Here is a 72,089-nt window from a genome sequence, read left to right on the forward strand (position 1 = left end):
CTTCCGACACCGGGGGGAGAGCACTGGATCCTCCGGGTAAGGAAGGAGAAAAGGCCCTCGGACCCGTCTCCAACCCCTCCGAAAGATCCTTTTGCGATCCCCAGGAATGCATTCTCCGTGCTGCCTCGGCAGCAGCGGTACCTGCACCCTGAGGATCGCGAACCTGACCACTCTCGTCAAAGAGTGACAGGCGAGAACGGAGCATGCGAAGCGGAAGCATCTCGCAATGCTGGCACTCAGCCCCCTCGAAGGCTGAGACCGCATGCTCCATTCCCAAACAAATAACACAAAGCTCGTGTGTGTCCCCACCCGTTAAATAACGCGGGCAGGGAGAAGCACACTGTTTGTACATTTGTTTCGCCATAACTCTTCCAATATAAATGCAACAGACAACAATAAATAGACAGCGACAGAGTAACACAGATCGCTTGCTGAGACACAGAAGCTAATGCCGCGTTTCACCGGATGTGCTCTTATGCCTTCCTGGTCATGACGTCACCCGCCCGTGACGCTCATTCTTTCCATTGGACTAGTTGACATTGATGCTCAGACGCATTCACGCTGGGGGCGTTCCCAAAGCGTCGGTGACGCATCACGAGTTCCCTCAAAAGGGAACTCACTGTTAACCTGAAATTACTGCTATAAATAATTCATCATTATATTGTCATCTGTGTCCACAGGGTTGACGTTTGTACAGAACTATGCAGGTATAGTGTGACTGACACCATTTTCTTCAATACACTAGCAACAATTTGGTAATCTGTATTATATGCTGTACATCTGAAAATATTTATGAAAATATGTTTTATATTTGTAAATAAGTTGATTTTGTCTGATCTCTCTCAGTGGATGTGACTCTGGATCCTGATACAGCGAATCCACATCTCATCCTGTCTGATGATGGAAAACAAGTCAGTTGTGGAGACATTGAGCAGGACGTCCCAAAAACCCCAAAGAGATTTGATGTGGTTTGTTGTGTTCTGGCAAAGGAGGGATTCAGTTCAGGGAGATTTTACTATGAGGTGCAGGTGAAGGGAAAGACTGATTGGACTTTAGGAGTGATCAGAGAATCCATTAACAGGAAGGAGCAGATCACACTGAGTCCTGCGGATGGAGTTTGGACTGTGATCCTGTGTAATGAGAATCAATATATAGCTTGTGATTATCCATCTGTCTCTTTATCTCTGAGAGTGAAACCTGAGAAGGTTGGTTTGTTTGTGGATTATGAGGAGGGTCTGGTCTCTTTTTATGACGTGGAGTCCAGATGTCATCTCTACTCTTTCACTGCTCAGACTTTCACTGAGAAACTCTATCCAGTGTTTAACCCATGCCCCAATGGTAAAGGTAAAAACTCAAACCCACTGATCATCACTCCTGTCAGTTTAAATTAAAAACAAATCTGAGAAGATTGCTGTTTTTAAAAAAAGAAAGAAAAGACTTATTTTTTTCCCTAGGATGGTAGGGGAAGACTCATAAATGGTATTAACCCCAGTGACGGGTAGGTTTAGGGACGGGGTTGGGGTAGGTCATATATTTATATATACAGTAATGTAACGTTAAGTCAACGGCGTTGATAAACACGCTGAAAAGCGATTATGCGTGTTGATAGCACGCCAAAAATGGAAATACGAATTGGCGTGTCATACATACGCCATTTCATGAGATCAGTCTGCCTGGGTTATATGGCATCCGCAGCCGCAGTAATGGTCCTTGGATTGCTTCATATGAGGCCGCTTCTGCACTGGCTTCACGGGCCAAGTCCTGAGATGGGTGTGAAAATCACCCCGGCCTGTCACCAAACCTTAAGCCTGTTGTCGGATCTTGCGTTTCTACGGGCAGGAGTTCCACTAGAACAAGTGTCCAGGCATGCTTTTGTTTTCACGGATGCCCCCATCACCGCCATGTACAGCTTCGGGTATTTGGACGGGACCCCAAATGCACTGGCACATCAACTGCGACAGCGACTCAAATAGTGCCTTATTTAAGGGTATCGGGGGCGATTTTTGACAACAAAACAGCAAACAAACAGCAGCCGCCTTTTACAGTTTTACAGACACTAAATGAAAAACTGTCAAACTGGTATGTGAATATCAAATACAGTTGATATTTTTGCCATTAAATAAGAAAATAAGGTTTTCAAGGAATATTTGTAAATCGCACTGTTTCAAAAATGTAATACAACTAACCCTGTAAAGTTATATGCATGTAAACTCGTGTTAAAGCTATAAAATGTTGTCATTTTATATCAATACACAATAAATAAACAAAAATAAATTATCCACGATATGCATAAATTAAATAGTTTTCAATTACTTGCCCAAATAATAAATATAATGTTATGACTGCAATGACTAATAAAAATTTAAAATGAATATACTTAACAGAACAATGAGTGTTATTATGCTGCTAGGTCTGTATGCTGTGAAGGAAGTGCATTTGTCGGTAATGCCACTTTACAATAACAAAAAACATACTGTAAAGAAAAACGTGTTGATTTTGGATATAATGTTTACCATAGTAAGTAAAGCAAGTGACTTTAAAAGCAACTCTTGAGTGATTTGTAACTATCTTGTAACGTACTGACAAAGCAGACAAATGTCATAAAAAGATAAAACAACATTAAAAAACTTTAATAATCTGATAACTATAAGAATAACTGCCATGCATGTAAATTAGGGGTGGAACGGTACACAGAAGTCACGGTTCGGTTCATACCTCGGTTCAGACGTCACGGTTCGGTATGATTTCGGTACAATGGAGTGAAAAGCAAAACAAAAATGCAGAAGGCATTTTTATAAATGTCTTAAGCCTTGTATTTTTTAAATAAGTTTTATTAATAAAGGCATAGAACCAGTTTATTTGTAGTGCACTGACAATAGTTTTATATAATTAGTTTATTAATTAAATTATTAAAAAGATGAAAAGACCTTGAGATATGTTTGGTAATTGTAGGCCTACCTGAATGAATTTAAAATTAATTTGCTATTTCAGATCAATATATTTGTTTTCCTTCATTTTAGTTAACCCTAACTTTATTCTCATCTGAATTATAAAAAGTTGATTTCCGTATAAAATAATACTACCATTCAAAACTTTTGTTAACAGTTGTAGGTTACAGTTCGACAAGAGTTTAGAGTGTGACAAAAGCACAATGTAGTGTTTTATTGCGAGTGTACACAAATATAAGTAACAATTTGCAGTTTTAATGATGTCCTGTTTAAAAAAATGACGGAGTATGTTTTTATGTTTCCACTGTTCGATCGCGCAGGAGAGATCATTCTAGGAGAGATCGCGCACGCACACACACACACACACACACACACACACACACTGTTCGATCGCGCGATTCGCGCCCGCGCCTCTCTCTCTCTCGCACACGCGCGCACACACACACACACACATACTGTCCATTGTCTCTCGATCGCGCGATTCGCGCCCACGCCTCTCTCTCTCTCGCACACGCGCGCGCACACACACACACACACACACATAGGCCTACTGTTAATCACGTCTCTCTCTCTCTCTCTCTCTCTCTCTCTCTCTCTCTCTCTCTCTCTCTCTCTCTCTCTCTCTCTCTCTCTCTCTCTCTCTCTCTCTCTCGCACACACACACACACTCCAGCATTGCAATCTTGATCGCAGCCTGTTCATTGCTGCGTTCACAGTCACACCAAAAGCGAATAAAGCGAAATTTTTCGCTATTTAATAGTTTTTTTTTTTGTACCGTGTATTCTCCGTGCAAATTCGTGCACCGAACCGTGACACCTGTACCGTTTCGGTTCGATACGAATACATGTACCGTTCCACCCCTAATGTAAATGTATTAAATATTAGACTTTGTGCACACGACTTTTACATGACTCAATTTTTTGCTAGTTTTCAAATGGCTTTATAAATTTGTATTGTTTTACCTTTGTACAAGAACCAGGAAGTCATAGATGATTTCACTGTGGGTCGTTTACACTCACCTAAAGATTATTAGGAACACCTGTTCAATTTCTCATTAATGCAATTATCTAATCAACCAATCACATGGCAGTTGCTTCAATGCATTTAGGGGTGTGGTCCTGGTCAAAACAATCTCCTGAACTCCAAACTGAATGTCAGAATGGGAAAGAAAGGTGATTTAAGCAATTTTGAGCGTGGCATGGTTGTTGGTGCCAGACGGGCCGGTCTGAGTATTTCACAATCTGCTCAGTTACTGGGATTTTCACGCACAACCATTTCTAGGGTTTACAAAGAATGGTGTGAAAAGGGAAAAACATCCAGTATGCGGCAGTCCTGTGGGCGAAAATGCCTTGTTGATGCTAGAGGTCAGAGGAGAATGGGCCGACTGATTCAAGCTGATAGAAGAGCAACTTTGACTGAAATAACCACTCGTTACAACCGAGGTATGCAGCAAAGCATTTGTGAAGCCACAACACGCACAACCTTGATGGGCTACAACAGCAGAAGACCCCACCGGGTACCACTCATCTCCACGACAAATAGGAAAAAGAGGCTACAATTTGCAAGAGCTCACCAAAATTGGACAGTTGAAGACTGGAAAAATGTTGCCTGGTCTGATGAGTCTCGATTTCTGTTGAGACATTCAGATGGTAGAGTCAGAATTTTGTGTAAACAGAATGAGAACATGGATACATCATGCCTTGTTACCATTGTGCAGGCTGGTGGTGGTGGTGTAATGGTGTGGGGGATGTTTTCTTGGCACACTTTAGGCCCCTTAGTGCCAATTGGGCATCGTTTAAATGCCACGGCCTACCTGAGCATTGTTTCTGACCATGTCCATCCCTTTATGGCCACCATGTACCCAGTGCTTTAAGTGGCCCAAAAGAGGTGGCGGTACTCTATTATTTATTTATTTATTTATTGCTGACTCCCCTCCTCCCCTGAGGTAACAACAACTATATTGAAGGGGTTTTATATAAACAGCAGTCAACAGACGACCTTATAAAAAATAATAAATCCTTTTATTAGTTTGTGGATTTGCTTTAGCTAGAAAGAGCTACTGAACATAAATAAAATGTGCAAAATGGTATTGAAAAAATACCCTTAGAAAGAGCTACAGTAGAAAGAGCTACTGAACATAAATAAAATGTACAAAATGTGGATATCAATCCAACTGGAAAAACTTGTGAAAAGATATATTTTGATTAGTCAAATAGCAAATAGCATATAGTGAAGCTCTATAGCCATCTAGTGGTTAAAGTGATTTTTATTTTATTTTAAAACTGCATTTTCCAAAAAATAGCCAAAAATCTTACATTAAACCATGTAAAATTATCCATGTTATCTCCATGAATGAAAGTTAGAAATCTGGGTCTTTTATAAAGTGAATTTGACATAAAATGCTGTTTTTTTTTTTTGTAAAAAGCTGTTTTAAATAAATATTTATTTATTTATTTATAGAAATTTAAAAGATATCATAAATCCTCAAAAAACTGCACAAATGTTGAGTAAAAACATTAATAAACAGAGTAAAATTACATTTAAAAAAAAAAAAAAAACTTTTACTCTGTTACAAAATTAAAGGCTATTGTCTGAGCATCACAGTCCCGCCCACAGCCCGAGAGAGCTTCCGTGCCGGAAGTAAATTTCCCATTCATTTCTCCCATTGACGTTTTGGAAAAACCGTATCTAAAGAGTTTTAGAGCATGTCTGAGGATAACCAGCTACGGCTGAACTCATAAGCATACAACATATCATTTTGAGTGAAAAAACGAAGAGAAAATCCAAATAAAATCAAAGGTACAAGACTGTGTACATATTTTCATTTCCGAGCGAAGGAACTACTCCTCCCATAAACCACCGCGCCTCACTGAAGTCGACTGAAGCCACAACCGCGAAAGAGCCTTTTGAGCGACTTCCAAATCTGACGACGGCCACGCGAACTTTTTCCTCCAGTGAATTTTATATAGTGAATGTGGAGGGAAACTCCTTTTCTGATTCTGATTTAATGAAGCTTATATGTAAAACACATTGAGCATCTGGCTCGCTCATAGGCTGTACTGCGGCAACTGCACATCCAATGGCGCGGGCGCCTCTGACGTGCGACCAATGAGCTTGCCCTATGTCATTACACGATCTTCAGTCTTCACGGACCTTCGCGGGGTTTATGGGTTTAAGTCTATGGGTTTAACGGTTTAACCATAGACAGTTACACGGCACGCACTGTGATGCTCTATTTGTATTTTAACCGAGCAGACTGACAGCGGCAAAAGCGACGCATGCGCTTTTCACTTGTAAAACTCAAGGGTGTATGGGTAATGTAGTCTCTGCTCTCGGTGGGACGAATTAGGAGGCGTGCATTGTGAAGGGAGCTCTGAAAAGCGGCAGCGCAGCCAAAGGATTAAAACAGATGTGCAAATGAGCGTACCGGTACGCTAAAAGCACGTTCTGGGCGCACGGAGAGGTGGCGGTACGCTCAAGAGCTATATTTGGAAGTGGCGGTACTGAGTACCGGTGCGTACCGGCCCACTTAAAGCACTGCATGTACCCATCCTCTGATGGCTACTCCCAGCAGGATAATGCACCATGTCACAAAGCTCGAATCATTTCAAATTGGTTTCTTGAACATGACAATGAGTTCACTGTACTAAAATGGCCCCCACAGTCACCAGATCTCAACCCAATAGAGCATCTTTGGGATGTGGTGGAACAGGAGCTTCGTGCCCTGGATGTGCATCCCACAAATCTCCATCAACTGCAAGATGCTATCCTATCAATATGGGCCAACATTTCTAAAGAATGCTTTCAGCACCTTGTTGAATCAATGCCACGTAGAATTAAGGCAGTTCTGTAGCGAAAGGGGGTCAAACACAGTATTAGTATGGTGTTCCTAATAATTCTTTAGGTGAGTGTGTATTGATTGTTTTACCTTTTTACAAGACCTTAGAAATTATCAGAAGATTTCACTGTGAAAGATGTTTAGTGTGTCGTTTCTATCAAGCTGCAGTTGTGTAAACTGTGATAACTTGATATTCTATAAGTGTCTTACACTGTTTACACACTCAGCAGGGATAAAGTACCAACTGTTCCATATTTATGATTATGGGCGGAGCTATATGACAACACTGCAGATGAGTAAGTAAAACTAAACCGATGAACAGGAAGCATCATCAAACAACTGCATTTCAGAAGAGGACTGTGACTGATTGAGGCAGCAGCAAAACTTTCATGTCACAAAAAAGGCCACATCCCACCACTGGTGAAGAGAAAGGAAAAAAGAAGAAACCAGAGGAAGAGATAAAACAGCAAGATAAAGGTATGTTGAAAAAATGAATGAACTAAATTAGGTTATGTTGCAAGCTAACTTTAGTTGGCTATTTAATTAACATAGTCTAGGTAGAATACCTAGGTTATAGCCTAGGTACAACTCGATGTACATTCACATCACATGTAAGTACAGCTGTAGAGTTACACTCACGGGACACTGCACTTATTTGCAATTACAAAAGTTCATTATTAGCATGTGTTTTAAAGCCTTGCCAGTTAAACATTTAATTTGCGCGCTTTTTCTGAGCATGTACACTCAAAGCCGTTAAAGTGGTTAACTTTTCAGTGTGCCATTTGCCATTTCAGTACATTTGCAGTACTGTGGCTCCCAGAGACACATTTAGTTTCTGTATTTAGATTCTTCTGGAGCCTAATAGATCTTACTACCGCCGTTTGAAGCACATGGTCTCAGACAGGAAGTTAGAGGTGGAGCTTATAGGCTCAGTGAGGTTAGAGTTGGTGATGGAGGGACTTTCTGTCAGAAACTGCTGTCTCATATGCCTGCTTATGGCTTGAATGACTGCTTGACAGTGGTTCATAGTTTAAGTTGTTATAATAGTTTTTAGTTATAAAACTTTTTAACTATGCAATATCCATTTTAGAACACAAACTAAATTACCCAGTGAACACAACGGTCTGGGGGCGCATTACAGAAAGATCCTAAAATTCGATTCCAGTCTTATGTTTTAATGTCAGAGCCAGCCAGGAGTCTGGTCTTGGCAAAAGAGGCTGAAGGAGAGAAATTCTGACTGAAATGGCTTTTTAGCAGGACTTAAATGCAGTCGCCCCCGCCCGTTTCGATCGGCTGAAGTCAAGTCACCTTCATTTATAAATCTGCAGATACAAACTACATGTCTGGTCTTAAAAACTTATGATACAGAGTTTTTTTCCGCATCTGTGTAGCCACGCGAACCGGAATTATCCCGACAACATTTTATCTGTACAGAGGTAAAGGGAGGAAGGCCTTCACAGGGGATAGACTAGTTCAGGACACTTCAGGACTGCGTTGTTGTCGTGTCCAGGCGCAGGTCCTTCATCAGATCCAAAGCAGCTTTACAGTTATAATATAAATTACTGTAACAGATTGTTTAGGCTTTACAACAGTGTTAGGATAAAGTTATTTTCCAGCTAAAGTTAATTTTGATTGATTCACTTCCGTTGCGAAGATCATTAGTTATCAACTTAGGGGCCACTAACACGACAACGTTCTAACAGAAAAATTCTTAACGCGCTCCGGCCGCCCATCCGCACAAAACAGTGCCTGGTGTCTCGAGAACGCACTCCCTGAAATAGGTTTGAAGGTTCAGGCGTGTAGTCCTTCACGAATCAACCCTCAACAAACTACATGTCTGGTCTTAAAAACTTATGATACAGAATTTTTTTTCGCATCTGCGTAGCCACGCGAACTGGAATTATCCCGACAACGTTTTATCTGTACAGAGGTGGGGGGAGGCCTTCACAGGGGAGAGACTAGTTCAGGACACTTCAGGACTGCGTTGTTGTCGTGTCCAGACGCAGGTCCTTCATCAGATCTGGATACGGCCTGGATCCAGCGGACTGCGGTATACCTCGGGATAAACAGAGACTACTATTAGCGAAGACACCATCCTTCTTATGATGTACCAAGTACATCAGGATTTATGGGAAGTGTTCCCGGTTCCGGCTGATCTAAACTATGCAGCCTAACATTGAAGTCTAAAATGTGTTATGAATACTAGGTCAAAGAGATGGGGTTTTTTTTAGTCAAGATTTGAACTGACAGACTGTCTGCTTCCCTGAAAAGCCATTTGTCTGTGCAAAGCACAGCCATGAACCAATCAGGCTTCAGTATTCTGAGAAAACAAAGTTTCCCCATACGCATTAGAAACTAACACAATGTGAGTGAACTGTATTGAAAGGGAACTGTTAATATAAAAGTTGCTCTATTCAACAATGTAGATGTTATATTGTCATTTGTTTTGTCAGCAATGGCGTCCTCCCGTGATCCTCCAGTGTTCTGTGACATCTGTGATGAAAGAAAGCAGAAAGCTGTGAAGACCTGCCTGACGTGTCAAAGCTCTTACTGTGACTCTCATCTGGAGCCTCATCACAGAGTCCCGCGTCTAAAGAAACACACACTGATCAACGCTGTGGAAAATCTGGAGAATTATATATGCCAGAAACACGAGAGACCTCTGGAGCTGTTCTGTAGAGATGATCAGACGTGTGTTTGTCTGTCCTGCACTGAAGGAGATCACAGGGGACACAACACTGTTCCTATAGAGGAGAGTCGAGAGAAGAAGGTAAAGAGTTACAAACAAAACACTTTAACCCTTATAAGGAAGACAAATTGGCTCTTCCTGGTTATTTTTGAACAACAAGAGTGTAACTTTTTTTTAATAGTGTTATAAACCTGAATTTACTGAAGCACACAGTAAAAAATAAGTCATAGCAAGTTATGTTTTTACATAATGTTAACTTAGCAAAATTTTAAACAATTTCAACTTTTAAGTTATACAAGTTTCAACTCGATTTTTTAAAAGTCAGTTTAATATAATTTAAGTTGAAGTGACTTGTGCAGCGATTTGAATGTACTAAAAATTTTAAGTCAGCAATTGAAATTTACAGTAAAGTTTACAGTGTAGTTACAACAAAATTATGTACTTTTGGGAGATTGTAGGTAATTTAGTTTATAGATCTTAGGTAAATTTCTCTATTTCAGTATAATTTTTATAAGCAAATACTACATTTTGGAACCTAACTACAGTATAATCTACACTTCTATAATTTCAAGCATTGCTGCCATCTGGTGCAAAAAGAACAAGCCTCCATGTCAGGTCAAAACCATGTTATGACAATAATGGCCAGTAGATGGCTGAAGTGTTTTATTCAGCTATACCTGCTGTGAAAGAATTCTAGATTTCAGGGGTGGAGTGGGACCAAAAAATCTACCGGGAAATTTCGTAGACCACCGGCCCTCGTGGGGGGTTTGATTTGTTTAGATCCAGTGAAGTCGTCGTCATCATAGGCGTAATTTGCCTCTTCAATCTATCGCCGTTGCGGAGACTCTATTCGTTCCGGTGAGATCACAAAATAAAATGCACACAAACGTGTCCCTGCTTGATATAGACTGTAACTAATATTCAGTTTCGACGTGAGAAAAAAAAACTATATGAGTGCGGATTAGAACCCGTAACCTCTGACACGCTTGGTCTACCACTAGACCATTGAAGAACTCGAATAAAATCTGCAAATATCTTCTGTGAAAGTCTTAGGACAGAAAAATGGATACCAGAAAATTAAGTTCATAATGGAAAAGCCCAGAAGTCAGGAGTAGTGCCCTATGATGGAGATTAAGAACACTTTAGCTGTTTGGATACATAAATCCAGGAGGGAGGTGGAGCAGAGGCGGACTCATGGTAGGGCAGGAGGTCCAGGTTCGTGGAATGGAAGCAGGACTGGGGACTGAGACTGATCTGGGAGCCAGTGCAGAGCAGGTGGCCAGGGCGGAGTAGGCAGGGAAGGTGTACAGGGCTGGTGGGACTAAAGACTATCTCAGTGGATCTGGAGACCACCACAACGGAGCAAACGGATCTGAAGATCCCCACGGTGGAGCAGGCGGAGCTGGCGACCACAATGGTGGAGCAGAAGACCACCAGGGCAGATCAGACTGGTCTGATGATCGCCATAGGGGATCAGCCAGAACTGGGGCAAAGGACCTAGAGAGGTTAGGGTTGGCCTCTGGGGCCATGTCAAAACGGACAGAAAGTTCAGTAATTGGCTCTGTGGATATAACAGGCAGGACATTCAGGATTATTGTCCGTGACAAACTTGGTCGTGATAGGACCGACAGAGAGCTCAGGGACAACCACTGTGATCATATCTAGGCAAGCAGGGAGTTCAGAGATGATCTCCATGGTTGTAAGGGCCACCCATTGGCCCAATGATGGAATCCAATGGTGTGGGCGAAGGTATAATGCGTGTATGTCTTTTCAGCGCTCCAGTGAAGTTAACCTAAGTTTCAATATTACTTTAGCTCTACGCTTAATCTGACTACATTTTCAAATGATTATCAAATTTAGATTGTGTTTCTTATTAGAAAATAATCAATAATATTGATTATGACTTAATTTAGATCTTTGATTATTCTGAGTATCCCATACTTTCAATTATTACTTCATTATGGACCCAATGCCGCATAGAGATCACGTTGGCCGGATCGTGTTTCTCACGGACACAAACTTGTCAGTTCTGAGTCAGTGGATGCAGGGTTGTCTAATACCTCTTAAGTCGGTTGCCTACTGCTCGCTCGTACAAAAAACGTGTAGTTTATTTTAGCCACTTTAGATGACGTGCCTACTGCTCCGTTCATACATGCGCCTTTAGTTAGATCTACCCTGACTAAGATCTTTGAAAATAATGATTTCAGAATAATTTTGAATAAATAAAATATAACATTTTATTTGTCGGGTAAAATTGTATCATGACAATTACACAAGTAAATGATTAAAAGCCAATTCAGAAATAATAAATTCATGACATCACTTGCTCAAATATGACTCCAATAGTAAGAAAGGCATTCCTGACAGAGACACACAGTGTTGTGTGAGTGTGTTCCGACGGGAAGACACTGACACAGCACTGCATGGGGGTTTTCCTGGTTACAGGTTCCCAAAGACTGCTCTGTCACTTACCCTTTTATACCCAGACCAGAACCAAAGGCTTGTACAAATATTTTTTAGAGTTGTTTTGGGTCAATTCATGTACCCCAGGGGGTAACACCTGGTTTCGGAGGAGAGGGGAGAATTATCAGATATCCTGAAGAGACACAACCCAAAGAGGAGAACAGGATTCTCCTAAGTTTTCAATCTTTCTCATTATACCAATGGCTGCAATGAAACTAAGACCATTTTACCAATCGCACTGAGACATTTAAAATGATACCAAACATGAAAAGTAAAAACAATAGATTCACAAGATACATCATATCTGATATATAGACATTTCTCAGTGAACTTTTAGTGACTTGAATCAGGGGTAAAGGAAGGAAGAAAGGAGAGGGAGGAAGGAGAAAAGTTTGGACAAGACAATGTCCTGTGCTCTTTCTTTGAGATATTCTGTCCAGGATGTGTTTTATTCCTTTATTGCAGGTTTATCTCAGCTTTTATCTTAGCAGGAAAATCCAAGTCTTACACAGACCTGGAGTTCACAAGCGACCACTGTGCTCATTAAAGGACAGGCAGACAGTTCACAGACAGACGGTGAAGCAGAGAGTTCATCAGAGATCTCCTTGACCATAGCAGGACATACCAAGAACAGTAGTCGCTGCCTCAGATAAAACTTTGTCAGGTGCCACTGCCTCTCGAGAAAAGGAAGAAGCGTACATGGCCCAGCAGACTGATCTCATGAAATGGCGTATGTATGACACGCCAATTCGTATTTCCATTTTTGGCGTGCTATCAACACGCATAATCGCTTTTCAGCGTGTTTATCAACACCGTTACCTTAACGTTACATTACTGTATATATAAATATATGACCTACCCCAACCCCGTCCCTAAACCTACCCGTCACTGGGGTTAATACCATTTATGAGTCTTCCCCTACCATCCTAGGAAAAAAAATATCGCTCCCCAGATGTAGACCTACATTTTGCTTCGTTTCGCTCGGACATTTAACGGCGTACACATACACGCGGAATCACTCGGACATTTAACGGCGTGTAGATACACGCGGAATCACTCGGACATTTAACGGCGTAGACATACACACAAAAGATGACGGTTCGTTTCGGCGTGGACATACACGCGGATAGCTCAAAATGCGTATAGATAACACGCCACTTGACTTGAAAGTGGCGTGTATGTTTACGCAGTCATGATGTCATGTTGGGCCCAGACACAGAATGACCATCGCCGTAACTGGGAGTGGAATCAATGGTTGGAGAATCTCTGTGCCCCCCAGACTCGATACAACCGGATTCGGATGCACTGGACTTAAAGACGATGTCAGGACCACTTAGATGCCAACTACTTGCACCGACATAAGCCCGCCAAACTGGAAGCCAGTTTCAAGCGCCTAAGGACCGCCTTTATAGCTTTAGGTGCAGCGTCCATGACTGCTGAATACTCTGGCATGGTGGTCATGAGGGCCGAAGATTCTGGATTTGGGACCACCGGACTCCGACTTGCTGAATCAAGTGACTTGCTGAATCAAGAGACTTGCTGAATCAAGAGACTTGCTGAATCAAGTGGCCACCGGAGCTTGATTCACCCAAGTTTTTAGGGGAAGGTTCCTCCTCTACCTTCTCCACATTAAAAGGAAAACCACTCAACTGTGATGACAAATCAATATAATTGTGGCAAAGTCTAGTCCAGGTCATGTAGCGGCACGATTAAACTGAGTGACTCAGACAGCTTGCCCCCAAAAAAGATCATTAGGGGAATCTTGTCCATGTTGGTTATGTGAGCCAACTCAATAATTCCAGTACATGGTCCTTGATGCTTTCCTTGTCGGAGATACATAATTCTCACTGCTGGATCCATTTAGTGGTATAGTCTTCTGTCACAAACTGCACAGAGCATTGGGTTGAAGATGTAAATGAAGCTTTCTTGGGGCAATCCAGAATCGTAATCCATATAACAGGCATGGGGTCAAAACCATAGAGCAAACAATCCAAATGTACGATAGAGTCCAAAAACAAAGGCAAACAAGGATATACAGGACAATGGGCAGAAGAACAAGACCAAGACAAGGGAAACCAGGTTAAAGGTGCTGAAAATAGCAGTGTAACACAAAACAAGACTACACAAAGTTAAAATGAAAACACAGTGCTTAAATAGGCAAACTTTAACAAGGGTAATTATACACAGCTAAACGAAATCACACAATCATGAAATGAGTCAATGATTGCCAGAAAATTAAGTTCATAATGAAAAAAGCCCAGGAGTCAGGAGGAGTGCCCTCTGCTGGAGATTAAGGGCACTCCAGCTGGCAGAAATAACAGTCGTAACCGTAATTAAGAGATGTGACTAAATATAACTACGTTTTCATTGAATAAAACTAGACTAAATTGCCCAAGCTTTTAGTCGACTAAAACTTGACTGAATGAAAACAGGGCAAGGTTGACTAAATATGATAAAAACTAAAAAGTACATTTGACATTGACATTTTTAATTTATTTGGTATTTTAAAAAGATTTTTTCAAAGGATGAAGTTATCTGTTTTTATCTGTATGTAGACTGACGTTCATCAGATGATCCAGGACAGAATAAAGAAGATTCAAGAGATCCAGCACTCAGTAGAGCTGAAAAAGGTGAGTGGAGGTTAAAACATTGATAATATTTCAATCGGCTTAATAAAGGTTCTCAATTAAATGGCTAAAACTTAACAGATGAACCTTCTAATTGTTCTAATTTATCAAAAAAAAACATAAAGAAAGAGGAATCCTCCAGTTTTGAGCTCTTCACTGATCTGATCCGCTCCTTTGAGAGATCCCGGTCTGAGCAGCTGAAGATGATGGAACAGCAGAAAGCAGCAGAGGAACAGGCTGAAGATCTCATTAAAGAGCTGCATCAGGAAATCACTGAGCTGGAGCAGCTCTCACACACTGACGATCATCTCCATGTCATACAGGTCTGTCAACATCTCTCATCAGTCATCATGTACAATAACACAGGACAAATTAATCTGTTCACAAACCTGATGAGCTGCTTGATCATTTTATCTGTACCAGTCTTTTAAAAATTGTATAAAAGAAACTGAAACAGTTATTGTAGTAGACTGAGTACAATTCTAGCCGTTCCAGTTATTACCGCTAGGGAGTGAATATGCTTGTGTTGTGTGGGAATTACCTGTTGCAGTAGAATGTTCTGTCCTGTTGGATAGTCAGGTCATGCTGGTGTAATCCTGTTAAATAAGCACAGTTATTAGCAAACCGACCATCCTGCATTCCTCTCTCTTGTGTGGTTTTTATACCAAGTTTCCACAGTAATAAAGTCCAATCTGAAAAATGAGTTAACTGTGTTAGTGTCACAAACTGGCGGTGTAGATAAACACAAAGAGGGCTAATTAGTTCAGACAGTCTCTTTACTTGATAATTTGCTAGATACACAACGAAGAAGGCAGGAGAAAGTACACCACATCTATTCACAGACGAGACCGAACAATGAAACACAAACAGAACTTAAATACACGTGTTAATAAGGGAGATGAGTTCACAGCTGAACATAATGAGTAACCAAGGCAACAAACAACTAACTCAGGCAGAAGGTGGTGAGACAAAAAGTCCAAACTAACAGAACCGCGACAGAATGCCCCCTCCCGGAAGGTGCATCCTCATGCCGTAGAAAGTATTAGGCGTGGATCTGATGACAGTGATGGCAGCCATGAAGGAGCCTAGAGCAGGAAGCGGCAGATGATGACCCAGTCCACAGCCAGGATGGTGGACCACTGCGGCGGTGATGGAGGGAGGAGCCGTGGTGGTTGAGTCCACGGCGCAGACGGAGCGCTTATGGAGAGGAGTGACGCAGAAGGCCCTTTGGCCGCGACAGAGCCGCAGCGACGAAAAATCTCCATGCCCTGGGGGAGGTGGCTCATAGTAGGCCAACTATGTAACCACGTCCCTGAGAGGAGACGACGGAGGCACAGCGGTACTGGTGGGAGTCAACTCGGGCAGGGCAGCAGACGTTGCTACGATCTGGGAAGAAGCTGAGAGGACGAACTGGCAAGAACATCTAGAAGAGGTGGTGGGAGAGGGGGTCTGGGTAGGACCAGTAAGTACAGTACAGAATAATCAGATAGATGAAGGGTTAAATCTAAATTATAGTCCAGAAACTCACTCTCAATGATGGGTGGTGGGTGGGGCTCCTTACCAACCCATCCACACATACTCCCTCGGTGCAGGATGGGACATCCAGCTCGCAAACCTCATCAGATGGTTTCCACTCAGGCTCTGGTGTGATGTCAGGCTCGGTCCTCCTAGTGCAGGCTCCAACATCGTGGCTGAGTCATTCTCTCCGTCTGCAGTGGGTCCGTGCTGTCTCTCCTCGCCGTCTGTGGGTTTCTAGCTGGGCACTGGGTTGCTAGTAGGGCTGGCGGTGTCGTCGACAGTGAAAGCTGATCCGCAGGAAAACAGCTCCCACTCCACATATGCAGCAAAGCTTCCTCGAGGAAGTTCCCCGGACAACTGCGCTCAAGTGCCGTTGCTAAGTTCAACGCGTGGAAATGTGCAGAGGCAGTCATCCGGGAAAGTGGTCTAAGGTACCAGATCCAGGAACATCTACAGGTGTTTCTCGAGGGAGCGTTTTCCCTACTCAAGGCAAAGCAAATGAACTGTGGGAATATTCATGGTGATGGATAAAAAATTAACACGAAACAAAGAATTCGCTGCAGTATCAATCACTTTCTTTTTGGTTCGGTCTTCTGTCACGAACTGGCGGTATAGAAAAACACGAAGAAGGCTAATTAGTTCAGACAGTCTCATTACTTGATGATTCACTAGCTACTCAACGAAGAAGGCAGGAGAAAGTACACCACATCTATTGGTGGTGAGACATAATAAGTCCAAACTAACAGAACCGTGACAGTTAGAAAGGTACTGTGTAAAATATACTAACTTTAAGTATAAATTAATAACATATTTAACAGACTTCTCTCCTGCTGTAGATGTGCTCATCCCTGGACAGTCGTCCACACACCAAGAACTGGACTGAGATCAGGACTGACTCTGATGTGAATGTGAACTCTCTGTATAGAGCTCTGACTCAACAGAAGAAAACTCTAGAGACAGTAATGGAAAAACTCAGTCCAACTGGTATGTGAATATAAAATACAGATTTTTGTCAGTAACTAAGAACATATTTTTTTCAAGGAATATTATGGGTTAAGTGGCAACTGGTCAATAAAGGTTGCTAGGGCGCCGCCCTCCCTGAGCCAAACACACAAAACAATAATTCTAATAATAAATTATGTAAATTGATATATGATAGAAAACCATCTGTGCAAAATATACACTTCTCCTATTTGTCCCCTCTGCCTTTACGCATGTCTCAAGTTCAGGAGGCGGGTTTATGTAGCAGTTTAGCCAATTACTGTGAACATTTAAAGATTATGTAAAAAATACATGTTTCACATTCGGTTATCAAATCCTTAATCCTCAATGTTTGTCCCATAGACCTCCATTACAGTACATTTACTGTAAACACATTCTGCATTTTTTTTTTTTTTTTACAAACTGAGCGATGAGCAACATTTACATGCTATTGATGCTGCCGGAAGAGAGAAACTCACTGTTAATTTAAAATTATTGCTATAAATAATTCATCATCATATTGTCATCTGTGTTCACAGGGTTGAGGAGGGCTCAGATGTATGCAGGTACAGTGTGATTGAAACCACTTTCCTCAATACACTAGCAATACTTTGGTAATCTGTATAACACTGAACAAAATTATAAACGCAATACTTTTGTTTTTGCCCCCAACTGCACATTTTATAGTGGCCTTTTATTGTGGCCAGCCTAAGGCACACCTGTGCAATAATCATGCTGTCTAATCAGCATCTTGATATGCCACACCTGTGAGGTGAATGGATTACCTCGGCAAAGGAGAAGTGCTCACTAACACAGATTTAGACAGATTTGTAAACAATATTTGAGAGAAATAGGTCTTTTGTGTACATAGAAACATTTTTAGATCAGCTCATGATAAATGGGGGCAAAAACAAAAGTGTTGCATATATAATTTTGTTCAGTATATATGCTGTACATCTGAAAAGGTTTGCTCTGAAATTAATTGATAATGTCTGATCTCTCTCAGTGGATTTGATTCTGGATCCTGATACAGCTCATCCACATCTCATTCTGTCTGATGATGGAAAACAAGTCAGTCATGGAGACATTGAGCAGGACGTCCCAGAAAACCCAAAGAGATTTGATGTGGGTTTGTCTGTTCTGGCAAAGCAGGGATTCAGTTCAGGGAGATTTTACTATGAGGTGCAGGTGAAGGGAAAGACTCAGTGGATTTTAGGACTGGTCAGAGAATCCATTAACAGGAAGGGGTGGATCAAACTGAGACCAGAGAATGGATTCTGGACTGTGCTTCTGAGGAATGAGATTCAATGTACAGCTTCTGAAAATCCACCTGTCTCTTTATCTCTGAGAGTGAAACCTGAGAAGGTTGGTGTGTTTGTGGATTATGAGGAGGGTCTGGTCTCTTTTTATGACGTGGAGTCCAGATCTCATATCTACTCTTTCACTGCTCAGACTTTCACTGAGAAACTCTATCCATATTTCAGCCCATACCCTAATGGTGAAGGTAAAAACTCAAACCCACTGATCATCTCACTTGTCAGTTAAAATGAAAAATCAAATTTGAGAAGATTGCTGGGGTTTTTTTTGTTTTTTTTTTAAGAATTGGCAGAAACTACAATTTCCAATTATGGTACATGTTTTTTTGTAAGGAAATCTCTGAAGCCATTTTCTCTCTCTCCTCTCCTGTTAACCCTGGTTTCCTTGTGGAATATTGTGATTTTTGGTTTATATTTTAATAACTGCAGCAGCTGAATAAAGACAAGCGTTCAGTTCTATAACTGATATTGTATATAAACTAAACAGCTTTCTAATTATGCAAATACACATGAATATCTAGATGAATTTTGCAACAGACAGGCGGGATATGAATAAAACATGGAGGATCTTTACTGTTGACTTATATACTGAATACTGAATTATTATTCAATGCAGATGACCCTAAAATCTAGTACATATTCTTTAAGAGAAGCGAGAGCATTAGAAGGCTTCACAATGACAGTGTTTTTTACTTTGTTTTGAGAACAATATCAGCGAATCCGTCCACCTGAGTGAGCTGACGGCAGTCCATCGATGCCAGGAGCTTCTGAGAGCCAGAGACGGTGGGTATAAACTTCTCCATCAGTGTAATCGTCGCAAGCTTCTCCACATCACTGACAGACAAAAACAATATCAACTCTATGGAAGCTTTTCATTCTTTAAATATCATATTTAATGAAGAACAATTTATGTTTTTAAGCAAATCTAAAGTGCATGAACACTTAAGCCCAATTTATACTTCTGCGTCGACCTCCCGCCGTAGCAACGTCGTAGGCTGTGTGTAGCGTGCGTACCCTGACGTGCACCTCTCCAAAAATGTAACAACGCGTCAATTCTACGCGAACGCAAGCGCTGTGATTGGTCTGCTTGAACCGCTCCCCGGGTTTCACATGCTCCCTCTGCAAGTGTAATTGCGCGTCAACGCGTACAACGACGCAGAAGTATAAATGAAAACTAACGCGTAGTCTATAGCGTAGAGGCTCCGGCGTTGGTCCGACGCAGAAGTATAAATCAGCCTTAACACATACAAGATTTTTCTGACGCTCTACATTCCCAATCCCTCTATATGGAACAAAACTTTCTTCAACACTTGTGACGGCGGGTTCTGGAATGTGATCTTGATATTTGAGATCTAAGATAGAGAGAATAAATTTAGACTCTTCCTCACAGAAAACTTCATATAGTGTACTATTATGACACTTTATTGATGCAGCCAAAATGCAACAACATGTAAAACTGTTTTGTGCTTGTTATACATCACAAATAAAGACTAGAGTCTCATTGACTTACAGTGATGATGAGATTTGGAGTTTGCAGTCGGAAGTTGAACTGTGTGGCCAAAATCAGTTTGGTCTGATTGACCCGTCCGGTGACCGTGAGCATCACAGCGTCCTGAGCATCAGAGCGTCCTGATCCACCAGATGATTCATGGATTCAAATCCAGGGAATAGTCTTGGCTGGAAGGGGGACTAGGGAACATGGCATTAATGACAACAACAAAACCATTTTTGCAGTGTCATTTTGCACTGTAGTTTTGTGTTTGATTGGGTGTGTTTGTTTCCTACTCTCTTTTTTTTTTAGAGTCCCTTGATGTCCTTTTTTTAACTGCATTGTGGCTGAATTGCTGATTTTATTTCACGCATTAACAAAAATGAGCCTCTCATCCCCCTCTCCTATCGCCAGCGGGCAGCGGGGTCCGGTTCGAGAACGCTATGCCTTCTCACGCGTCCCCTGCCCAACCGTGGAGCCAGGTAAGTGTTGCATTGTGCACTCAGACCCCACTTCGGGACGCTACGCCTTCCAAGTCGGGCCCCTCATGTTCCTATGAGAGAACACGGCGTTCGCATCCTCAACTACCTTGATGACTGACTCATACTGGCCCAGTCACGAGAGCAGTTGTGCCAACACAGGGACCTTGTGCTTTGGGTCAACTGGGGAAAGAGCAAACTCTCCCCCCGTGCAGAGGATCTCTTTTCTCGTTATGGAGATGGACTCGGTCAACCAGTTAGCGGGACTCACAGAGGAACATGCTCAGTCTATGTTAAACTGCTTGAATTCACTCAAGAGCAGGACAGAGGTCCTACTTAAACACTTTCAGAGGCTCCTGGGGCATATAGTAAGGACGCTTGGATTGCTTCATATGAGGCCGCTTCTGCACTGGCTTCACGGCCGAGTCCCGAGATGGGTGTGAAAATCAGCCCGACCTGTCACCAAACCTTCAGCCCATGGTCGGACCTTGCGTTTCTACGGGCAGGAGTTCCACTAGAACAAGTGTTTCCCCAAGGCATGTTTTAATGGATGCCTCCACATCTGGCTTGGGTGCCATGTACTGCTTCGGGTATTTGGACGGGACCCCAACTGCATTGGCACATCAACTGCCTTGAGTTGATAGCAGTGCGTCTTGTGCTGGACAGTGACTCAAATAGTGCCCTATTTAGGGGACAATTTCAGACAACAAAATAGCCAACAAACAGCAGCCGCCTTTTAGAGTTTTACAGACACTAAATGAAAAACTCAGTCAAACTGGTATATGAATATCAAATACAGTAGTTTTTTGCCATTTAAAGGTGCTCTATGGAACTTTTAGCGGCCTCTAGTGGTGATGTTTCAGATTGCAACAAGAGCGCTCGTGCTCGTGTGCGATCTCAGGAGCGAGCATTCACTACCGGCCACGCGGAGACTTTCAACGCAACGGCGAAAGCATCACACAGCATGCTGGAAACTCATGTAAACTCCCACTGCAACATTATAATAGACTACTTTTATCAGCTTGACGTTGAACTAATGCTCCATGCTCGTACCATGATAACGTTACATTGACTGCATTTAGCCGACATGTGATGTTATCTAGCATAGCCTACGGCATTTCACTAACTATTCGTGTATCTTTCACAATCAACAATGTCAACATAGGTGAATGTTTAATAATGATAACGAAAACGGTTAGTGAACTAGACTGAACAATGTCAGTGTAACAGTAAGACAGTAGGAAGTAACATTACTGTACTGAACGTGTCTGGAAATGTTTATTATAAACAATATGATAGTGGGATGAATTACGTTATAGCGTAACGATCTATAATGTAGATCTAGTACATAAAACAAGTATCCTAAAGCACCTTTTCTTATCCTGGAGCAGTCTTTTGTATTCATTCCATGTCTCATGCAGTTTACCTTGCTATTTCATTTGAGTTTACTAATAATTCAAAAGCTCTGCTGATGTTGTTCCGTGTTTTCGTCCTGAGTCGATCAGAATCACGTTTGGCCTGACGAGCTTCAGCAGATAAAACTTTGTTTTGTTTTTTATATTTATGTGGAGTTTGTGTTGGAGTGTGTGTTGTGCTGGAGGCAGGTCGTTTTTGGGTGTTATCAGACTCCATGTCGTTCGCTGCAGTGCCGTCGCATAGACTGTATATAAGGAGAGAGGCTCGGGAGCGCGCATGCACGTCACATCCGATGGATTTCGCGGTAAATCCGACCCGGAGACTTCACATATAAATATGAATATTGGCCTTCAGAGGTAATAGCAAAACCCGACAAGTGGATCATTGTAATGTGTGATTACAACCCCTTCACACACAGGCAATAAAAAAAGGATTCATTTTAGAAGAAAAGTTCCATATAGCACCTTTAACTAAGAAAATAATGTTGTCAAGGATTATTAAGGGTTAAATCCAATTTTAGCTCCGTTTGTAAAGGACCGCACTGTTTAAAAAATGTAATAACACAACTAACCCTGTAAGTTCTATCCATGTAAACTCGTGTTAAAGCTATAAAGTTGTCATTTTATATCAATACACATTAAATAAACATTCAAATAAATGATACACAATATAGATAAATTAAATAGTTTGCATTCACTTGCCCTAATAATAAATATAATGTTATGACTGCAATGACTAATAAAAATGTATAATGAAAATAGTTGACAGGACAATCAGTTTTATTATTGATTAGTCAGGTCTGTATGCTGTGAAGGAAGAGCATTCATCAGTAATGCCACTTTACAATAACGAAAAACATTGTACAGACAAATGTGTTGATTTTGGATATAATGTTTGGCATTGTAAATAGAGCAAGTGACTTTAAAAGCAACTCTTGAGTGATTTAAAACCATCTTTCTTGTAACATGTACTGACAAAGCAGACAAATGTCATAAAAAGATAAAACAACATTAAAGAAACTTTAATAATTTGATAACTATAAGAAATAACTGCCATGCATGTAAACTTATGAAATATTAGACTTTGTGCACACAATCTTTACATGATTTCATTTTCTGCTACTTTTCAAATGGCTTTATACATTTTTATTGTTTTACCTTTGTCCAAGAACCAGGAAATCATAGAGGATTTCACTGTGAAACATATGTAGTGTGTCGTTTCTATCAGGCTGCAATTATGTAAAATGTAACTTTATATTCTAAAGGTTTCTTACACCATTAACACACTCAGCAGGGCTAAATGAGGAACTGGTCTGTATTTGTGATTATGGGCGGAGCTATATGACATCACTGCAGATGAGTAAAGTAAACTCAAGTAAAAGTGAAACTAAACAGGAGCAGGAAGCTTCTTCAAACCACATTTCTTTTCAGAAACTCTGAAATTAACAACCAGATCTGATATTCACTCACAGGTAAGTGATGGATATATAAGAGCTATAGTTCAGTAGTTTGGTAGCATTTGAAAGCAGCATCAGAATGTTGGTATAAGTACTGTCATTTTTTTGGCTGTAAATCAAAGTCACACTTTAGAGACTTAGACTAGTAACAGAATGAACGAAAGGGTTCGGGTAGTTTGAACGACCCTCTTCCTTACTGCCAGAAGTATTTTCCTGAGGTGCTACTGTAATTAATCAAAAAGTTTTGAAAGTTCCTTTGGCAAGTCGTCTCCAAAGGAAGTTCATTTTGGCCTGATTTTGTAGCAGTCTCACACTGGCAGTCAGAGGCGGAGCTTTTAGGCTCAGTGAGGTTAGAGTTAGTGGTGGAGAAACTTCCTGTTAGAAACTGCTGTCTCATGCCTGCTTAAGGCACAAATGGCTGCTTTGACTGCTTTACAGTGGTTCATAGTTTAAGTTGTTATAGGTTTTATTTATATTTTTAACCATGCAACATCCATTTTAGAACACAAACTAAAATATTCAGTCAGTGCACATAACTTGTATTATGAAAGTTGCTCTTTTCGGCAATGTAGATGAAATATTGTCATTGCTTCGTCAGTCATGGCATCCTCCAGCGGTCCATCACTAAATGAGGAGCTCCAGTGCTCCATCTGTCTGGAAGTGTTCACTGATCCAGTCACCACTCCATGTGGACACAACTTCTGCAGAACCTGCTTGATCAAGTGCTGGACGAACACACAGACCTGCTTCTGTCCACTCTGTAAAGAAAAATTCAGCAAAAGACCTGATCTCAAGATTAATACAACACTCAGAGAGGTTGTGCAACACTTTAAGGAGAAGCTCAATCTAGGAGAAACTGAGGTGTTCTGTGACATCTGTGATGAAAGAAAGCAGAAAGCTGTGAAGACCTGCCTGACGTGTCAAAGCTCTTACTGTGACTCTCATCTGGAGCCTCATCGCAGAGTCCTACGTCTAAAGAAACACACACTGATCAATGCTGTGGAAAATCTGGAGAATTATATATGCCAGAAACACGAGAGACCTCTGGAGCTGTTCTGTAGAGATGATCAGACGTGTGTTTGTCTGTCCTGCACTGAAGGAGAACACAGGACTCACAACACTGTTCCTATAGAGGAGGCGAGTCGAGAGAAGAAGGTAAATATCTGCAAACAACACTTAAAACAAAACACTTAAACCCTTATAAGATTTATAACCTTATAAGGATGACACTTTGGCTGTTCCTGGTTATTTTTGAACAGTAAGAATGTGACTTTTGTTATAATATATGTAAAAGTGTTATAAAAATTTAATTCCCTGAAGCACACTGTAAAAAAATTATATGATCAATCAGTCATGGCAACTTATGTTTTTAAATAGCATTAACTCTCCAAAATTATTTAAGCAATTTCAACTTTTTAAAAAAGTTATGCAAGATTCAACCCAATTTTTTAAAGTCAGTTTAATATAATTTAAGTTGAAGTGACTTGAACAGCGATTTGAATATCACAAACTCACTCAAACTCACACCTGCAAGGAAGTTTCTAGTAATCCTGAAGACCTTGACTAGCTGGATCAGGTGTGTTTTATTAGGGTTGGAGCAAAACTGTCCAGAGCTGTGGCCCTCCAGGAATTGAGTTTAGAGAAATGAAGTTCATAATGGAAAAGCCCAGGAGTCAGAAGGAGTGCCCTCTGGTGGAGTTTAAGGACACTCCAGCTGGTGGATGTGACATAGATCCCCATTATTTTTTACATTTATTATTAATGTAATTTTATATGCTTTGAGACATGAGGTAATTTAACACCGTCTCTCATGACACTTATTAGACGCTCTTAAAGGTAGGGTAGGTCGTTTTTGGTCTAAAAAACTTTTTCCCAAATTTGTTTAAACTTTCTATATATATCAATGCATAATTAAAATGTAAGTACTCTGATAAAAAGAGTATACAAATCGAGTGACTCTAGACCGTTTAATCTGCACTAAACACAGCTCATTATTTCCTTTCGGGACGAAACAATGGATTGGCTTAGGCGACTGTCACTCTCTCGCAACCATGGCAACACCCCCGCTGCTACATGCGCTGCCCACATGCGCGCACTCGTTTGACTCGAGGAGGGCAAGAGACTAGTAAGAGACACAATTACATGCAAAACACGGCGTATATGTTATGAATCTTACACGAAATTCACCTTCATCACAGTGTAACTGATTGTAATGGGAAAACGTGTATCAATGCAACCTGTTTTTAGCTTTGCTTTGTTACTAGCTCGTTAACGAATCAAACTCAATATATTTTAAACTTTACCAGTATCGATATGCTAGCTTGATAGTGAGTACTAACAGCCATGTTAGTTGTTTATATTCATAATGATAAAGTTAGGTATTTTATTACATGTGAGTCTGACATGATGTCACTACATGCACTGCTCCTCTCCGCTGGGCGCTGGTAAGCGCGTCCTCCAGCTGTGAAGCCCCGTTCACACTACAAGCGACTTTGTCGCTGCATGTCGCCAGTGGCTGGCGATGAGGTCGCTAGTGGGAGTTCCTACTACTGGTTGCCTTTATGAATGACATCCAATGATGTGGAGAAGGATCATACGCGCTCCGCTCCTATTGGTTGTCGCTCCCGAAAGTCGCTCTCCATTTGCATAAAGTTAAACCGATCTCAACTTTGTCGCGTCGCCAGACACGCCCCATCTGGTCGCCGTCGCGCGTGTCGCCGGAAGTCGCCCACTCACCATTGAAATGAATGGTATCGCGTCGCTTGGTCGCGTGTAGTGTGAACGGGGCTTGAGCTGTCGGCATCGCGCGTTCATGTGTTTTGGGGGCGTGGTTTTGGAAGGAGCCCAGAATGGAGGGGGTGGAAGTGAATGGAGATAAGTAGCTGTGTTTATTACAGCCCTGAGAGGACTACAGACACTCGATTTTTATACTCTCTTTTCCAGAGTACTTATATTTTAATTATGCATTGATATATATAGAAAGTTTAAACAAATTTGGCAAAAAGTTTAAAAAAAAAATCCTACCTACAATACCTTTAAGGAAGGGCGGGATCTTAGGCTTTCAAAACTAGCTTGCTAATGCTAGCCACTCTGAAATTTACCCTACCTTTAAACTGCCAATTGTTTTTTTATTATAGATCTGCTAAAAGCTGATTTTGTCAACTTTTAAAAAATTAATTTAAAAAAATCAGAGGATGAAGTTATCTGTTTTTCTCTGTATGTAGAATCATCTGGCTAAGAGACAAACCGACGTTCATCAGATGATCCAGGACAGAATGAAGAAGATTCAAGAGATCCAGCACTCAGTAGAGCTGAGAAAGGTTAGTGGAAGTTAAAACATTGCAAAATTGATAATACATTATAATATTTAAATCGTCTTAAAGGGATATTTCACAGCTGGAAAGATGAATGTGTATTTAAATTGGGTCATTTATGTAGTAGAAATGTGAAATTATTTTAGAAGTTGGTGCCTCCTAGACTGAGAAAAGCCAGAAAATGTATTTTTGGCTCATGTGGATGAAAGACAACAACTCCCAGAATGCACTTGCTTCGCTGCCCTACGAGGCCACTCCCAAGCCATGCCTACAGGTTACAAAGGGCAGTATCGGAAGAAATTATACAACTAGGCTACTAGTTGACTCGAAACTGAAAAGACGCCGTTTTATCATGAGATCCCACTCCCTATGGGCTAACTAATTCCCACTACTGGCTGTAGTCTATAGCCTCTGGCCAAAAAAGCCTTTGATGACGCAAAATTACGATTTTTTGCGTCAACTGAGTTTTTTTTCCAGACACACAATACAGAAATCTCTTGACTCAGGGGGACATGAGGGAGGGAAGCAGGGTCATTCGAAAATACTGGGTTTCTACTGGTACAAAGCTTAATGCTAATCGGTGAAGTATCCCTTTAATAAAGGTTCTTAATTAAATAGATAAAACTTAAAGGGGTGTTTCAGAATTTTGGACATCGGACCTCATTTCCAAGTTAGCCTGGGTGTTATTTATCAGTGGAGACAGTTTTCAAAAATTTTCATCCAGTCCTTCCAGTTGCATAGTTCGCTGGTGCTAGGCTAGCGCGAGTCAACGGTAACTGCTAGCCTGCCATTATAAACAGTTTTACCCACTCCACAGTACATCAAAAGCAAATAAATTCTAACGCCAGAGTAACGATGTAAATGTCTGTTGAGAGAATAATGTTAGAAATCAAAGTACTCTTGCATCTCAATGATCGCATTACATTTACAGGAACTAGTTTCTCAGCAGCGGCGGAATTTTACTTTACTCCGGTCGTAGTACTGCGCTGAAAACACAGAACAGAAGCGCACTACAGTCGGGACTACCTGCACTACCTCTCTCTACCTCTCACTACCTCTCTCTCTATCTCTAACACTACCTCTCTCTACCACTGATCTATATAATGACTGGATAGCTCATGACGTTCTAAACTGCCACCAGGCAGTGAAGCCACCGGAAGTGTTCGAGCGGCCATCTTACGATTCCCTACCAGCAGAGGGCTCCAACGGCCGTTATACAGCGATTAGTAGCTCTGACGGCACTTTTAAGATGACCCGCTGTGCATCTACAAGTGTAAAACGAAGATCACAAAAGGATCTTGAAAAACTGCTCACAGGTTGTACTTTTAGCCCATATATAGTAATTTATATGCACAATTGTCGCTATTTCCATGTTGTTTTAAAAAAAAATGGCTTGTTTTGGGCTTGTTTTTGAAGCTACAGCTGCTTATTTGTCTCGCGAGAGTTGGCAACTGTGGTGTAAACCCCTTATTTACACTGCACACATCTGCGGCGCATTACGGGTCTGACAATGTTTTATTTCTACCTTCACGCGGTGTCAACTCACACCAGGAGCATTTCCACGTGATTTGCCGATTTGTGGGCGCGATCAGCTCCGGTAACGTTAGCCGTGTCGCAGCTGTAACGCACCGCAGACGTGTGCAGTGTAAATAAGGGGTAAATAGGAGGTGAAACAGGTGTACATTAACCCATACAATTTGTATTATGCATTTCCTGGACATGCTCTTGCTAACTAATCAAATACTTGAACAGACTACTGATCTATCTGTAAAACACAATCAGAAAGAGCTAAATTTTAAGTTCACAATTCACTTAATTTTTAGTAAGCAAGAATAATTTCCGGCTTTAAACAAATACCCATTTAAATGCTTAGGATGTTTGTGTTGTAAGACTGTTCAGGGAGACTTTAGATTTAAATACGGTGTCTCGTTATGCAATGTTTTCTTAGTCAAATCATACAATTTCCTATCCACCTTATTCCTACGCCCCATGATGCTTTGCGCGAATTATGGGTGTAACTTCCGTTAAGCTGTAAACAATCAGTGAAAGGCTCGCTCTATGAACGCAATACGTTAAAAACGTGTCACAATGAGATGACATTAATCTACTCACCCTTCAACCATCGAACATTAAAATGAAATTTAAAAGTTTAAAATAATCAACAAGGTCAACAGACCAAAAATAGCCCCAAACGCGCGAGTCTTTGGTTAAATATCACTGTAGTAGGCAAATATACCTATTGTATAACAAGCCTTAATCAAAAATATTCATTAACTTCAGCATTACGTGACACTATATCAAAGTGATTTCCGTCATTTTGACAGATAATAAATTGCATTTACCTGTGAAAACAAACCTGGAAAGAAACGTGAGGATTTGAGGAGAATAACGAGAGATTCTTCGTGCATTCCAGTGAATTATTATCGTAAATTAAATTCGGGAGAACAGACCACAAATGTGCCGTATATGTTGTACTTTTTCATCCTTTTACAGCGAATTGCAAAGGAAAAAATAAAAATCATCATGAGGAAAAGAAAGCAGCGACTGAAAAGAGCTCTTGCCATAGATATATTCTTGTTATAACATGTCACGTTAAAATACCAAGTATAACGTTATTCTCATGATGTCTGAAAATAAATCATGAAGGAAAATTGACAGCTCATCCAGTCAAACTGACGGATCAGCTTTATTTGAAGGGTAACCTTTTGAAATTATTAGTTTCAGCCTTTTTGAATGGAAGTTCCCCAAACCGGAAGTGCCACCCATAATTCAAAACGCAGTAAGGTCGTCAGGAATAAGGTGGATTTATTCAATAGAACGCGTGAGCTCACTAGGGTAACGCCCCTTTTTTGGGGAAAACAAACGGATTCCCCTGAGAACAGAACTCGCTCTAGATCTGCTAAGTTTCTTGATAGCAAAAATGGCACAAACATACACACTCTCTTTGCCGGCCGAGGACCGTGAGCGGTATTTAAAGAAGAGCTGGATACGGGGTTACAGAGGTGTCCCTTTGAAATGGCCGGAAACTGGATTAATGACCCCACGCAGTGGCCAAATATGGACTATTCAGACATCTAACGTTACCACTATCTCGTGGAATCTCCAAGTAAGTAGCCTATTTATTAATTTTTTTGTCATTAACACTCACAGTATGACAAACTAGACGATGAGGCCATGTCACTTGGATCATATTTAACTTGATTTAAGCTATTGACATAGTTTTGTTGTCGACTAGCTATACTATAACGTTACTGTTGAAATAGTGGCAGGCTAGGACTAAAGTGGACTTGGCTGGTTTCTGCTTTTGTCTAGAAAGTGCTAGGACTTTGAAAGTTGTAAAAAGGTTTACAGTGTACGGCAAAATATGTATAGGACCAATGTATGTGTATGGGGCTATCAAATTGGATGTTGTGACATTACGCTATCCTATCTAGCCTAGAAGGCTTGATCTACTGCCGTTCGTGTTGTTACATGTAGCCCAGAGCAGTGCTCGTCGAAAAGTCATATAGGCCTAAAGCACTTTCTAGACACAAGCAGAAACCAGCCAAGTCCACTTTAGTCCTAGCCTGCCACTATTTCAACAGTAAAATCAGTTAACAGCCAAGGTAGCGTGCCTAGTGATAGCTAATCACGTAACGTTAGCTGCTAGCAGCTTAGTCTTTCTAACTAGTATAGCTAGTCGACAACAAAACTATGTCAATAGCTTAAATCAAGTTAAATATGATCCAATAAGTGACATGGCCTCATCGTCTAGTTTGTCATACTGTGAGTGTTAATGACAAAAAAAATAGGCTACTTACTTGGTGATTCCACGAGATAGTGGTAGATGTCTGAATAGTCCATATTTGGCCACTGCGTGGGGTCATTAATCCAGTTTTCGACCATTTCAAAGGGACACCTCTGTAACCCCGTATCTGTCACAGTCATCGTCTGCACCATTCTGTCTTCGTCATCTTCACTACACTTCCCAGCATCCTCTTGTCTCCACACCTGAACTCACTCCCTCAATCATCCACCTGTTCATCGTTATCATCATCTGTGTCACCTGTCTTCACATCATTAATGTTCATTTGTCTCTGTATTTAGTTTGCTTCTGTTCATTCTGTCTTGGTCGGTCGTCGTCTATGTATAGTTGTAGTAGTGTTAGTTTTTTTTGCCTGCCTGTACCTGTTTTGAGTTAGTTATCAGTAAATGTTTAAATTGGAGCCTTCTTGCCTCAGACTCTTCTTCAACCCGCACCACAACCCGTGACAGAACGACCGACCCTTAAAAAACTGAAGATGACCGAGCGGGAGAGAGGACTTCCATTTGCGGGGACCCGGTTGGCCATATTTCGCGGGACCCGTGGAGGCCGCAGTAGAGGAGGTGGTCGTGTAGAAGCCCGACACCACTCTACATTCTGGCCTCTTTTCAACCCTGGGTTGATTATGTCCAGTCCAGGGCTCCATCCGCCACCGTGCCCGTCTAGCCCAGAGCCCTCGCCGCTGGTCCGACCCAGCCCAGATCTTCATGTCACGCCTGCAGAGCCAGTCTTCGAGCCAGAGCCCGCTGATCCTGCGCCAGAGCCCGCTGATCCTGCGCCAGAGCCCGCTGATCCTGCGCCAGAGCCCGCTGATCCTGCGCCAGAGCCCGCTGATCCTGCGCCAGAGCCCGCTGATCCTGCGCCAGAGCCCGCTGATCCTGTGCCAGAGCCCTCTTCACAGCTGGTCCTGCCCAGCTCAAAGCCCTCTTCACTGCTGGTCCTGCCCAGCTCAAAGCCTTCTTCACCGCTGGTCCTGCCCAGCTCAAAGCCTTCACTGCTGGTCCTGCCCAGCTCAAAGCCTTCTTCACCACTGGTCCCATCCAGCACAGAGCCCGTCGCCTGCCCGCCAGAGCCTGAGACCGTCCAGCCAGAGACCGTCCAGCCAGCTCTGAAAGATACAGTGCTGATTACGGCGATCTTGTGTGTGTGGGCTACACACACAACGATCATGGCCCATTCGGCCAGTTCAAAGCCCTCTTCACCGCTGGTCCCGTCCAGCCCAGCAGAGCCTTCACCGTTGGTCCCGTCCAGCACAGAGCCTTCACCGCTGGTCCCGTCCAGCACAGAGCCTTCACCGCTGGTCCCGTCCAGCACAGAGCCTTCACCGCTGGTCCCGTCCAGCACAGAGCCTTCACCGCTGGTCCCGTCCAGCCCAGAGACCCCTTCACCGCTGGTTCCGTCCAGCCCAGAGACCCCTTCACCGCTGGTTCCGTCCAGCCCAGAGACCCCTTCACCGCTGGTTCCGTCCAGCCCAGAGACCCCTTCATCGCTGGTTCCGTCCAGCCCAGGGACCCCTTCACCGCTGGTTCCGTCCAGTCCGGAGACCCCTTCACCGCTGGTTCCGTCCAGCCTAGAGACTTGTAATGACTCTGTCACTCTTCCCATTTATTTTTTTGGGGGGGGCCATAGGCCCTCGCCGTGGCCGCCCGAAGGGTCCTCACCGCCATGGCCGCCCGAAGGGTCCTCACCGCCATGGCCGCCCGAAGGGTCCTCACCGCCATGGCCGCCCGAAGGGTCCTCACCACCATGGCCGCCCGAAGGGTCCTCACCGCCATGGCCACCCGAGGGGTCCTCACCACCATGGCCACCCGAAGGGTCACCACCGCCCTGGACGCCCGAGGGTCCGATAGCTCCGCCCTGGCCGCCTGCACGTCCTGCTCCGCCCTGGCCGCCTGCACGTCCTGATCCGCCCTGGCCGCCTGCACGTCCTGATCCGCCCTGGCCGCCTGCACGTCCTGATCCGCCCTGGCCGCCTGCACGTCCTGATCCGCCCTGGCCGCCTGCACTTCCTGATCCGCCCTGGCCGCCTGCACTTCCTGATCCGCCCTGGAGGCTTCCTGTCCCTGTTTGGCCACGCCCTGGCCAGCCTTCAGGGCGCCCACCCCCCCCCACCCCATTGATGTTCTACGGCGCGAGGTCGCGCCTTTTTGAAGGGGGGCGTTATGTCACAGTCATCGTCTGCACCATTCTGTCTTCGTCATCTTCACTACACTTCCCAGCATCCTCTTGTCTCCACACCTGAACTCACTCCCTCAATCATCCACCTGTTCATCGTTATCATCATCTGTGTCACCTGTCTTCACATCATTAATGTTCATTTGTCTCTGTATTTAGTTTGCTTCTGTTCATTCTGTCTTGGTCGGTCGTCGTCTATGTATAGTTGTAGTAGTGTTAGTTTTGTTTGCCTGCCTGTACCTGTTTTGAGTTAGTTATCAGTAAATGTTTAAATTGGAGCCTTCTTGCCTCAGACTCTTCTTCAACCCGCACCACAACCCGTGACAGTATCCAGTAGCTTCTTTAAGTTTGTGCCATTTTTGCCATCAAGAAACTTAACAGAACTAGAGCGAGTTCTGTTCTCAGGGGAATCCGTTTGTTTTCCCCCAAAAGGGGGCGTTACCCTTCGATGACACAAAAGTAGCGTTGGTCTATGGCGGCGCGGTGGCTTACGTTTATGAGCTATCCAGTCATTCTATATAGATCAGTGCTCTCTACCTCTCTCAGTTGCCTAGGTAACTTAATATCACTCCGCCACTGCTGTAGACTGCGCTAATAAATACAGGGAACAAAGTATAACTATTGCAATGCGATGAAAGGGTAGTTTGATTTCTAACATTATTCTCTCAACAGACATTTACATCGATAGTCTGGCGTTATAATTTATTTGCTTTTGGTGAACTGTGGAGTGGGTAAAATCCTGAACCACTCCTTTAATAGATGAATCTACTAATTTATCTCATTCATCAGAGAAACACAGAGAAAGAGAAATCCTCCAGTGTGGAGCTCTTCACTGATCTGATCCGGTCCATTGAGAGATGTCAGTCTGAGCAGCTGAAGATGATGGAGGAACAGCAGAAAGCAGCAGAGAGACAGGCTGAAGATCTCATTAAAGATCTGCAGCAGGAAATCACTGAGCTGAAGAGGAGAAACACTGAGCTGGAGCAGCTCTCACACACTGAAGATCATCTCCATCTCATACAGGTCTGTCAACATCTCTCAGTCAATATGTACAATATTACAAGACAAACACTCTGTCCCAAAACATGAGATGCTTGAATATTTTATTTTTACCAGTCTAGAAATTGCACAAAAGAGAATGAAGCGGTAATAGTCAAATTTGAAAATTTGGTTAACTATGCTTGAAAGGTACTGTGTAAAACATTAACTATAAATATAAAAAATAACATTTAATAATTCTCTCTCTCTCCTGCTATAGATGAGCTCATCCATGGACAGTTGTCCAAACACTAAGAACTGGACTGAGATCAGGATTGACTCTGATGTGAATGTGAGCTCTCTGTATAGAGCCCTGACTCAACTGAAGAAAACTAATCAGACACTAAATGAAAAACTCAATCAAACTGGTATGTGAATATCAAATACAGTAGATCTTTTTCGTCATTAACTAAGAAAATAATGTTTCCAAGGTATATTATGGGTTAAATCCAATTTGATTTCCATTACACGAGAGTAGATGTTAAAACTTCATGCTGATTTGTACTCGGCTTTCGCCAAGATAAGCAAAACTAAGACGTAGCTTTACAGTAAACTATGCTTCTCCATCCATTTACGCTTCTTTCCATATGGTGCTGTGACTCCCCTTCTGTCCGGCGTTAACGGCTGCAGTGTAATTGGCGCGTCAGCGCACGCGACGGCTGCAACTACAGGACCAGCACGACATCCGTCTGGATTGAGCCGAGTAGGGGACATCTCTAGGGTCTTCAAGTGGGCACCTTCCGTCCTCAGTGTTTCGTCGACTAGCCCACGACACCTCAAGAGGGCTCGACAGTGACTCTGGCGTCCCAGAGTCACCCCCCTCCGTCCCCCACTCAACTCAGCCCAGCTTACTGACCTCTACATCCCTCCTGCTGCTGAGACCTAACCACAATCTCACCGCAACCCAACCATACGCGCCAACCCGTTTGACTAAGGCTGTCGAGCCCCACTGCTGCGTTAATATGCAGTTTCAGTGGACAACGGTTCCGTATGGCATACCACCTACCGCAAAACACAATATCTGCCCAACCTCCCGTCATTCACGCAATATCCACAGGAACGTATACAAATAAACCAACAGACTCTTCAAGTTTTCAAGAATTACGAAACCGTAGTGTGGCGGCCTGCACACAGCCAGCTAGAATCTTTCCGTCTCAACCACAGCCAGTTGCTGCTCCTTTCTGCTGCTTCAGATAAGTTCTTTACTGTGCGACTCAACTCTTGGCCGCTGAATCCGATGTCTCTGAGGAACCGGGTTGTATAGTGTGCCACAAAACCTCGACAACCCAGTTCCACTGGATAAACCTGGACTCTCCATCCTCGCTGTTCTGCTTCAGTGGCCAGAGGAGCATACCGCAGTTTCTTCCTCTCATATGCCTCATCTACCGCATCCTCCCATGGCACTGTTAACTCTATCAGTTGAACAATGCGTGCTGATCCAGACCACAAAACAATATCTGGTCGTAGGTTAGTGGTGGCAATCTCAGGTGGAAAAATAAGCTGTTGATCAAGATCAGCCAGCATCTTCCAGTCCCTAGCAGCTTCCAGTTGTCCTGGGCGAGAATTGGTGTTAACACCTTTTCTTGGTGGTTGCTCACCTGGGCGGAGGAATATTGTCTTCTGCGTGTAATGTTTTGCTAGAACAGGAGGCAACTTATTGGTCATGTTACGCTTGCCTTCTAATGCTAAAGCCAAACATCGCAGTACTTGGTCATGGCGCCAAGTAAACCGACCTTGCTAAGAGCCACCTTACATCCTGTCAAAATGTGCCTTAATGTGGCAGGTGATGAACACAAAGGACAAGAGGGATCCTCTCCTACCCAGAGGTTTAGGTTCTGCGGTGATGGGAGAACATCATATGTTGACCTAATAAGGAAACTGATCCTACTCTCTTCCATTGACCAAAGGTCTTGCCAGCCCATCTTACGTTGTTCCACACTCTCCCATCTCATCCACTCTCCCTGCTTGGCCTGGGAAATGGCCTTTATACACCTCATCCTCTCCTCCTGCTTACGCACCTCGTTGACTAACATAACTAACTAACCCTGTGTGACCAGAGCGGTACTTTCTGTATAATTAGATTCAGATGACAATGACTACAACACTCTGGGATTTGTACCCAAGGAAACACAAGAAAAGGAAAACAGGTTCGACAATGAGAAGACAGAGACATGTTGTCCAATTAAACAAAGAAATACATTTTATTCAAAAGAAAAAAATCATCCCAGAATAATCATAATCAAATACTCACTAGCAAGTTTGTTACAATAATAATATTAAAAACTCACAAGGCTAAAAATAAAATTTCTTCAAACACACGTAATGCAATGTTCAAATCAAGCCAAAAAACAACATCACAAAACTAAAGAAATGTTGTACCTTCTGTTGTGAACTTTTTCTTCGTCGAAGCAGGGACCAGGAGGCGTGGTGCTATCTTTCAAGCAGGAGTTACTCTTTATTGAGGACTCGCTGTGCGTCGCTGTAGTCACCCAAGTCTAAGGCAGTGTACATTGTAGTTTATTAAGTTTTTAGTGGGCAGTGCTTAGAAATGGAGACAAAGCACTTGGGTGACAACCTTAAACAAAGCATGCGAATGAAGTATCCAGGCATAAGAACCTACCCTAGACTCTAGAGTGTTAATCAAATCAACATAGCTATTCAAAGAATGGGACAGGGGCTCCAAGAGCCATTAACCCTCTGGGGTCGGCGGTCTCGCCGGCGATACAAGCTCACTTTTTTCCTTATCAGTGCAAAAGAGACTCAAATTACTCTGTTGATTTTGATCTTACATATAAGTGTTGTACATCATTCGATCCTGTTAAGTTTGTATTTTTTTTGTGGAACCTCATAATAAAAACAAAGTGTTGTGCTTTTCGCCTAATAAAGAAAAATAAACATGATGCGCGTTCTGCGTTCTCTCTGTCAGTGAAGTCCCTTCTGAAACGCGTCCGAAAAATGAACTGTAACTCTGCAAATACTCAGTCAAACAGGTATACAGGCACACAGGCATGAAGCCTGAATTATCTTCTTTTAAATGAAGTAATTTATATAAAAAACTAATTTTCTCATTTTATGTAATCTGTACGAAAAGAGAGAGATGATAGTCGTTCTCGTCTCAGCTCATTAAAGGGTCATGAAACCCCCCTCTATCAGCTCAAGTCTAGCTCATAATCTTTTTGAAAAATGCAACTTAAATGGGCGTGGATGGCTTTGAGAAGAAGGGAGGGAGTGGGTGTAGCACGGCAGGGGAGAGGGGGAACTGTCATCAGCCAGCAGTGTTGCCAGATGTACGATAATTATCGTATTTGTACAATAATTTTGACCTCTGTACAATGTACGATCAATAATGAACAATAATCTCAGAGTTTTCAGTCGTTCGTCCAAACACACATCCTACCGCTTCTCTCTCTAAACCCCGAATCATTTCGCAGGCTCGCCTGCCTGCACGTACACACACACACAACACGGTGTCGCCCTGCCCGCACGTCAACACTACACATTCACAAGTCTCCCGCATTAAGCATACAATTGATATATTATCGAAATATCTAAAAGGTTCATAACGACCGCTTATTTAACAAAAGGCAAGTAAAATGACCAGGGTTACATTTTAGACACACTCTGAAGGGATAGAAAAGTCCTCAGGACTTGGTACCGCATTACTCACAAGACGTAACTTGCATTGGTCATCGACAAGGCCGAAGTCCACCATTCTCCAATTCTCGAAGCTCTCTCGGGTAAAATGTTTGCGGCACTTGCGTCCCATGATGGTCTCTCTCCTTTACTAAGCGATATCACAGTTTGACATGTCTGTGGAAAGATCCACGTGGTGTCATGAATAATTAAGAGACCGTGTCTTCTCATAGGATATAAAAACTCAGTCTCATTAATAATTATGAGACACCGATGAGTCATCAACGCACTACACTGTGCACTGCCACGTCACAGCCTGCGATGAAGATTTTAAACCCGGAAGACGAAAATAGCTGGAAAAAACTAAAATTTAACCATTTTCGCCCTACTATTAAATCTAACAGATGCTAACATTGTCTTCAATGTTGTTCAACACACATACCTCTGTTAAAATCTCAGAAAATTTGGTTTAGGGTTTCATGACCCTTTAAAGTTAATTTGACCACGCCCACAGCGCGCGCTCTATTCAAACACAAATGCTCTGAGGCGATCCACGCCCACACATCAGCTGGATAATCCACCGAAAGAGACTCAGATTTACGACGCTGTGAGGAATAATACTATCTTAATAATAATCCTGGAAAAAATTACCTCAGAAGTGCAGGTAGTTTCATTTGGAGGAGCAACAGATCCAGCTGAGGAATAGGTACATTCTTTATTTTCAAGTGCTTTGTGCTAATCGCGATATGAAATAGTATCTGTAAACAAAAAGACTGTTTGAATATGAATCGTGTTTTTGTGTGTGAATGAATGAACAGCTTTTACCTAATTATATTCCAATAGTGAGATGAGTAAAAATCGACTGAAATATGTTGAAATAAAATATTTTTGTATAAGCAACGTATTAAACTGCAAATTAACATTTATATGTCCTAATCATAAAAACGATATGGTACATATGAAAGACAAGATATCGTTTTTACTGTAAAATACTGCCACATCAAATAAGCTTGTTTGCTAAGATGTTATTATAGTGTTTGTTCGATTGTAGGCTATATTCAAACTAATTAATCCGCAACTGTGAAATATGTATGATAAAATGTATACTTTAGTATATACAAAGAAAGATTACATTTGAAATATACCGTAATTCCTCAAATAAAGACCGGTATTCAAATAAACGCCGGGCCTCTGATAGTGGCCGGGGGCGTGGTCAACGCGGACAAATAAAGGCCGGTCTCAAATTAAGGCCGGGGAAAAAATGGTGTGAATAGGTACACTTTAAATGAGTGTACACTCAAAGACGGACGCGCTCAGCGCTTGTCATATATCACAACTATTCAGTGTTTTTAACCACATGTTTATTTTAGGTTTCAGACATTTAAATAGATATGATTTATAGCAAAACAAAAAATTTATAGTTTGTAAAATACACAATGGTGTCTATGAAAGCAGCAATAACAATCCATTCAAATATATTTGGCGACGTGTTTTATTCATATCAGATACACAGTGTGTAAGTAACTATAAAGTTTACTCTATTCTTCTCCCAGTTCACCGGCCACTTACTTTCATGTATTTCGGGAGAAACTGAAGAATTCACGCGCTGTAACTTAACAAATACAACAGGAATCTCCGAACTGCGGTGCCCATCTCACGTTACAGATCAAGATAATTTATAAAGGGTTTTAAACGACAAAACAAACTCACTTACACGGATTTGAGAGTCAGAATAGAAGATAGTTGATGACATGGTAAGCAAGTTTGTTAATATTTAGAAATAAAAGCGCTACATCTGTCATACAGCGCTATTTTGGCTGTGGTGAACACGTGCCAAGCATGACGCGTCACCATGGAAACTTGGCTGGCGGGCGGGCGGGGATCGCAAATTAGAAATAAAGGCCTGCCTCTAATAAAAGCCTGCTTCAAATAAAAGCCGGCTACCATCTGCAGTTCAGGTAAATAAAGGCCCCGGCCTTTATTTGAGGAATTACGGTAGTTAAAATTTTAATTGTTGTTGTAATTGTAACCTTTTTTAAAATAGCAAAAATATATGTAGGCTACATATAAATAAATCCAACAAGTCCTCCAACCCATACGACCATTTAGGTCGTTTGTGACTACCTTCAAATACGACACATAAGAGCGTTTCCTAAATTTGCGCCCCTACCGGCAGCTGGAGATATGGAGAAATGCATTATAAACCTCGATGCATTATGGGTTATTTTTATCTACCTGCTAACGTTACCAGTTTACGTCAAACTCTCCCAGCTATTCAAAGTAGTTTATTGCTATAAAATATATCTTTTTGATGACTTCATCACACGTACAGGTAGGGTTTCCATCCGTATATAGTCCCGTGTTTATGAATTAAATGATGTCGTGTTTCAAATCGGTATTTATATTTCAAGCTGTGTGACGTTCATTCAAACGCACGCCAGCATTATAAAGTTAGTTTTCATTGTGACATTCAAACATTGAAATTTGCCTGTGTTGGGAAAGGTATCATGCAAAAAGTCCACACATTTACTATGTTTTACCAGTAACTGTCGATCCTATGTCATGTGTAGTAAAAGCACAGTAACGTTATACCATGCTTCTTCCACCGTAACTGTAACCACGGTAACCACACTTACAATGCTTTTACCACAGTAACTGTGTTTGTATTGTGTACTATTGTAGTTAAAGCACAGTAACACAAGACTTAACATGTTTTTTTTTACCAGTTACTGTAGTTGTAATGTGGTATTTGTAATTAAACACAGTAATTTACCATGATTTTACCACAGTCTGTGTTTTTACTGTCTACTATTTGTAGGTAAAGCACAGTAACCACAGCACTTGCCATGGTTTTACCACAGTAACCACAGTTTTACTGTGGTATTTGTAGTTGAAACAGTAACACAACACTTACCATGGTTTTACCACAGTAACCATAGTTTTACTGTGGTGTTTATAGTTGAAACAGTAACACAACACTTGCCATGGTTTTACCACAATAATCACAACACTGGCCATGCATTTAATACCTTTTTGTAATGTAATTGTAATTCAATATTCTTTTTCTGTCTTGCAGTTACTTCAGATCACATACTTCTCCATCTCCATCTCCCACAACAACCTTTAATCCAACAGCTCTTTTAAGAGGCCATCTCTCGCAAAAACTCACTTTCTGTCTGTCTCTCTCTCTCTCTCTCTCTCTCTCTCTCTCTCTCTCTCTCTCTCTCTCAGTTTTTTTTAACTGTAATTAATGTACACATTTTTTTTTGCTCTCTTTCTTTCTCTTCTTCATCATGGAATATTTTTAAAAATCAAAATTTGATCAATTCTGTCAGAAAGCTGCTATTAACAGGGAACTTGAACTCAAAGCTCCCAGTGCTGATCTTGAAGAAGCTGCCAGGGAGGCTGAACAGGTCCTTCAAATTAGGTAATGTTGAACACATTTAGTTATAGCTGATTTGCTTTAATGAATGTATCCTTATTTTATGTTTTATTAACTTTCCTTAAAGTCCTTCCTCTCAAATAATTTGGTCACGGATCATTTTTAACACACTGTCTCAACATGTATATATTTCTCTTTGTTTCAGCTGAAAAGGAAGTGCTGTCAAGGGCTTGGTAAACCTGTTTTCGTGGAGAGGGATGAATTCGGCCATCTTGTGTGTTTATGGAGATGGAAAAAAGCGGCAAAGGCAAATGTTTCCAATGGTATGTCTGTGTTGGTCTTAACCCTTGATTGAATATTACTGCAGTTACATTTTGCACAGCATTTGATGTTTCTTAAACTTTGTTTTACATACTACACTACCCCATCAGTAAGAACCCACAATGAAGCGTCATGTTGATGTAGTAATAGTTCATACAATTGACCAAGTCAGCAAATTCATATGATATTATGCAAGTGCACTCGTACAAAATTCTATGACTTTTACTCCAGCTGCTGTCATTGGCCATTGCCTCAACTCTCTTGCAGATTGTAAGAAGTTGGACCGTTTATATCAGAAAGTTCATATCAAGTCCATTGTATTCTTTATTAACCTTTACATATTGGCGCCGTCTCTTCTCGTACCAACAGTACATGATATCTTTCCACATGTTGATTTTTATTGACCACATCTGTTTAAGAAGCAAGAGTCTGGAAATGCTAGTTTAACAAGTTACGTGACACATCAGATCTTCAAAGAACTTGTCCTAATCAGATCACTTAAACAATTAGTTCACCCAAAAATGAAAATTCTGTCAGTAATTGCTCACCCTCATGTTGTTCCAACCCGTAAGACTTTCATTCATCTTCAGAACACAAATTAAGATATTTTTGATTAAATCTGAGAGCTGTCTCACTCCTCCATAGAAGCTAAGGGATCGAAACTTGCCAGCCTAGAAAGTTAGAAAAGACAATGTTTAAAATAGTCCAAGTGACTACAGTGGCTCAACCTTGAGTTTATCCAGCGACGAGAATACTTTTTGTGCGCAAAAATAACGACTCATTTAATTCTTCATTTTCTTCTCTGTGGGCCTCTGAGTGAGTTTACATAGTGTAACAGCGCAGCGCTTCTGTGTTGTACGTCAGAATGTAGGCTCGCTATTGGCCGACGCAGGTCATGTGTGTGATGCGTGTGACGTACAACACAGAAGCGCTGCGCTGTTACACTACGTGGCTCACTCAGAGGCCCACACAGAAGAAAATGAAGAGTTGAATAAAGTCATTATTTTTGCTTGTTTTTGCACACAAAAAGTATTCTTGTGGCTTGATAAACTTATGGTTGATTGACGAAAGTCTTACGGGGTTGGAACTTGGAACAACATGAGAGTGAGTAATTACTGACAGAATTGTCATTTTTGGGTGAACTAACCCTTTAAGTTCGTTCATAACACCAATAACAATAACTATAATGATAAATATTCTAACATCCACAACAAACGGACGATAAAGTTCTGTTTATTATCAAAAGTGCGTGCTGTGGTAATGTTGTCTGACATTTTAAGTGCTTAAGCTTTTTAAAGTCGAGTAGATTCTGATTGGCTGTCAAAATTTTTATAGTTCATCAGCTGGAAAAAAACAACATTTCTGAAAGTGATTCCAACGAAATTGTTCCTCTGTGTCGTTATATGTTAAATAGCTGCAGTGTGGGCTCATCCTTTGCGTGAAGAGGCCTTTAAACTGCTTACAACAATACTGGCAGCAAGTAATCATGTTTAAAGGAATTCATTTATTAATATAGCTTGCTATTGAAGATACAGCTTTTTCTAGTACCACCTTTCTCTCATTATTAAAACTTACACCCATCTCAGTTCCTGTCTTAATGTACATGTTTAAACAACAATAGTATTTAAACATGGGTTCAATAGACATTTCTTGTTTTACAGCTGAAAAAGAGCAAGCCATGCAAACCAGTATTCACCAGGACAACCAGTTCTGTTGGGGATGAGAAATGAACATGGCCTTCTCATGTATTCATAGATACTCATACATACATGTTTATAGCTGGAAACTACTTTATATGGTGAGTACTGACAGTTTTTCTGGAGTTATTATTAAATTGTTGTTTTGTCTGATTGTTTGAAGGAGGATGAAGCCAGTTGATGAAGAAATAGGCATGTTGCACTAGTTTTAAATACATTATTAATTTGTTATGACTGCTTGTATTATGTTCTCATTTTCTACTTGTACAGAAAGACTACATCAAGAGGTAGAGGAGCCGATAGCTGGCACTGAACACACTCAATGCTCAGGTCCGTCTTCACGCAGTTGGTCAGTTCACATGGTCCAGACTAAGGAGAAATGGGTCTGAGGCCAGAGATGGAGTTTTTGTTGACAGGAGACGATTCTGTGGCCACCAAGTGCAGCACTGCATCAGTTATCCACTGTGAAGAATACATTCCAGCTCTACATTGACAGGTCAGAGTTACGGCCCATGGAATCAATGGTAAGTCTAGTGCAGGGGAAGGCAAGTTCGGTCCTAGAGAGCCGCTGTCCTGCAGAGTTTGGCTCCAACACTCAGAAAAACCTCACCTGCCTATAGCCTTAGTAATCCTGAAGACATTGATTAGCTTGTTCAGGTGTGTTTGATTAGGGTTGGAACTAAATTCTGCAGGACAGTGGCTCTCTAGGACCGAACTTGCCTACCCCTGGTCTAGTGCAACAATTTTAAATAATACTATTATATATGGTTTGCTGATTTACCACCTCCTAAATACATATTTTCTTTGGTTAGACCTTCACCCATCCACCCTGATGCTGTGCTGAAGAAGGCTCATCAGTGTCTTTTCTTCCTCAGACAGCTGAGGAAGTTCAGTGTGAGCACCAAAACCCTCAAATCAACCCTCAATTTTACACTGTGGAGAGGATCCTGACTGGCTGCATCACTGCAAAGCTCTACGAACTGCACAGAACACTGTTGAAGGTGAGCTTCCCTCCCTCCAGGACAAGGGAGTGTGTGAGGAAACTTCCCTTCCTACAGGTGTGTGTGAGGAAAGCACGGAGAATCCAGACACCCGAGCCATGGACTGCTCTCACCGTTACCATCAGGCAGAGGTTATCGTAGAACCCGCACCAGCAGACTGGACTCATACCAGTAAAACACACAGCAACCCCCACCCCCCAACCTCATATGCTCTACATTTTTTCAATTACACTGACTGGACTCTTACTCAGTATTATTCTGGACCCTGACATTCTATTTTCACTCATTCATACCGTACTGCACTGTATATGTATACTGTGATTATTTTGTTTGTTATTTTTTTTCATTTTTCAATCTGTGTATAGTATAATATTGTACCATATATTGTTCTCTACTTGTATTGAGTCCCTAACATATACTGTGCATATTAATACTGTATGTGTTGTGTAAATATTCTATACTTGTCATCCATACTGTCATTCTGCAGAGTTTGCAAAAAAGAATTTCATCACCTGTACACACTTGGGTTCATGGTTTTGTGACAATAAAATTATTTGATTTGATCACATCTTTTGTCCATCATTTGTACTGTACTGTGCTCGATAACAATTGCAAATTGCTTATATACATGGAAGAATATTTTGATGGGGAGATAAATATCATGATTATAACAACCCTTTTTTATTTCTCTCAAATATCATAAGTCTTTATATGCTACTTTAGCTGTATTTATGCTGTATTATCCAGTAAAGTTTTGTACATGGTGTTGGATAAAAACATATGGTGAATATTATTTATATACATGGAAGAAGATTTTGATAGGGAGATAAATATCATGATTATAACAACCCTTTTTTATTTCTCTCAAATATCATAAGTCTTTATATGCTACTTTAGCTGTATTTATGCTGTATTATCCAGTATAGTTTTGTACATGGTGTTGGATAACAACATATGGTGAATATTATTTATTAAGGATTGTGTTTGGTAAATATACAATTAGATTTTGTAATAAGACATAATAACCATGATTGTTTTAATTGAGACATGAAGATTTGTCATATTAATGACATTTGGGACAATCATTTGCTAGAATGTTACCATTGTATATGTTTTAGGACTTAGATGTTGTGTCAAATACAGTAAATATGCCAAATTTCAGTTACATGAAGTGAAAGGCTGAAAGATGCATCACAAGAGACTGCATGGGCTATATTGTAATGGGCACTTCAGGCACACTGAGGATGATGTACCAGGGAAAGATCAACATGGATCCAGTACTATAAGCAGGATGAGCATTCAAATTTCTGATGTCCAGAACTTTTACATTATGATGCTTTGCAGTGCATTTATTTTTTGTTAAGACTTTTGAGCCATAAGTTACACACTGTGTGTACTTGGACAGTATGCCATTCAGTAAAACAATGTTGTACAATGAAGTGTCACAAGTGTATTGGTTGTTTAAATTGATGTCTTTGTTTATTGTCAACACTTCTTATGCTATGTTTACATAATGATGTTGACTTCACTTTAAAAAAAATCATATATATATATATGAAAAGGTGGTATAAAGGCGTTTTAAAAAGTGCTTATAGTAAAATACCAAATTTTAGCCTGCCTCTCAAATATTTCTTAGAGGTTTTCACAATGACCATGATTAGATATCCCTATGTTCAGTAAAGATAGTATTTTTTAAAAATTTCTTTATTAAACGTTTTAAACTACATTACCCATGAGCCTCTATCATTATAAGCTATTTGGCAATAGTCTTTGTTTGTAGTTCAGTTAACTTATACTTAGGGTTAGGGTTAGGATCTCGGTAAAGGGGTAATTTCTCACAACAACTCAACACCACATTGTTAACTTTATGTATTACTGACGTAATTATAACAGCAAAACGTACTTTGCAACATTAAACGTTTAGTAATATGGGTTTAAAGATTGTCCAACCACAGCCAGTCCTCTAGATGCCAAGGAAATGTCAAAGCCAATGACAACCCAGTTGAGCAGATGCGTCACACTTACTTGTCCATATATGGTCATTTATGACAGGATCTTCCAGGTTCTTGTGGTGAATGGACAAATTAAACATTTATTTGTCCCCATTAAATATAAAACTAAAATGACAGATTGCATTGCATAACCCGATGCACCAATAGATTACACGCAATAGAAAAATGTTGCAGTTGGATACTGTATGACAAATAAGTATTAAAATAATTCAAAAAGTTTCATTTGCTTACATCCTCTGATAATTATTCAAGCATTCAGTATTTCTTAAACAAAGATAAGTTCAGCTACTATTCAAATGAAGTAATTCTATAACATTTACAATGTATTAAAGGTACATAATTATTTAATCACTTCTGTGTTTCCAGGAAATGGACCCCATTACCATTATTAGCTAGTATAAATATAGGAATAAAAAAAAAAAAGCTCAAAAAAAGCATAATGAATGGACACAATTTGTAGTAATTTCCCATTGTTTATTTATATGTCAAACTGTTTAAATACAAAGATAAGCGCCCAGCACAGCATCCTCTGTCACACAGGTACTCCTCCAGTTTGCGCCACTATGTAGAAAAGAAAACAAAAAAATAGGTTGGTTATATAAAAAAATATCTGCATTGAGGTAATCAATTATAGTGAAAAATAGAAAACTCTTAAAAAAAACACTGATTGATAAAGTAACTGATATGTAACCGAAACCCCTTTAAAACAACAATGAATAGTATTTAACATGTAATTTTGATTGGCATTTCAGATGGATGGAGAAAACTGAACTGGAATGATATATGTAAGGGATAATGTGTAAGGGACATTATCCCGCTTATTACATGGCTACATACCAAATATATCAATAATTTGACTCAAAATATTGATTTAAAAAGGTTTATTGATTTAAAAATGATTGTATTGCTTCCGCTAAAGAAAATAGCGTTTAGCGCTACGTCTCTACGGTTAGAATCCATTGCAACGCTCTGTTTTTCATGGCAACGGTGTGTTATACTTAGCAGCGGTCTGTTTTCAAGAAACAACAGACCGCATTCTACATTAGAATTCAACCAAGCCATGTAATAAATTTATATATATATATATATATATATTTATATAATTACATATTATGCAATTCAATAACATTAAGTTGAAACAATTAAGGAAATAATATTAAAAAGAAAGAAAATAGGTTATTTTTACATTACCATTCCCGCCCTCTTTCTCTGTGTTGGCAAGTAGAATACAGTGGGAGGGATGGTGACAGGAGTGCTCACAGTAGAATCTGAGTGTTCACTGTAGAAAAGAAATTATTACAAGTAGACATGGTCAGAGTGGAAATTAGCAATAAGAGTGAAGAAGGGCTGAGAGCAGATGTGCCACACAAGACAGAGAGCGATGTGGAAGCTTTTGGATGGGTTGGGTCTTAAAAGAGCCATTGGGCTTGATATTGTAGAGAGCTGATGGAGTTTGATATTGTAGAGAGCTGATGGAGCAGGACTAAGTAATTTGTGACAAATCCTGCAAGAAAGGACAAAAGAGAATTTTATTAAATCACATGATGAACTATAAAAACACTGACAACCAATCAGGATCTATCCAACTTTAACCGTTTGTTGTGGATGTTAAAATAGTTATCATTATAGTTATTGTTATTGGTGTGATGAACGAACTTAAAGGGTTAGTTCACCCAAAAATGACAATTCTGTCAGTAATTACTCACTCTCATGTTGTTCCAAGTTCCAACCCCGTAAGACTTTCGTCAATCAACCATAAGTTTATCAAGCCACAAGAATACTTTTTGTGTGCAAAAACAAGCAAAAATAATGACTTTATTTAATTCTTCATTTTCTTCTGTGTGGGCCTCTGAGTGAGCCACGTAGTGTAACAGCGCAGCGCTTCTGTGTTGTACGTCACACGCATCACACACATGACCTGCGTCGGCCAATAGCGAGCCTACGTTCTGACGTACAACACAGAAGCGCTGCGCTGTTACACTACGTAAACTCACTCAGAGGCCCACAGAGAAGAAAATGAAGAGTTAAATGAGTCGTTATTTTTGCGCACAAAAAGTATTCTCGTCGCTGGATAAACTCAAGGTTGAGCCACTGTAGTCACTTGGACTATTTTAAACATTGTCTTTTCTAACTTTCTAGGCTGGCAAGTTTCGATCCCTTAGCTTCTATGGAGGAGTGAGACAGCTCTCAGATTTAATCAAAAATATCTTAATTTGTGTTCTGAAGATGAATGAAAGTCTTACGGGTTGGAACAACATGAGGGTGAGCAATTACTGACAGAATTTTCATTTTTGGGTGAACTAATTGTTTAAGTGATCTGATTAGGACAAGTTCTTTGAAGATCTGATGTGTCACGTAACTTGTTAAACTAGCATTTCCAGACTCTTGCTTCTTAAACAGATGTGGTCAATAAAAATCAACATGTGGAAAAATATCATGTACTGTTGGTACGAGAAGAGACGGCGCCAATATGTAAAGGTTAATAAAGAATACAATGGACTTGATATGAACTTTCTGATATAAACGGTCCAACTACTTACAATCTGCAAGAGAGTTGAGGCAATGGCCAATGACAGCAGCTGGAGTAAAAGTCATAGAATTTTGTACGAGTGCACTTGCATAATATCATATGAATTTGCTGACTTGGTCAATTGTATGACCTATTACTACATCAACATGACGCTTTATTGTGGGTTCTTACTGATGGGGTAGTGTAGTATGTAAAACAAAGTTTAAGAAACATCAAATGCTGTGCAAAATGTAACTGCAGTAATATTCAATCAAGGGTTAAGACCAACACAGACATACCATTGGAAACATTTGCCTTTGCCGCTTTTTTCCATCTCCATAAACACACAAGATGGCCGAATTCATCCCTCTCCACGAAGACAGGTTTAACAAGCCCTTGACAGCACTTCCTTTTCAGCTGAAACAAAGAGAAATATATACATGTTGAGACAGTGTGTTAAAAACTATCCGTGACCAAATTATTTGAGAGGAAGGACTTTAAGGAAAGTTAATAAAACATAAAATAAGGATACATTCATTAAAGCAAATCAGCTATAACTAAATGTGTTCAACATTACCTAATTTGAAGGACCTGTTCAGCCTCCCTGGCAGCTTCTTCAAGATCAGCACTGGGAGCTTTGAGTTCAAGTTCCCTGTTAATAGCAGCTTTCTGACAGAATTGATCAAATTTTGATTTTTAAAAATATTCCATGATGAAGAAGAGAAAGAAAGAGAGCAAAAAAAATGTGTAAATTAATTACAGTTAAAAAAAACTGAGAGAGAGAGAGAGAGAGAGAGAGAGAGAGAGAGAGAGAGAGAGAGAGAGAGAGAGAGAGAGAGAGAGAGAGAGAGAGAGAGAGAGAGAGAGAGAGAGAGAGAGAGAGAGAGACAGACAGAAAGTGAGTTTTTGCGAGAGATGGCCTCTTAAAAGAGCTGTTGGATTACAGGTTGTTGTGGGAGATGGAGATGGAGGAGTATGTGATCTGAAGTAACTGCAAGACAGAAAAAGAATATTGATTTACAATTACATTACAAAAAGGTATTAAAGGCATGGCCAGTGTTGTGATTATTGTGGTAAAACCATGGCAAGTGTTGTGTAACTGTTTCAACTATAAACACCACAGTAAAACTATGGTTACTGTGGTAAAACCATGGCAAGTGTTGTGTTACTGTTTCAACTACAAACACCACAGTAAAACTATGGTTACTGTAGTAAAACCATGGCAAGTGATTTGTTACTGTTTCAACTACAAATACCACAGTAAAACGACAGTTACTCTGGTAAAACCATGGTAAGTGCTGTGGTTACTCATGTGCTCTAACTACAAATAGTAGACAGTAAAAACAGTTATTGTGGTAAAAGCATGCAAGTTACTGTGCTTTAACTACAAATACCACAGTAAATTTAACGTTACAGTTACTGTGTTAAATCCAAGGTATGTGTTGTGGTACTTTGCTTTAACTACAAATACCACAGTAAAACCACAGTCTTAAAAGCATGGCGTTGTCTTATTTAACTAAAAATACCACAGTAAAACTAATTACTATGGTAAAAATGTATGGGCACTGTGCTTTAACTAGCAGGATCGAGCTAATATACTGTGGTAAAATCACATTCATTTAGTGGCAATCGCAACCCATTTGTAAAGAAAAAACATCAAACTACACTTATACTTACACATGAATTGCCGACAGTCACAACGATACATTAAATAGATCTTTAAATAAAATAAAACAGATATTGATTACGGCGGTCAGGGACATTCTTTTTCTTGCCGCATTTTGTTTTTATTGGTAACGACAGTCAAAGGTCATTTGATGACGACACACCCGATAAACGAGACTGTCATATATAAGACTGCTAGAGGGCGCTTCATTTTAAAACGCCACTATAGGTCGTAATACGCTGCATGTACAAACGACATATGGGGTCGTTTTTCGGAGGAGGACAGTCTCAATAAATCTTAGGTAAATCTTAAAAGCTCAATATAAGCCTCCTCTTTAAATTATTTGTATTGTGTTTTATTAGTGACACATTTGGGATATATTCCCAAACTTTCTGTAAAAACAGTATGATAATTAACTGCACAATTACTAGAAATTTTTACATTTGATATTATACAATTTGCAAGCACAATTTGAAAAATAAATAAATAAGTGGAACTGTGAACCAATTTTGTATTATATATATTATGTCATTGCATTCTTGTGGCTCAGTAACACACCTGAATGAAAGGGTCATTAGTATGCAGCCCCATTATGCGCTCATTATGCGGGCCCATTGTCTTCTCAGGTGTGAATCACAGCAGGTCACACCCCTGCGCATATTGCCTTTCCAAACAAAAAGTGTCATTTTTAAATTTAAACCAATCTATTGTTTTATGTGAATGATAAGGCAGGATGATTTTCAGATCAATTTGAAGAAAAAACTCTAGGCGACAACATCCATTAGTCAAAAGTCTTGTGGACACATATTTAGTATGTGTTTTTTGGCCTTATTTCAGAAACTTTAAGTTTTAGTTTTTTCAATAACCACGCATAAACAATATTCTCTCAAAAATACAAAAATGTACATGCATGTTGATAACATATTATGGTAGCCCTGTTTGTGCTAAATAGAGTGTAATTACACCTTTGCCATTAATATGTTTATAAGCAACTGAAAAAAGCACAAATGTCAGAGTATGTCAAAACATCTCAAGGACCCCAAAAACACCTTAGACCCCAGAGGGTTAAAGACAAAAGGTGAGAGTCTCAGTAATCTGACTCATTTAATTTACAGTAGAGAGAACAGGACTGGCAGGGATCTCTTGCTAGAAACTTTGCTTAACAGCTAATATCATCATCATCATAACCTTAAATGCTAAATTCAATGTACACTACCTTAGTTTTTCATGTTATGTTATGTAAGGACATAAGATCAGCAGATCTTAAACAGATTAAATCAATTAATCAATCCGCATTTGAAAAGATTGATTGATTAATTGATTGATCAGCAGATCTTAAACAGATTCTTAAATTTGTAATCCCACACTTCCCCACCAAAAGATATGAATATAAAAAGTTAATAAAAAAAAAAGCTGCTACAAGGCTAAAGCTTGCCTTAGGGTTGGCAAACTAGCTGAAAAAAATCGTGCTCTCAACCACATGTGAGCCTTGGCTCAAACTAGAAAAAATGGAGAGAAGTTAGTGGGTCTGGTACAAATTAATTAAACTGTACAAATAATCAATCACTCATTCAACATAAGAGAAAAAAAGAAAACAAAATACCATAAATGACTTGTAGATAGAGGACGCACTCCGAAATCAACCTAAATGTTCAATTCAAACAGGTCAAACCAAAACCACAAAACAGAGATAACAAAATGAAAACACAATCATAATATAATTAGACAAAAAGTAAACCAAGTTAAAGAAAAACAGCAGCGCAACCCTTTGATATCCACCGCATGAGCTGTGGAAGGCGGCAAAACGAAACATAATCAGAAAAACTCTCATCTATTTAATTTAAAACAATAACCAAATCATACATAGGCCTACTCAACTCCACGGATCAACGAACAACAGGATGTTCAAATGCCTTCGCAAATGTTCCACTCAAAACAGACAGTAGGGCTTGGGTGCCACGTTGCATTCTGGGACGTGGCGGCCATGTTGATGGCCTCACGAATGTAAATATACAGCAAGGCGAACGAGGAGAAGAAGCAAAGTTGGGAGAAAGACAAGAAAGAAAAAAGATGTTAAAATCCCTAAAAGGATGTGGAATTTACCGAGATAAGTTAAATAGGGAAGCCAGGAACCGGTATGTGGACAAAATCGGCACTATTAACGATTTGGATCCATATGAAATTTCCAACATATGGCGCTTTTCCACTGCTGGTACGGCTCAGTACGGTTCGGCTCGCTTCACTTTTCCACTGCGTGGTCCGACTCGGCTCGGCACGGCTCGGTTCGCTTTAGCACGGTTTGCTCTTCCACTGCAGTTAGTACCGCTTCAAAGTGGGTGGGATTATAGTCTGACCGTTATAGTTTATCCACTCCTCGGCAACCAACGAGACGAACGTCTGCACTTCGTCCACTGACCACGATTCAGCCTCTTCTTTTTTGGAAGTTTTCTTTCTTTCTTTTTTCGTCAAGCAAGTAGTTTTAAAGCAGGTGCTACAGCGCTGGCTGTTACAGGCTATTTAAATCTAGCGGGTTTGATGTCTCGCAAATACAATGACGCTGGTAGTGACGATTCTGTCTGACCAATCAGTGATCTGCAGTGTGTTCACGTCACATTTTAATATCGGTACAGTACCTTGTTTGTGGTGTGAAATAGTAACGCCAAATTAATCAAATTAAGACACACGACTGAGAGGGTGTACATCTACAAACAGTGCTCAGTAGTCCGAGTAGCAGTAAAGGAGGCAATCAACATGGCGGCCACGCCGAGTAATGACGTCACGACGCCCAAGCCCTATAGAAAGTTTAACTGAGCTTAACAAGAACATAACATTGCGATAGCCTTCATACCTAAAAGCTTTCATCGAGTGCTTGACCCGTCTCCCAGGAGACTTTAACAGGAACGGCTCCAGTGACAACTTCAAAATGAAATAAGACAAACCAATTCTATAAACACCGAAACAAACGATACTGGGCATAACAAATCAGCCACCTACCTCAAGTCAACTACGGAACAGGAAGAAGGGCGGGCGTGACACAGCCTACGTTCTAACGTTTCCTTCACACGCATTTAAATAGACAGTCCCTAATTATTATAATTACGCATTCCCATAAAAGGATAACAAAATTAAGCGGAAATCCCACACTATTACACCAGTAAAGTTCTATCCATGTAAACTCGTGATAAAGCAGTATTACTTAAACGACAAGGGAAGGATGTAATTGAAAAAGTTTTTTTTATCTGTGTACATGTGTAATGGTAACCCGTAATGGGCTCCAAAAAATGTGTGGCCACATTAATAGTAGTGGTTCAATCTTCAGCTGGCTGGCAGGAGCCGCTACTGGCATGTCACGTGACCTGTCAGTGGCTGGCTAGTTGTTTCTGGCAGTCTGCCTTTGCCAAATTTCAGAAACCATTGATTTTTGATGACCAGCCGCGGCTGATCTGCGAGTATAACCTGTTGCCTGACACCCTCGCTGCACGGAAATAATTTGTTTTCTTATTAAGAATATAATCTCATGCATCTATTCATTATAATTGATGTTTTGGGGACTGTTATGATCACACTGGCAGCTACTGACGCTTTGCTGGACGCTCATCCAGATCAGCCGCGGCTGACTCCATGAGCGTCGAGCAAAGTGTCAGTAAGCTGCCAGTGTGATCACGGCCATTTGACTGGTTTAATTGGGATAACAGTCCCCAAAACATCAATTATACTAAAGAATGGATGAATGAGATTATATTCTTAAAAAGAAAACAAATTATTTCCTTGCAGCGAGAGTGTCAGGCAACGCGTTATACTCGCTGATCAACCGCGGCTGACTCCATGAGCGTCGAGCAAAGCGTCAGTAAGCTCCCAGTCTGATCATGGCCATTTGACTGGTTTAATTGGGATAACCGTCCCCAAAACATCAATCATAACAAAGAACATAATCATATCAACAGTTGCATAATAAATTAGCTAGAAAGGGAGGAACACAAAACACAAAAACTGCCAATAATCACTGGTTTCTGAAACTTGGCAAAGGCAGACCACTGACAGGTCACGTGACATGCCAGTGGCGGCTCCTGAAATATTTTCCAAGCACATATTCTTCTCGTTCTGACACTTCTTAGTTCATGTACATCTCCTCGTGGTTCTGATATTCACCGCTAGCTAAATCACATGACAGGTTGTAACACTACACATTGTTCACCTGTAGGTGTCGCTATTACCAATTTAGGCAAGGCAAGTTTATTCATTTAGCACATTTCATACACAATGGTAATTCAAAGTGCTTTACTAGAAGAAATTATTATAATTAAAACAGTTTAGAATAAAGAAATTAAAATAATCAAAATAAATAAGAATCATTAAATCAGTTTAGAATAAAAAAATTAAAAATAATATATATATATAAAATACAGTACAAACAGTCGGACAAACAGTGGCACAGTGCTCATTCAGTAAATGCATAGCTAAACAGATGACTACTGTAGGAGCACATCTGATCTCTGGAAGCTGGTTCCAGCATAATAGCTAAAAGCAGACTCTCAGTGCTTAGAGTGAAAGCTGCAACTGTCTTATGGTCTTTTTAGGAAGGCCAGTGAGGAGTCCATTACAGTAATCCACCCTGCTGGTGATGAAAGCATGAACAAGTTTCTCTAAGTCTTGACTGGAAACAAAGCATCTAATTCTTGCAATATTTTTCAGATGATAGTATGCTGATTTAGTTATTGCTTTGACATGACTACTGAAACTAAGGTCTGACTCTAGAGACACACCAAGATTCCTGACTTGATTTTTAGTTGTTAGACCCCTAGCGTCAAGGTATGCATTCACCTTGAGAACTTCATCTTTGTTTCCAAACGCAATGACTTCAGTTTTGTCTTTGTTTAACTGAAGAAAGTTTTGGCACATCCAACTGTTTACTTCATCAATGCATTGGCACAGGGAGTCAATGGGGCTGTAGTCGTTAGGCGATAGGGCTAAGTAGAGCTGTTTGTCGTCTGCATAGCTGTGGTAAGAGATTCGGTTCTTTCTCATTATTTGGCTCATTGGGAGCATAAACAAATTTGCTCCCAATGAGTAAATATGTATACAATATATGTAAATATGTATACAGTAAATATGTGTACAAATACATATTTACTGCGATACTCAAATACAATTTCCAAATAAACATTTATAATACATTACACAACATTCGTTATTAACAAAATAGCTTACCTTTTCATAAATAAATAACTGAAATATTTAGAAAGAAAATACACCTTTATCTGTGACAGCTACACAGAATGTGTTCACTCTTCACTCCTTTCATATCTGCTTATTGCTTTTTTAAAATTAATTTCTAGTTAATTTAATTACTGAAATAAATAATATGTGATTACAAAAACAAAAAATTCTGAACTTTGATTAAAAAAAAATACTTGTTTAATGTATTTTATAGTGTTTAAATATATATATCCACAAAAACATACATCACAAGAGCAGTTAGCCACCTCCAGGAAAATGAATGGGTCTCTATGGGCCTCTGCTGGATGTATATGGTAATTACTTTTTTTTTTCCACAAATTATAGTCATTAATTTTGATCATCACTAAAGTGTTTTTTTTTTTTTTCATAAAAAGTAATATTTCATATGCATACTAATGGTGTAGTTGAGGAGTTTTGTAAAAAATAGTACTTCATATCCCCCAAAACACAGCATAGTTGAGATGAGTATAGATGAGACGCAAACAAAGAAAATGATAGCCCTATATAATTTGTATTATTAAAACGTTTATTTTTTATAAAATCGCTCTATAAATGTTTGCCATATTGACCCCTAAACACCAAGCCAGGACACAGGAGACAAACACAGTATGACGGTTAAATCCTCAATGTGTGTCTTATAGACCTCTAATGTAAGTATATTTACTGTAAACACATTCTGCATTGTTTTACAAATGAATGGATAAGCAACATTCACACGCCACTGATGCTTCCAATACAGATAAACTGAAATTACTGCTATAATTCCTCATTATATTGTCATCTGTGTCCACAGGGTTGGAGTTTGTGCAGAAGTTTGCAGGTAGAGTGTGACTGACACCATTTTCTTCAATACACCAATACTTTTTATAATCTGCATTATATAGGCTACTTTACATCTGAAAATGTTTGTTCTGAAGTTGATTGATAATGTCTGATCTCTCTCAGTGGATGTGACTCTGGATCCTGATACAGCGAATCCATATCTCATCCTGTCTGATGATGGAAAACAAGTTAGTGATGGAGACATTGAGCAGGACGTCCCAGAAAACCCAAAGAGATTTGATGAGTGTTGTTGTGTTCTGGCAAAGCAGGGATTCAGTTCAGGGAGATTTTACTATGAGGTGCAGGTGACGGGAAAGACTCAGTGGAGGTTAGGAGTGGTCAGAGAATCCATTAACAGGAAGGGGGACAGCAGTATCCCGAGTCCTGAGAATGGATACTGGGTTCTGGGTCTGAATGAGAATGAGGATGATGAGAATGAGAATGAGGATAAGAGTGAGAATGAGAATAAGGATGAGAATGAGGATGAGGATGTGGATGAGATTGAGAATGAGAATGAGGATGTATATGTAGTTCTTGATAGTCCATTGGTTATTTTCCCTCTGAGAGTGAAACCTGAGAAGGTTGGTGTGTTTGTGGATTATGAGGAGGGTCTGGTCTCTTTTTATGACGTGAAGTCCAGATCTCATATCTACTCTTTCACTGGTCAGACTTTCAGTGAGAAACTCTATCCGTATTTTAACCCATGCGATAATGATGCAGGTAAAAACTCAAACCCACTGATCATCACCCCTGTCAGTTAAAATAAAAAATAAAAAAAAGATAATAATAATAATAATAATCTGAAAAGATTGCTGTTTTTTTGAAAAAGTAAATAAAAGTTTGATAGACAAAAAGTGCAAAAAAAAAACTATATATAACTTTATAAACAAATATTTGCAGGCCCTCAAAAAAAAAAAAACATCAACTATAATTAAATATTTGTGATGTTGTGTGAAAAAACGTGTGGTCACGCTTTAGATTAGGGTCCAACTCTTACTATTAAGAACTTTTGCCTCAATAAGCTCCTAATTACTGTTTATTAATAAGTAGTACGTTGTTAAGTTTAGGTATTGGGTGGATTAAGGCATTAATATGTGCTTTATAAGTACTAATAAACAGCTAATATCCTGGTAATAAGAAACTTTAATAGTGAGAATTGGACCCTAAACTAAAGTTTAACCAAATATTTAACCACGGCTACATTTGATTGGCCAATTTATCACAAGTCTATTAATCAACAGAAAGATTTGTTTGCTTTTTAAATCCACTATAACATGTTACATATGATTTAATAATATATGGTCAAATTCTACATAATATACAGAATTTTCAAACTTTCCAGAGTTTCTACATGTTATTTTATAAGGAAATTTCTCTCTCTCCTCTCCAGCTGTTAACATTGAACTATTTGTGAAATATTGTGATTTTTGGTTTATGTTTTAATAACTGCAGCATCTGAATAAAGACAAATGTTCAATTCTATAACTGTGATTTCTTGTAAACTAAACAGCTTGGTAATTATTATGCAAATACACTATCATGTAGAGTGTTGTCTAGAGGCGTTAGGAAGGAAGTACAATGGAGTAGTTTTCCGAATGCCAGATGTGATTTATTTTACAAGCTGCCTTTCAAAACGTGAAGTCTACATAATGTAAAAAAACATTACATTATGTAGACTGCCAGGCCGGAAAATCGTATCCAGTAGTGGAACCTGTGCTAGGCTAGTTGCCCATATGTTTGTGATCCCTACGGCGATCCCATATGTATATTTTTCCACGTGTCTTTCCCTTGGGAGACTCCGCCCTGCCGTCCCTGCCGGTGTTGACTTCCCGTAACTAGGCTGGAGCAACCATAGAGACATTCCCAATGTAGCACTGCCCTAATGGCCTGTCCACATCTGTAACTTCTACATGTTACATCCCTACAGGCAAGATGTGGCATTCAAAGCTTTCCTTTCCGCTTGGAAAAGGTACGCTTTCCAAGTGTTATCCAAATAATCTTACTGTACAGGTCAAGCGAAACAGCAGTAATTGACCTTCTCTGTGAAACCCTGGAAGGGTCACCAATAGTGGTGCTTTGGTAGGGATCCCAATTCGTCAGTTAATGTCTGACTTAAGGTCGAATGTGACTGACTGAAAGAGAACGTCTAGGTTATGTATGGAACCCCAGAGAATGTCTAATAAGAGGAGAACGTCCACTCTCAGTAAACTTCCGGGTTCTGAACCGGTTGCAGTTCCACTCTGGGTCCATATGAGGTCTATGGAGCAATACCCCTTAAAATCCACTTTTCTCAGGATATAATTTTTTGTCTAGTAATTTGAATGTTGTTTTCGAAAGGAGATGCAAAGAAATTACAAATTATTGGGTGTTAGATTTTTAAAAAGTCTTTTAAAATGTCAATGACGTCATACACATCGTACGACCAAAGATACTGCTTTACGGCAATCCTTTAGCACTTTGGTGCTTTCGCGCTCTGCACTTTCCTTTCTCTCGAGGCATCGACAACACAGCTGACACAGGTAAACATGTGCTAGAAGAGTTAAGTCCGCCTTAACATTCTGGTCCCGCTTCGGATGCCACGATGCCATCAAGCGGTATCTCTGGTCGTAATCAGTCCTTCACTGACCAACCAGCGTTCATTAGCAGAATGCTAGCGTGTTATGGGCAACAACAACTCAACCTGTAAGAAATCGAAAGAACATAAGTACTCGTTCATTCAACTTTCGACTTATAACCCATGTTGAACTTGCAAAACCTACATTCAAATCGTCTCGGTTACGGATGTAACCCTCGTTCCCTGAGTAGGGAACGGAGACGTTCCGTCGGATGACGACGAATGGGATTTTCGCTTAGAAAGCCTATCAGCTTCAAACAATATAAAACGAGCCAATGGCAAAGAAATGCCATGGGTCTGCGGAATTTGCATAGCGTAACACCGCCTCACCTCGTGGGTATTTAAGGAGAACGCTGGCAGCAAATAGGCATGTTTTCTTCGCTGAGGAGCCAAGACTGAGCTCAGGCGATCCCCGCGGTACAGCGGAAGTGGCAGGCAGACGGAACGTCTCCGTTCCCTACTCAGGGAACAAGGGTTACATCCGTAACCGAGACGTTCCCTTTCGTTGTCACTCCGAGTTCCGTCGGATGACGACGAATGGGATTTACCAGTCTAATCACGCCACCTTCCCAGCTGTCTTCCAGTGCCCTGCGTAAATCTGAGATCCCTGTCGTGAGACTAGCACGGACGGAGGACTCCTATTTAACACAGGAATACCAAGGTACACTGGGGAGCATATCCCAGATCTTTTAGGGAAGTATGCAATTACTGCCAACCCAGAGGGGGGGGACTTAAGAATACACATATGACCCGAGGGATGCATATGGGGAATCACTGGGGTGTCCAGCCGCAGGTGGAATATTTCAACCCCAGGGGTGGCAAGGTGGCTTGCCGAGGGAAAGACACATGCTCAGAGCGGCTTACAGTGGAAATACACATGTGGGGGTAGCTCAGAGGAGGTACCATGCACACGGGAGGCACCTAGCCGACGCGCAGGCAAGAGACACTGGCGCCGACGTCAGGAGTGCTGGAGGAACTCAGGGCTTTCGGAGAAGCTCACCTGAGGAGAATATCGCACGTATCCAGTCCGTAGAGTGGAATGGCGAGCAAGCGAAGACACCTGAGCGGGTCCGGTACTAGCTGGTTGAAGCGAGTACATGAGAGGACACAGGCTCCACTCGGAGATTGTAGAATCTGGCGAATGTGTTAGGTGTCGCCCAGCCTGCAGCTCTGCAGATGTCTGTTAGCGAGGCGCCATGCGCTAGAGCCCAAGAGGACGCCACACTCCGGGTGGAGTGGGCAGTCACACCAAGGGGGCACGGTCGACCTTGCTGCTGGTATGCCAAAGCAATGGCGTCCACTATCCAGTGAGACAACCTTTGCTTGGAGAGAGCCTTTCCCTTCAGCTTCCCACCATAACAGACAAAGAGCTGGTCTGAGGTCCTGAAACACTGCGTTCTGTCTACATAGATGCGAAGAGCACGTACTGGACAGAGCAGTGCCAAGGCTGGGTCTGCCTCCTCCGGGGGCAGCGCTTGCAGGTTCACCACCTGGTCCCGGAAGGGAGTGGTAGGAACCTTGGGCACATATCCAGGCCGGGGTCTCAGGATCACGTGAGAGTACGCCGGCCCGAATTCCAGGCACGCTTCGTCAACGGAGAATGCGTGCAGGTCCCCTACCCTCTTGATGGAGGCCAATGCAGTCAGAAGCGCCGTCTTCATTGACAGGAAGTTAAGCTCGACTGACTGTAAAGGCTCAAAGGGAGCACTACGCAGGGCGGTTAAGACCACTGCGAGGTCCCAAGAGGGTACGAGAGGAGGGCGAGGAGGATTCAGTCTCCTCGCTCCTCTCAGGAACCTGACGATCAGGTCATGCTTCCCCACCGGCTTACCTTCTATAAGATCATGCTGTGCGGCAATAGCGGCGACATAGACCTTGAGGGTGGAGGGAGACAGCCTTCGCTCCAACCCCTCTTGAAGGAAGGAAAGCACGACGTTGATCGAACATCTCCGGGGGTCTTCTCGGTGAGAAGAGCACCAGTTGACGAAGAGGTTCCACTTCAACGCGTAGACGTGTCTCGTGGACGACGCTCTAGCGGGAGTGATGGTAGCCACCACCGCTGGTGGTAGGGTACTCAAACCTGCCTCGTCCCGTCCAGGAGCCACACATGGAGGTTCCAAAGATCGGGACGAGGGTGCCATAGGGTGCCCCGTCCCTGAGAAAGTAGGTCCTTCCTCAGAGGTATGGGCCAAGGAGGTGCTGTCGCGAGGAGTACAAGTTCGGAGAACCAGGTCCGGGTGGGCCAGTACGGCACTACCAAAGTGACCTGCTCCTCGTCCTCCCTGACCTTGCGCAGGGTCTGCGCAAGGAGGCTCACTGGGGGAAACGCATATTTGCGGCCCCACGGCCAGCTGTGCGCCAGTGCATCCGTGCCGAGCGTGCCCTCGGTCAGGGAATAATACAGGGCGCAATGGGTCGAGTCGTGAGAGGCAAACAGATCTATCTGTGCGTCCCCGAACTGGTCCCAAATCAGCTGAACCGACTGGGGATGGAGTCGCCAATCTCCCGGGAGGGGCTGAAACCGTGAGAGCTCGTCGGCTGCACAGTTCAGAGCTCCTGGAATATAGATGGCACGAAGCGACCTCAGATGCTTCTGACTCCAAAATAGGAGGTGGCGGGCGAGTTGCGACATACGGCGAGAGCGCAGACCACCTTGACGGTTGATGTACGCTACAGTCGCGGTATTGTCTGATCGGACTAGTACATGCTGGCCCGAGAGCACGGCTCGGAAGCGGCGCAGGGCGAGCTGTACAGCCAGCAACTCGAGGCAATTGACGTGCCAAAGGCGGTGGGGTCCTGTCCAGGAGCCCGCGGCAGCACGTCCATTGCACATGGCACCCCAGCCCGTGGCGGAGGCATCTGTTGTTACAACAACGTGCCGGGAAGCTCGTTCCAGGGGCACACCGGCCCGTAGAAAACTGAGGTTCGACCACGGGGTGAAGGTCTGACGGCAGGTCGGAGTAACTGGTACTCGGAGAGTGCCGTGTTGCCATGCCCACCTCGGGACTCGGTCGCGAAGCCAAAGCTGAAGCGGTCTCATATGAAGTAATCCGAGCGGTGTTGCCACGGCTGCGGATGCCATATGCCCAAACAGCCTCTGAAAAAGTTTCAGTGGAACCGCACTCTTGCCCTCGAACTGTCTCAGGCAAGTCAGCAGTGACTGCGCGCGCTCGCTCGTAAGCTGCGCGGACATGGCGACTGAGTCGATCTCCATACCGAGAAAAGAGATCCTCTGCACGGGGCAAAGTTTGCTCTTCTCCCAGTTGACCCGAAGGCCCAGCTGAGCTACATGGTGGAGCACCAAGTGCCTGTGTTCGCATAGCTGGTCTCGAGAGTGAGCTAGGATTAGCCAGTCGTCGAGATAGTTCAGAATGCGAACCCCGTGTTCCCGGAGGGGAACAAGGGCTGCCTCGACGACCTTCGAGAAGACGCGAGGAGACAGGGCTAGCCCGAATGGGAGAACTGCGTACTGATATGCCTGTCCCTCGAAAGCAAACCGCAGGAACGGTCTGTGTCGAGGGAGGATGGAGACATGAAAGTAGGCGTCCTTCAGGTCGATCGCTGCAAACCAATCCTGGTGCTGCACACATTCGAAAACGCGTTTGGCGGTGAGCATCTTGAACGGCAGCCTGTGAAGGGAGCGGTTCAGAACGCGCAGGTCCAGGATTGGCCGTAACCCACCGGTTTTCTTCGGGACAATGAAATACGGGCTGTAGAAGCCGGTCTTCATTTCGGCTGGAGGGACAGTCTCGATCGCACCCTTCGCCAGCAGGGTAGCAACCTCCGCTCTCATGATAGGGGCATTGCCACCGACCATAGTGGAGCGGACTCCCCTGAAGCGGGGAGGAGACCGCGCGAACTGAATCGCGTAGCCGAGCCTGATCGTTCGTGCGACCCAGCGGGACAGTTTGGGAAGCTCTAGCCAGGCTCCCAAGGACTGAACCAGCGGGGTCATGCGAACCACAGACTTCCCGTCGGTGGGGCAGCGAGGCGGTATGGCTGACCCAGACGTGGACGGCATAGCGGCCCGGTGTGGGGGTACAGCCATGGACCGCGTCCTGACAGAGGAGACCAGGGAAGGACGAACGTTCCACGGGGGTCTGCTCTGCCAGGGGTCTGGCGACAGAGGAGGATGAGAGCGGCACGGTCCGTGGACGTCGCGCACTGTCATCCGGCTCTGGGACAGAGGAGGACGAGGGGTGCACGGCCCGGGGGCGGCGCACCGTGTCGTCCGAGAACTCTGTGTGCTCAGAGACGGGAGAGTCAGTTCTTTCTGAATAAGGATTCTTCCCCGGCCCTCCACCAGGGAAAGGAGTGGCCCTGCTACCAGCTCCTGGAAAGAACTGAGTCCCACCTCTGAGGAGCCCATCTCAAGAGCGCCGCTTAACCCGGCGTATAGCGGGGGGCGGGGCTGGAGAGGACTGTGGCGTCCCCCTGCGGCCTCCAGAGCCAGCCCGGGTGAACGGGCGGGGTGGAAGCCGCAGGAGGACGCCTTCGGCGGTGGGCAGACTGAGGCTTATTCTGCCCCGACGGCCCGCCGTCCGCTCAGATCCCTCAGTCTGCTCGTGGGCGGTTGAGAACTGTTGGGCAAAGCCCTCAACCGCACCGCCGAGGAGGCCGACCTGGGATATGGGGGTGTCAAGCAGATGGGTCCGCCCGACATCCTGCACATCGGACAGGTTCAGCCACAGACTGGTGGACATCACCTAACCCAGGGAGCGTACGGCCACTTTCGTCGCTCGGAGAGCAAGGTCAGTGGCGGCGCGCAGCTCATTGAAGAGCCCTGGGTCAGTCCCGCCCTCGTGCATATCCGTGAGCATCTGGGTCTGGTAGACCAGCAGAATGGCCATGGCATGCAGTGAGGCGGCTGCCTGTCCTGTAGCGCTATAGGAATTCGCCACAAGTGTAGACGAAAACTACAGGCTTCGGACGGGTGCTTAGGATCGCGCCGAGAGGAAGCACTCTGAGGACACAGTAGCATCGCAACAGAGCGTTCAACCGGGGGGACCCCAGTGTACCCATGGGCAGCGGCCTCGTCGAGGGAAGGAAGGGCGGAGGAGATCAACGAGGGATCGCTGGAAGACATGGGGGGTCTTCGAGGATTTCGAGATCTCCTGATGCACATCCGGGAGAAAGGCATTGGAGTGGACGCCGACATGAGCCAGCGGCCACACCCAAAAACCAATCGCCCCGGGAAAGCATGGCCGTCATCTCAGGATCTGACTCAACAAATGCCATATGCACACCCGAAAGTGGCAGCACTGTTGAATCTTCACTTCCTGAAGATTCTAGCCCGCCCTGTGATGCTGCAATGGACAATAGATCCGATTCTGGAGCGTCAAGGGAAACCCGCGGGACATCCGAAAATAGACCCGGGGAATCCCCTGAACACTCGCGGGTTGCGTCACTGAAGAGGGGGGCGTGGTCCACGGACAAACAGTCGGCGGATTTGTTCCACACTCACACCCTCAGGTCACCCTGGCCACCAGCCGAAGTAGCACCTCACGTGGAGAGTGTTAGATCGGGGTGTGGATGAGGGGACTCTCTCTCTAACGAGATCATTGAGTCTCGACCGTAATGACACGATGATCACGTTCCCGCGAGGAGAACGTGAGTCATCCACAAACGCTGCTCTAGCGTGATCAAGCCCAAGCACGCAGAGCAGAGAATGTGCCCATCAAAATCGGAAATGAGTCGACCGCAACCAGAAATGCACGGGCGAGCCGTCTTTAAAAAGACGTGCCGCGTGCGAGCTCTTTTGTGAGAGGAGAAAAAACTCCGCGATGTTGAAGCGAGCAGGGAGAAACACACTCATTGGCAGATCACTGCACAGATCAGCAGGCAATGTGAACTCGCTGCAGATCGCCGTCACACCAACACCGGAGAGAGTGGCTCGTCTCGTAGAGTGAAGTCAGAAATGGCTGTGGAGTGAAGAGATACTCTTGGCTCCGAAGCGAAAACATGCCTATTTTCTGCCAGCGTTCTCCTTAAATACCCACGAGGTGAGGCGGTGTTACGCTATGCAAATTCCGCAGACCCATGGCATTTCTTTGCCATTGGCTCGTTTTATATTGTTTGAAGCTGATAGGCTTTCTAAGCGAAAATCCCATTCGTCGTCATCCGACAGAACTCGGAGTGACAACGAAAGGGAACTGAGATTTCTCTACGGCAATCGGGTGAAAGAGACAAATTTAGCCGTCTAGCTCCATAGACTCCCATTCATTCTGCACTCGGACGATCGCCCCCAGTGGAACTCTGGTGGAACTACAACCAAAATTCGGTACAATAGGACTTAATAGAAAGTGGCCAGGCTTTCCGTAGACGGGCTTTGGTAACCCCCTGTTCCCTAAAGTAGGAAACCGAGGCTAAGTTTACACGTGGCCGGCTATTTTCATAAACAGACATTTCACCCTCTCCGTTTTCAATAACATTGTGCACACCTGTCAGTTTTCAGAAAAGTGTTCGTTTATACGAACCCGTGTTTGTATACCGTCAAGAGCAGTGCAACAAGAAGCTCAAACCCACGTTAGCCAATCAGAATCCCGAAAATAGCAACAACAGCTCCTCGACATAATAGAGCAGCTGTATTTGCAAATGCAAACAGCCGAAAAGGGTTTACGGTGTCAGAGTCAGAGGCGTTCGGATCCATGTGCAGATACTTTATTGAGACACACAAGGAAACAGAGCAGAGCAGACACAGTAATGCAAAATACTAAAGGGCAGTCCAGAACTCGGAGTTGTTACCAGGCAAGGGTCGTGGGCAGGCATCAAGTGTTCATAAAGAGTCCTTGGAAACAGGCTAGGATCGAGGAACCAGAAGTACACAGAGATTATCAGTAGATTGCTCAGAGTTGCACGCCGTGGCAGAAACAAGACTTCGCAGGGAACGAAGGGGAGCGAAGTCCAGATAAAGGGGAGCTGAGTGAGAACAGGTGGCAGTGATAATGGAGATGAGACAGGGATGGAAGGAGATGAGTGATGACGGGGATGATGGGAAGTGAAGTCCTAGAACTCAGGAGAGAGTGATCTGGAGAGGTCAGGAGGAGGCGTCGCGGAGCGCATCGTGACACAATGGCACCTACCAGTATCCCTTTAAAGCAACACCAAGGAACTTTTCCTCTGCAGTCGCCCTACAGGTTGGAAGCGGAATTGTCAAATTACAGCTGTCGTAAATAATTTAGCCTACCGCAGCCTACGGTCGCACGCGCACGCTCGTTCTTTATCCAGCACCGGCTTTGGAATCAACAATGGCAGACATCCCAACCTGCAAGAAGTCATTTCAGGGAGGTATATCTTGGTGACTGGATTGTTGACGGGGGGGTGGCGGGGTTGACTAGCTTTCGTGAGGCACACTCGCAAGGTCTCTCGCTCTCTCCCTCTCTGCCATGCGAGCGCTATGTATGTTATGCGCGCAGTATTTTCTGTCTCGCATGCGCGCTCTAGATTCCGGCAGATTTGAACTAATTTGCGGGCATCAGGGAGACGCTATCAATATGCGGGAGACTTGGGATGTCTGCAATGGCCATAGACAATTTGAGGAAGTGGTGGGAGAAGTGACGTATGCCGTAAAGCAGTCGAATTTTGTAGTTCTTTTTGTGCTCGGGTTACTACCCGAAACCCGAAGTTACATAGTGGGAGTAAAAGCGACACAGACCACGTCAGGCTATGGCAGATGTGTCATTTAACCTATTGTAAGTCGATGTACCATCACAAGGGTCTTGGAAATATATTATGAAGGTTGAAAAGTTACATAGTGTTGCTGTAAAAGATCGAGGTTGGTTACATAACGTCAAGAACCTACACTATCAACACAGTCCTCCATTCTGGGGAGAGGAAAGGAGTCAGCTTTGGTGACATTATTAACTCTGAGAAAATCAGTACAGAATCGAAAAGAGCGGTCGCACAAGTATACAAGGCGAGCTCCATGGACTGGCTACAGCAAAGCCATTACGCACCAGACTTAACTTCGTCTTGCATTGCTTGACGTTTGTGCGGGTTAACACGGTATGGATGTTGTTTAATTGGTGTGTTTTGACCCACCTCGATATCATACTTGCGAAGGAACATCATTAAAAAACGTGGGATAGTTGTAAATCAATTCAACAATATCACTTTGCTGATTCTCAGACAAATAAGAGAGATGAGACGGCAAGTTGGCCAAAATAGCAGAGTTGGAAAGTCTTCCACAAGAGGCTTGAGCATCCTTTCCAGTTAAACCACACTCCTGTTTTTATAACAGCAAATGACTCGCCTTACTCGCCCCACTGAAACATTTTTCCAAGAGAGTAGCAAAATTCTGATTTGTTTCAGTTATGTCGCTGAAACAAACTGTATGTTTTACATTAGCTGAATTATTTATTATCTGTAGTAGTACGCAAGTGTCCACCAGGGGTTGCTATTTATCAAAAAATAAGAGTAGTGTACACTAAGAAACTACTGTAACAGACACTCTTTGATATCAGCATACATTGATGTCAGCTTTTGCAAACGTCAAAACAATCCATTGAACATTACACATATGTAGTGATTTAATTCTGAAATTTAAGTCTGATCATGATATGCAACTATATTATCACCCAAACATTTAAAATATATATATTTTTAAAAAAGCCTAGTTGCTGCAACCACATATAAACACATTTAGAGGCAATCCATCAGGGAAGGAATATCTGTTTTTATTATCATTATTAATAGAATAATATAGCCTAATGTATGCTATGATGTCAGGTCTTGCATTAGTGCCTGTCGTTACACGTGAACTTCCTCTGAACGGTGGAAGAGCTGCAGGTTTGCATGTGTCTGCGCTGCTGGCATCCTGTCAGGCCTCGCTGTGGTTTGCATTCAAAGCCTGTGATGACGAAGTGTCAGAGAGCAGAACACTCAGTTTAGGTGGAGCTGGACTGTTACTATCGAGAAAGAAAGACCCGACTGAAAGATGTGCACTTACTGGAGGGTTTTACACATTTTTGGTGAGTTACTTTACATTCTTTCATCAGATATTGTTTAGGAAGATCTGGCGTATTGAGTAGTATAAGAGCCGAAAGTTTATTAAAACTGTTCAAAGAGAATAATATGAAAAAAATCTGTTTTTGTTTTAATCATTGGGCTTTGAATTTTCAAAAATATGAAAATATCTTCCTGTATCCTTTTTCCATAAATAAACAAGATTTCCTAAATATCTCAAAATGTTTTCCTCAATAGCGAAGAGATTTAATGAACGTCTCGCAAAAAAAATGTTTCTCCTGAGAAAAGCGTTTAGATATCTCAACAACGTGCCCATATTTGCAATCTAAAGTCGCGGAATCTCAATATGAACTTGATTTATTATTATTTTTGTGATCTTTGTGGCGATTCACATTCATTTATAGCTCTAGAGTCTCACTGTATGAACGCTGTTGTTTCATTTGGGTCTGTATTTATTTCTCTAATGATTGTTTGCAATGTCATAAACATATAAGATGCTGAATTTATATATAAAAATTATAAATATATATGTGTGTGTTGGTGTGTGTGTGTGTGTGTGTGTGTGTGTGTGTGTGTGTGTGTGTGTGTGTGTGTGTGTGTGTGTGTGTGTGTGTGTGTGTGTGTGTGTGTGTGTGTTGTGTGTGTGTGTGTGTGTGTGTGTGTGTGTGTGTGTGTGTGTGTGTGTGTGTGTGTGTGTGCGCGTGCGCGTGTGTGTGTGTGTGTGTTTAAAAGCTTTTGGAACCGATCTAAAAGTAGGTTATAAAACATGTTTAGTTCCTCAAAGAACCTTTCAGTGATCAGTTCTCAGAAGAATATTCTTTCTCTCTCAGTGTGAAGAACATTGTAAAAATCTAAAGAACTTTATAAAGAATCTTTTGTGGAACAGAAAGATTCCATTGATGTTAAAGATTCTTTATGGAACCATCGATGCCAATGAAGAACTTAAGTGTGTTTATATAGAATACATGCTCTTATTTGCTGCCTTTTTTTTACTTATTATGTTTTGTCCTCTTTTATTACATTTTCAGCTGTTCTTCTCTTGTGTGATTATGGGATGTCCTCCACCCCAACACCATATTCTACAGAGAGGACCACTATTAAAATATCAAACACATCCGACTCTAACACTACTGTGACTGAAGAATCAACAACATTTGGAAACTTCTCAGAGCCTGATGCGGATGAAGATGAAGTGACAAGTGAATTGCCTGAACTTCCTACAAAAACGAGCCATGAAAACGCCTCGGTTCCAAACATCACAGTCAATGTATCTGAAGGCCCGAACAGAAACTCAGTGGAAGTGATCCCTCCCACGGCCCGTCCCGAGAGCACCACACACAGGCGGATTCCTCTCGCGCCTCCTCGTGAGAGGGAAAACGGTTGGAGGAAACTTCATAATGTTAAAAGTTTGATGGTTTTTGAAATTTAGTCATTTGTTAGGTGGTTATAATGGGCAATGGAAGCTGTTGTCTATTTACTGTAGTATTAAGAATTATACATCTTTATAATCTATATAGTTTATAGAATTATATAATAGAACTCTTATTCTAATTGATGTTGTAACAGCCGTCAAGCAACTTTATTCAGAGTCTGAGTGCTAAACCAGCTCATATATATCGTGCTTTAAAGTGAGAAATTCTCATTTTGAACCTTTTGTTCACATGCAATGGTTTCAGAAATATTTATCACCCATTTTAAAAAGTTTATTTTATTAGAGCTTCAGAAATTACTCGCTCTGATAAGCACATTTTTTACATCAAACAGATGAACGTTGATACACATGCGTCCATTCACGGTCAAACGTTTGAAATAAAATACATATGAAGAGTTCAGATGCCAAAGCCTCTAAGTGCCATTTGAAGTTTTCTTCTAGAATGATCATTTTTATCAAGCCTGTATATTAAAGTTCAGTAATTTCACTTAAATGGGAATGAAGATTACCTATTAATTGTCATTTAAGTGAAATTACTGAACTTAAATATACAAGCTTGATAAAAATGATCATTCTAGAAGAAAATTTCAAATGGCTTTTGCATCTGAACTCTTCACACACTCTAAAAAATGCTGGGTTGTTTTAACCCAATTTTGGCTCAAACATGGACAAACCCAAATGTTGGGTTAAAAATGATATTTAAAAATGTAACCCAACGGCTAGGTTTGTCCATATTTGACCCAAATTTGGGTAAAAACAACCCAGCATTTTTTAGATATTTTAAATATTTTTGAAAGAATTCGCCTTTACTCACTAAGGCTGCATTTGTTTAATTTAAAATACAGTAAAACTTGAGTGTGAAATATTATTAGAATTTAAAACAGCTGTTTTCTATGTGAATATATAATAAAGTGTAGTTTATTCCTGTGATCAAAGCTGTATTTTCAGCATCATTACTCCAGTCTTCAGTGTCACATGACCCTTCAGATCAAATCCTCATATTAGAGTGATTTCTGAAGGATCATGTGACATATATATTCACAAAGCTTTTTAAAATGATAATATATTTCACAATTTCTACTGTATGTTTGGTCAAAGAAATGCAGCCTCGGAGAGCAGAAGAGACTCTTTTAAACATATCAGTGACTTCTATTCTGTGTTTAGAAATTTGTGGTAAAGTCTGTCAAATTAATTTTTTTAATTATTTTAAGTACCTCTATATTTAAAACCCCCTTTGTACACTTTACACCTTCAGAACACATGTATAATTGTAAAGAGTAACTAAACCGTACAGGACGAGGCGTAAGAGTTGAGAAAACAGCAGCTCTGCGAGTGAGAAGTTTCGGATCTGAGCGGTTAAAGTGTGTATGGGTGTGTGTGTGGGTGTAAACGTGAACTTCTGCTCGTCTCCAGCTTTCTGAATACACACTTACCACAACAGCAAAATCTCTCTCTCTCTCTCTCTCTCTGTTTTATTTAAGCACGCATGCATGCATGTTTAATAGCTTCATATTTAAAAGGTTTGATCATAACTGCATGCTTCTGTTCAGGTACACTAAGGTGTTTGTTGGTTTGCTGTAACGTGAGCGTTCTTCTGTTTCAGACTCAGGGTCGTACACAGGAGGTGAGCTCGACTCTGCTGTGCGGAAGAGACCAAACACATCCTTTCTTCCTGTCTTATTCTTCACTTTCACACATGTATTCTGTTTTCACATTAAAACAATGTCCCGTTATAAACTTAAGACCACAATAACAGATCTTCATGTTTCTGACAGGCATCGTCATTTTGATCATAATCCTCATCCTGATTGTTCTTCTGCTTGGCGTTTTGTATTTTCTGAGAAAGAAAGGAAGGGTAAGATTTTCTGTTATTTGTATTTTGTACATTTTGGATCTGTTACAAACCCTAGTGAGCTAACGTCTAAGGTAGTTTCCTAAATAAAAGGTTAAAAATAAACTTTTTGCCATTAATAGGGGAGTTCAGTTAATTTATTGACATTTAAAAATATATATTATTATTATTATTATTATTAGAATCACCAATTTAAAGAGGGTCACACTGGCATTTCTTACCGTTTACATGTATATATATATATTATTTTATTGAATCTGTATTGTATTTGTTGATTGTTCATTTTGGATCCTGATTATGAGTGACTGATTCAATCCGTTATCTTTCATGCTACATTTTTAGCATACGTTAACATGGCGGTCAAATGTTTTGAATAATTCAGATGGTTAATGTTTTTAAAAGAAGTCTCTTCTGCTTACCAAGTCTGCATTTATTTGATAAAAAAAATACAGTAAAAACAGTGAAATATTATTAAAATTTAAAATAACTTTTTTTTTATGTGAATATATTGTAATTTTATAAAATAATAAAATATATATATACATTTAAATAGAACATTTAAATACATTTTAAATAAATTATTAAATTTTATGAAATATAACAGATTTTTTAAAAAGTTTTTATTTTATTTTTATATCATTTATTAATTTACCGGTATTGGCAGCTCACTAAGGTTTGGAACAGAGTCAGTGTACGACCAACACTGAACGCTGACAGGAATGTTTCATATATTTACACACACACACACACACCTGGTCTGAAATGATCTACTGCATTCTTTGTCAATAATTCTCCTGTTCTCATTGTAGAGTTACTCATTTGATCTGACTCGTGCTGACGGACCTGCCAATGACTACGACACTCCTCTCAGGAGCGAGCATCAAGGCATAAGCTATGAACAAACCAACAAAGGCAAGTGTGAATTAAAAACTGGTAATAAACCTAAACATGAACATTTAGGGGAAATTGTCCTTTATTTAAATGTGTCTGCGAAGCATTTGCGTTCTCTCTGGTCAGAAACTGAGAATCTTTCTGTAAATCTCTCCTTATATCTGTTCAGATCTGCCTGTGAGTCTGGATTACGTACATGAAGAGAAGCCTGAGGAAAAGTCCAGCCCGATAGCCAATGGGTGTGCAGGAGAGAAAACTGAACAAACACCTGCCAATGAAAATGGTAACGACTAAATTAAGTCATGGTCAGTGGTATAGTTAGAGAGGATAGGCACTCTCTCGTGGCATTTTTACATTGTTTTAACAGCATTGCATGCACTGTAATACTGCAGTAGTAAGCGCCCCTGCTGTGGTTTTTGTATATTACCTTCCATTCGGTGTGTAATAAAGCTGTTTGTGAATGTAAAAGGTCTGCAAAGTTTTAAAGATCAAAGTGCACGACAAAT

At 41.7% G+C, this 72,089-nt stretch overlaps 2 protein-coding genes and 1 pseudogene across 2 annotated transcripts in view; all 3 read left to right on the top strand.

Moving 5' to 3' along the window:
- Positions 1–1,391, top strand: part of LOC130083748 (E3 ubiquitin-protein ligase TRIM39-like) — a 23,315-nt gene extending 21,924 nt beyond the window's left edge. Inside the window, exons 5-6 of the mRNA XM_056248755.1 lie at positions 681–707; positions 847–1,391. Of these exons, the coding sequence (XP_056104730.1) occupies positions 681–707; positions 847–1,391 (572 nt within the window). The remainder of the gene's footprint in view (positions 1–680; positions 708–846) is intronic.
- A 5,766-nt stretch (positions 1,392–7,157) lies between these two features.
- Positions 7,158–20,428, top strand: LOC130083749 (E3 ubiquitin-protein ligase TRIM39-like; annotated as a pseudogene).
- Positions 20,429–23,038: 2,610 nt separating this feature from the next.
- Positions 23,039–56,591, top strand: LOC130083771 (E3 ubiquitin-protein ligase TRIM39-like). Its single transcript, XM_056248777.1, has 8 exons — positions 23,039–23,235; positions 23,819–24,375; positions 26,445–26,540; positions 33,301–33,534; positions 33,770–33,917; positions 55,802–55,828; positions 55,954–56,231; positions 56,319–56,591. The coding sequence occupies exons 2-8, from the start codon at positions 23,821–23,823 to the stop codon at positions 56,589–56,591; spliced, it is 1,611 nt and encodes a 536-aa protein (XP_056104752.1). The 5' UTR covers positions 23,039–23,235; positions 23,819–23,820.
- The last annotated feature ends 15,498 nt before the right edge of the window (positions 56,592–72,089 follow it).

Source organism: Rhinichthys klamathensis, unplaced genomic scaffold, assembly GCF_029890125.1.
Source record: "Rhinichthys klamathensis goyatoka isolate OS25496 unplaced genomic scaffold, OSU_Roscu_1.1 h1tg000058l_1, whole genome shotgun sequence".
NCBI classification, from domain to species: Eukaryota; Metazoa; Chordata; class Actinopteri; order Cypriniformes; family Leuciscidae; genus Rhinichthys; species Rhinichthys klamathensis.

Excerpts from the sequence above, each read along its gene's own strand:
- LOC130083771 (XM_056248777.1), top strand. The coding sequence starts at position 23,821 with ATGGCATCCTCCAGCGGTCCATCACTAAATGAGGAGCTCCAGTGCTCC. Across the intron at positions 24,376-26,444 it reads AGGCGAGTCGAGAGAAGAAG|AATCATCTGGCTAAGAGACA; the intron begins GTAAATATCTGC and ends CTCTGTATGTAG. Across the intron at positions 33,918-55,801 it reads TGAAAAACTCAATCAAACTG|GGTTGGAGTTTGTGCAGAAG; the intron begins GTATGTGAATAT and ends CTGTGTCCACAG.